A 60,948-nucleotide genomic window follows, 5' to 3' on the forward strand; every position below is an offset into this window, starting at 1 on the left:
TCTGCCTGGAACCCAGACCATTCTCTGGGATGCCGCTGAGTGTTCCTCTGTTCAATATTCCTACATACTGAAAACAATAGCAACCCAGGGAAGCTAGGACCCCACAGATGCAGAAGCTCTGGAAATGAAGGTGCCATTCATCGGACCACAAAATAACTCCATTCTGCTAAGGTGCTGGTAAAGGGCAGAGGGAAAAAGGAATGAGAAGAGAAAGAAATGTGACTGCAGAACCAGCTCAAAGTGGTCCTGTTTAAAGAGATACTCAGTTGCTTTTCAAAGACTACAGACAAAAACTGCAAGTCATCCAGCCAAAGCATGTACAGGGGAGAGGACTTTGACCTCCAGATGTACCCAGAACCAAAGTCTACCCCCTCCCAAGGAACCAAAGGATCAAGACACAACCGGAACTAATGCTGGATGCTGGGACCACAGAAGCCAAGGCCTATTGTCCAGAAAGATGCAGTGTTGATGCCCCTTTACCATAAGTGGTCAAGTTCCAAGGTCCTCCAATTAAAATTCACTCCATCAGCACTTCCACATATCTGTTCTCCTAACTCTTTAAAAAAAAAAACCTTAAACTAGTCCAGAGAGCAAGATGGGTCTGAGGCACCATTACATCTCCCATCTCCTCAATTGGCACCTTCTCGATCAATAAACCTTTTCTTATTCTAAACACTGTTTTGAATTTTGGCACATGAACTTGGGTTTTGGTAATAGATGACCATTAATTTGGATCACATGACCAGCTACAGAAGCTAGGACTGAGGCAACCATATTTTGTGCTATTTATAGTTAGTGCTTTCCTTTCCTCCCTCCCTTGCAACATACTCATAATGGGAGGAGCCTTGGAAAAGTAGATCGAGTTTTAGGTTTCAAGTGAGTCCTACTCAAACCACTGTTCAGTAACCACCTTTTCTGATCCTTTGACTCCCATATCCAGCTGAACAATCTCTGTGGTCTCCACACACCAGCAGAGCATATTAGTAACATTTGCAGCGATAACAAGCAAACTCTAAACTTCATAATGGTACGACTGACCAGAGTAGAAATTTACTTCTTGCTTGTATAAAGTCCTAAATGGGTGTTTCTGGTTGATGGAAATCATCACTTTGGGGAATAATTTAGAGACCAACGAGTTGTTGTTGTTTTTCTCATCTGCTCTCTTCAAAATGTAACCTCCAAGATCTACTGTTCTGTATCAAGTCAGCAAAGAGAAAAGAGAATATAGATAAAGCTTACCTGTCTATTAAATTTCTTGACTGGGAGATCATACAGTTATTTTTAATTGCAAACCCTGAAAGAAAGTAATCACAGGACACTCTCTGGATCCTCTCCCTCTAGTTTTACTATGTCTTTTTCTGTTTCCTCAGTCTCCCCCTCCGCTGTCTCAGATTCCACACTAAATCCTCCAGATGGACCTCCAAGCAACTCAGTCTTTTTCATCCTTTCTTTAAATATGCATGTCTGTCGGTACTGAGGCCATACCAACCAATACATTATTTAGGAGTTTTTTTAGGTTACACTCTTGTTTTATTAGAAGACTAGAAAGAAAGTGATACATTAATATCTCACAGAAAATAAAAATAATTGTTATTGGATTTTACCAGAAGACTCCTGGGAAGCAAGCAGAAGGGTCCTGCCCCAGGGAAAGTAACATTTATGACCATGATGGACTCTCTCTTTTCTGTCAAAATAGAAGCCTAGAAGATCCTGCCCTGAGGCCATCACCAATGGGTCTGATGTCATTATCCACCATGCTCCCACCAGAGTCACTGATGATGATGAGGCAGGAGACCTGAAGAAGCATAGCTGCCAGCTGACCCTCCTTTGATCAACATAATTTATTGGGAAGAAAGAGAGATCCCCTGGCTTGCAGATGGGCTGTCAACCTGACAACACACTGACTACTGAACTAGGAAGTTCATGACCAACCGACACACTCAGTGGAAACAAATGGACATTGACGTCCTTCACCCTGGAAGGCAACAGTACTTAAGACGGAAATTCAGGAAAAGCTGGCCAAAATGTATAAAACTGCACCAGACGTCATCTTTGTGTTTAGATTCAGAACCTATTTTGGTGGCGGCGAGACAACTGGCTTTGGCATGATTTATGATTCCTTGGGTTACATACACAAAAATAATTAAATGAACCAAAATATAGATTTTCAGAACATGGCCTTTATGAGAAGAAGACCTCAAGAGCACAGAGAAAAGAGCACAGGCACAGGACAAAGAAAGCCAGGGGGACTGCAAAGGCCAACACTGGTGATGCACAAAGTGAGCTGAAAATCCGTCTAGATTCTTCAGTGACTTTATCTGTGATGACTGTGTAGATTTTGCTTGAGAGGATTAATAAACTAAGAACTTTAAAAAGCAAGCAAACAAAGAAATTGTTATCCCTTTGACTACTTTCTTTTTCCTTTGGTATCCTGAAATTTCCACCTAGGGTACTTGCTATTTTAAAAGTAGATAAACACAAACCCCTGCACACTCAGTCCCTTATTATGTAAAGCAATTCAACCCTGCTCTACTCCCCATACCCAAATAACAAATGCATTCAATACTCAGGGGAAAAAAGGGGAGGGTAGAGGAAGTATTTTTCTATACCTGAGCATTCACGCTGCAATCACCCTCACTCTAAATATCTTACCAACACGTTTCCTCCAAACACAGCAAAAGTTCCCCAAGGAGAATTTTCAAACTGATGCCAAGAGGAAAAAACCCCAAAACATTCTCTATCACATAATACTATTTCTACTGCTTGTATGTTGTCTCTCTGCCAACCAGAGTCTTAGCAGCCTTTTTTTTTTTTTCTTTTAAATTATTCAGCGGTATTTAGCAGATGGAAAAAACTCTGGATCAGAGAAGGGCGCACATCACAATTATACACAAACTCACCAGAGGCCCAACAAAAAGTTTCAAAGGCCTTAATTATTTATTTACAAAGACAAAATTGTTTCCATTTGGAAAAAAGGACTAAGTACCAAAACTGGTGACTATATTTCTTACTAACAAAGCAGATTAAGTAGGAATAGACACCTAGTAAAATAACTTCAACATAATCAATGTAACTATAGAAATTCCCTATTTTAAATAGTATTAAATATACCAGCCTCACCACTACCATCATTACTGTTAAAAAAAGAAAACACAAAAAACAAAAAACAAACAACAACAACAATGGTGGGGGGAGTGTTTATAAAGAAGATGCTTTATAAAAATTCTTATAGAATAAAATAGAATAAAAACCCAGTATTCATCTGAGTTAAATACTGAATGAATCAATAGCATTCATCAAAAAATTGTTTTAGCTTTCCTAGTCCTTTGCCTTTTCATTTAAATTTTAGAGCGATCTTGCCTATATTGGCAAAATCATGTTTGCTGGAAGGAATTTGATAGGAGCTATATTATGGTTTGATATTGTCATTACTATGTTGAGTCTTTCAACCCATGAACACAATATGTCTGTTACTTGTTTTTATAAATAAAGTATGATTGGAATACAGCTCAATAAATTGATATAATTTACCATGGGGGGAAAAAAATTCACCAAAGAAGCTATCCTGAAATCTTCAACTTTTTAGTCAAACGAGGAAACAAAGATAAAAATGGAATTAAATCTAACTCTTTTTCTATTCACCCTTTGAACTATTAGCAATTGTATGAAAAGTTATTGCAAATTATTAGATAGAAAAGTCCACAATGCTAACCCACTCTGCTAGTTTACTTGAAGCCCCTTGCAAGATAGGTAGATTCTCGTAGACAACTTTGTTTACTCACCATGATTATCAATCTACAGAGTAAAATACCTGAAATGAAAATATGTTGCTGTGCCCCTTCCTAATTCCTACCAGAGTCAAATGAAGGAAAATGACTGTTCTTAGAGACCACTGGAAATGATCACTCCTGCAATCTATAATTCGATCATGGATAATTATGTGATGTAACAATAGAATAATTAGACATGTTTATCTGTGTTTATGTGTGGCCTAGTCATGCCACATTTGCTAAATTATAATAGTATATATTTTTAATTTATCTTTATTATTGAAAGTATTACAGATGTCCCCCCTTTTCCCCCATTAACCCCTTCTAGCCTACCCCCACCCCCTACCCCAGGACTTCACCACCCTATTGTCTGAGTCCATGGGTTGTGCATACATGCATATAAGTTCTTTGATTAATCTTTTTTCACCCACTCACCTACCCTTGCTTTCCCTCTGAGATTCAACAGTCTTTTTCATGCTTCTATGTCTCTGGATCTATTTTGTTCATCAGCTTATTTTGTTCTTTAGATTCTACATATGAGTGAGATTATGTGATACTTGTCTTACCCTGATGCTTATTTTGCTTAGCTTAATACTCTCCAGGTCCCTCTATGCTGTCTCAAAGGGTAAGAGATCATTCTTACTGCTGCATAGTATTCCATGGTGTAGATATACCACAGCTTTTTTTTTATCCACACATCTACTGATGGGCACTTGGGCTGTTTCCAGATCTTAGATATTTTAAATTGCTTTGCAGTGAACAGGGGGGTGCATATGTTCTTTCTGATTGGTGTTTCAGGTTTCTTAGAATATATTTCTAGAAGTGGCATCTCTGAGTCAAATGGCAGTTCCATTTTTAATTTTTTGAAGACACTCCATACTGTTTTCCATAGTGACTGAACTAGTCTGCATTCCCACCAGCAGTGTATTAGGGTTCCCTTTTCTCCTCATCCTCACCAGCACTTGTTGATTTGTTGATGGTAGCCATTCTGACAGGTGTGAGGTGATACCTCATTGTTTTAATTTGCATCTCTGATAATTAGTGACTTAGAGCATTTTTTCATATGTCTCTTGGCCACCGGTTATCCCCTTTGGAGAAGTGTCTTTTTAGGTCCTTTGTCCATTTTTTAATTGGATTGTTTGTCTTCCTTTTGTTAAGTTGTATGAGTTCCTTATTTACTTATTTTGGATACTAATCCTTAAATTATATTTTTATTTTTTTAATATAGTTTATTGATTTTTTACAGAGAGGAAGGGAGAGAGATAGAGAGCTAGAAACGTCGATGAGAGAGAAACATCGACCGGCTGCCTCCTGCACACCCCCCACTGGGGATGTGCCCGCAACCAATGTACATGCCCTTGACGGGAATCGAACCTGGGACCTTTCAGTCCACAGACCGATGCTCTACCACTGAGCCAAATCGGTTTCGGCTAAATTATATTTTTAATAACCTTGTAGAGGGCCCCATGGGAATGCATATGGATGACCTTTAAATTAATGTCAGATGGCTCTCAGTGGATAGAGCGTCGGCCTGCGGACTTAAAGGTCCCAGGTTTGATTCCAGTCAAGGGCATGTACCATGGTTGCGGGCACATCCCCAGTAGGAGGTCTGCAGGAGGCAGCTGATCGATGTCTCTCTTTCATCGATGTTTCTAACTCTCTATCCCTCTCCTTTCTTCTCTGTAAAAAATCAATAAAATATTTTTTTTTAAATAATAATTAATTAATTAATTAATGTCAGATGAACTCAAGGCGTAGGCAGAGCCACACCCTGGGAACATGTTTCCCCAAAATGTGGGAGTCTGTTATCAGTACGGATTTCTTATCTTTATCCAAGTGCTTGGAATGAGGAATGAATAAGACCTTGACTTACCCAGGTCTTGATATGCTAAATCCCAGGAATGAGGGGGTGAATTGGACCTGGGCACACCCAAAACTCCTTTGATTCTAAGTTTTTCAAGGAAACCTCCCTTTATTCTTTTGGAAATAAATAAATGCACTGTGTTGTCTGTGGTGGGTGATGACTGTCTCTCCATCAGAGTGACAGCCCACAACCTGGGTCCCAGCTTGAATCTATTTCTGTGTCTTGGTCTTTTTTTCTTTCTTTCTTTAATTTCTTAATCCCCAGCTCCTCCACTCAGGAACCTGTCGTTTTCTGTGCGTGTTGTGGAAAACAGAGAAACAGCCCCCCACATAACCTATTAAAATTAGGCAACTCTGTAAATGTCACGGCTAGGGATGAGTTAGATAATTGCAAAGGAACTCAAGATGATACTTTAGTTTCCTTCCTAATACTGAAAAAGCAATTCAATAACAACTTTTATACTCAATTATTTCAATAGGCTAGACTCTGTTGGAAGATGTGTGAGTGAACCTGATTTGGAAATCATTATGGTGCATGTAATCCTGGGGAAGAGAAAGACATTTCCCCAAAATGACAAAAGTAATGACATACTTACAAACTAAGATGAATATAATGAAAGAAAAAGCACAATGAGTGAGTATAATATGATTTCAGAAGGTTTCCCTGAAATAGCAATCTGTAGGCTGAGATTTTGTTTTACATTTTGGTGCACCATACATAGCATAATATTTATAATTTTAACCACAATTTAGTGGTATTAATTATGTTCTGAAAGCTGTGAAACATGACCTTTACCCAAAATATTTTCATCTTCCCCAACAAAAACTCTGTTTCCATTAAATAATAATTATCCATCTCTTTCAGCCCCTGGATAGCCTCTATTCTATTTTCTATCATTATTAATTTGCCTATTCTAGGTACCTCATAAAACTAAACTTATACATTATTTGTCCTACATCTGGCTTATTTCACTAAGCAACAGTGGTTTTTCAAGTCCCAGCCATGTTGTAGCATATATCAAAATGTTATTCCCTTTTCTGGTTGAATAATATTCACATTCTGTTTATCCTATCATCTGTTGATGGACATTTGGGTTGTTACCATCCTTTAGCTATTGTGAATAATGCTGCTATGAACAGAGAAGTACAAATATCTGCTCTAGACCATGCTTTCTATTCTTTTGAAATTGCACCTAAGAGTGAGAGTGCTGGGCCATGAGGTAATTCTATGTCTAACTTTTTAGAAAATGATTAAACTGTTTTCCACAGCTGCTGCACCATGTTACATTCCCACCAACAATACATGAGCGTTCTAATTTCTCTACATCTCCAGCGAAACATGTTATTTTCCATTTTTAAATCACAGCCATCCTATTAAGTGTAAAGTGGCAGCTCATTGTGGTTTGGATTTCCATGAGCATATTTGGTCATTTATATATCTTTATTGGAGAAATGTCTAGTCAAGTCTTGTGTCCATTTTTGAATTGGGCTTTTAATTTTCATTGTTGATTTTAGGAGATTTAAAAAAAATATGTTCTGGATATTAATCACTTATCAGATATATAATAGGCAAATAATTTCTCCCATTTTATGAGTTGACTTTTTGGTTTCTTGATAATTATCCTTCAAAGCACAAAAGTTATTAATTTTGATTAAGTCAAATTTTTTTCTTTTGGTGCTGGTGCTTTTGGTGGTATATCTATGAAATCATTGCCAAACTCAATGCCATGAATATTTTCCCTAATGTTTTTTTCCTAGGAGTTTTATAATTTTACTCATAAGGTTATGTCTTTGACCCATTTTGAGTTAGGTTTTCTTTATAGTGTTAGGTCAGGATTCAACCTCCAATTTTTTCAGAAATACCATCTGTTGAAGTCTGTCCTTTCCTCATTCAATGGTCTTGGAACACTAACCAAAAATCAAATGACCTATATTTCAGGGTTTATTTCTGGGCTATAAGCTGAGATGTTAAAAATAAACAGGAGTTAAATAGATCACAAAAGAGAGAAAAGTCCCTCAAAGTAGAAAGATGAGTTTGGGCCACAAAAGTATTAACTTTCTTCTTCAGGAATGTAGCATGAATATCTCATTCTCCTATTTCTCTTACACATGACACATTAAATTAATCTCTCACTATAAATCTCTTTGGGCGAGAGGGGCGAGATTCTGAGTTATGTATTCAGAATAATACAGGGTGGCACTAAATCCAATTTCCTTATTTTCTTGAAACCAATGTGAGTCATAAGTATGCCACTTTTTTTTTTTCTAGTATCCAACAGGTAGCAGTGATTCATGAAAGCACAATTTACAAGGTCAAACATTAATTCTCATGGGTAGCCAGAACAAAATTACAAGGAGGAAGAATCTAATTATCTAATAATTAGTGAAGCCCACCTTGCCCATAATACAATTAGTAATTACACTATTATAAATATTTGCTCTAGAAAAGCTCCTTCTAGGCAATTAAAAGGTTTGTGGTCGAGAAGAGAAAGTTGGTGATGTCTGAAGTGATTTCACGAGAGTAAACATGGGAAATTTCTGTAATTTATATTAGTTTTATTTAACATCTTACATTATCTGGCAAATGTTTCTGCTTTATTAACCTACTTTAAAGGAAAAGAATGAAAGTGACCCCATTAAGAAATGTGCCTTATTTTCCAACATGAAAATAATTTCATGTTTTCATTTAAAGTGATTAACATTTTTAAGCCTTTATTTTTGTTGAACTTGAATGTGATGATACCATGATTTGCTTAAATCATCTCCCACTTTCGCACCACATTCCTTTGAGTTTATAATAAATAAAAACTGAGCTCACTTCTTAGTTTTTTCTTTTTTCATGATTGTTGCTTTAGCTGTACAAAGACTCAGATGAAGCTTTGAAATTATTGTTTGCAAGATCCTCGTCAATTTTGTAGACATGTCAACATTGTCTTCACATTTCTCCTTACATTGTGGAGAGGCAAGGAAAGAGAGGTAGAAAAGGAGAGATCAGAAACGGGAAGAATAGTAATGTTCTTCTTCCAATTATATGTGTGTGTACTTGTGTATGTGTGTTTAAACTCCATGTTTAAATATTTCAAAATTATATATTTAACCTTAACAGTAATATTTAGCACTGTCATTAATGGTCCCATTTTTATTTAAGAAATGAAAGGGTCTAATGTTCCCTTTGGATACAAACTCAAATATTATATCCCTAATACTGTCTCAATGATATAAGCATTTCTAGAAATGCAAAAGTGAACCTTTTGATTGTTTGCTACATGAAGACATTTCACAATATACTTTATTCCATTGACTTGCCATAGAAGTTGTTCTAGAATATTTTGCCCTTTAGGACATTGTACTGTACTTAGTTTGAAATCTGTCACTTTAATTATGCTTTCCACATTTTAATGCTTCCTTGTTGTCTTCTATTATTTTGCCTTTGGATGAATGAACTAAAATCATTTGCTTTTAGCTTTTATCTGTGATTTTAAGATTAACAACCTATTTTAAAGATAATCTTATATGATTATCTTAAAACATTAAAATTTTTTTACTCAATTATTCCAACAATAACCATTGACTTCTTTTGATGGAAGTCAAAGTAGCTATCATTGATGACCTCCCCATCTTTGCTATTTCCCTTTGTATTATGCTAATCTGAAGTTAAAATCTCCTTTTAAAATTATTTTTTTGGTATTTACATTAAGCATTTTACCTTTACTCCCACAATTACCCCCAATTACTTAATTTTCTTCTTTTTATTGCTTAGTAATTTGCAGGTTTGCATTTTTTATTTTATTTATCCTATAATTTTAGATAGTTTTGGTGATTATAACCACTTTTCCTCAATCACAATTTGCCTAATGAAGAATACAATTGCTTATTCATCTCTTAATTGCTCAAAGTACATTTGCAATGTGTCTTACTGGAAAACAGACTTGAGTGGTAAATGTTCTAAGAATTTGCAGATCTGAGAATGACTTTATCACACTTTTGAAAAGAATAAGCACTTGGCTGAGGATATAATATTTGAGTCTATATCCAATAGGGAAATATGAAGCTACAGGTAATAACAACAACAAATCACAATTACATGCGTTTATTTTTCTTGTGTACAAGAAGTGTATGTGGTTGCTGGTTTGGGCTCAGCTGCCAATATGGCCATTATGTCTATGGTAGGCAGAATAATGGTACCCCAAAATATCCACATTCTAATTCTTGGAATCTGTTGTGTTAGTTCACATGATAAAGGGGAATTAAAATTGCAGAAGAATTGAGGTTGCTAAGGAACTGACCTTGAGAGGTCAAGATCATCCTGAATTATCTAGATGGGCCCAATATAATCACAAGGGAGCTTATACATGGAGAGGAAGGCTGACTTCTTCACCCAACATTTGAAGATAGAGAAGGTTGAGTTAATTAAAGGAATGCGATGACCTCTATAGGTCGCACTAGAAAAGAAAGGCGAACATTCCCTAGGGCAGCGTTTTTCAACTGCTATTCCGTGGCACACTAGTGTGCCGCGAGATGTTGCCTGGTGTGCCGTAGGTGCAGACAAGACAAGAATTTTATAATTTTTCACTATTTTGTTTACTTAATATTTCATAATAAAGTAATTATAAAATACTTTCTTTGTGTTTATTTGATTCCTATTCAAGAGAATTACTTTATATATAGTCAATACAGGCACAGAGTTAAATTTTTTAACATTTTCTAATGGTGGTGTGCCTTGTGATTTTTTTCATGAAACAAGTGTGCCTTTGCCCAAAAAAGGTTGAAAAACACTGCCCTAGGGTCCCCCAGAAGGAAAACAGTCCTATCTACACCTTGATTTTTTTGAGCCCAGTTATATGCATTTCACACTTCCGACCTCCAGACCTGAAAGATAATACATTTGTGTTGTTTTGGGCCACTATATTTTTTGTAGCATTGAAGAAACTGGTTCAATATCCCAAGGATGACTACAAAGCAAGACAAAGAAGAAAGAACCACATCAGCCAAATCTGAGTATTGTGTTTTTTGTTTTGTTTTGTTTTGTTTTGTTTTGTTTTGTTGTTGTTTTTAATCAGAAATCAAGTGCCCCAGCAGAACTCTCTTTTCTTCTGGTGAAGCAGAATTAGGTCCAGTATCCACTCCTAACTGGACGACTGGGAGGGCAATTATTTAGCATCTCAGCCTCAACAGTCTGGGGAGCCAACAAAAAGAGTTGAGAATGGCTTTTCAGAAGCTGATCAATAATGTTTTATCCTTTTCTCCTGAAATCCTAAATTATTAATTAATCAGTGCCCTAGAGAAGAAATATAAATGCATTTTAATTTTTCACTCCTGAGTGGATGTGTTAATTTATATTTTGCTGACTGAAAAACTTTTTCCAAAATATATCTTGGCATTGATTTTTTGCATATCAGTTTTGCTTAGAGTAGGGGTGTCAAACTCAATCAGAGAAGGGGCCAAAATCTAAAATCCAGCCTAAATCGCGGGCCGAATGGTTTACTGAACAGTCATAAACTGTCATTGTGATGGAAACGCAGCGGAGTGCGGTGATGACAGCGCGGTGCGGGCCACATTGCAAGGCCTGGCGGGACGGATTTGGCCCGTGGGCCTTGTGTTTGACACATGTGGCTTAGAGGATGGCAAAGCCTCTACATCTTCAGTTTCATGACTTTTTGAGTTAGTGTAACTATTTAATAAATATTTATTAAATACTTAATATGTACAAGATGCTAAAATAATTTTTTTATTTTGTCCTTTTCTTTTCCTTCTGTGTATTTGATCTTTCTCATTCTGAAAGTATTTTCATTTTAAGGTTAAAATGTCCTATTGTAATTGCAGGCCTTTTCCTTCTCTGTTATTTAAACATAATCTATTCATGTCTCACATCTTGAATGTTTTACCAGGTTCATGTTACATTTCACTAGTTTATTATATTTCACTGTTTTATTTTTCCCAGAGTTTTGTCATTTTTTTTCTTTCTGCATGATTGATGTTTTATTATGGCTATTGTACTTTCTTTTCTTTTTTTCTTTTTGCACTGCCTTTTATTCCAACCTTTAAAAATAGTTTTCATATCTGTTTTTACTAGTAACTCTCTAAGAATTTAAGTAGAACTTTTTCTTAAAACTATTACATCTTGACTCCATTTCCATGTGGCCTCATATTTTTAAAAGATCCCAAGTTTTATTGCTGTTGTTGCTTACTCATGCTTGATGTTGAATTGTTCCCTTTGATATTGGAGCTTAAAAGTCTTATTGGGTAGATTCTAGAATCCTGTATGAATGGAGAGAGAGAAGGAAACATCCAGCAGCTGAAGAACAAGGAATGCTACAGCCACATCTAAAGCAAGAGGCAGATCTTGAAGCAAGACAGGTCACCCTCCTCTTTGGAGGGGTGTGAATATTTTCAGAGAACACTATCTGGGACCAGAGCTGGAGAATTTGACAGAAGAACAGCTCATGGGACCACTTGCTCCATATGGTACATTATCATATCTTCTGTCTGGATCTGAAGGGAGCTGGCACAGCACAGAGAAGAGAGACAGCAGAGTGGAGTGAAGCACTTATCAACCCTGTCCTGCCAAACTCTTATTAAGATCAAAAAAATTTTCAACTCTTATTGTTTATATGAGCAACTGCACAAGGTTTGTTATTTTTCTTTTGAGTTGATGTCATAGTTATTTTAGTGAAAGAAGGCTTCTCTCATTTCCATTCATTCTACTAACCTCCTGGGAATCATCTTTGAAGATTAAAAAAATATATATATTAAAGATGATGTTCCCAAAGGGGGAGGGGTGGGAATACCAGCAAGGAATCCTATGAAAAGCCTTCATCTTTGTAGATTGCTGGAAAAGATATAGATAAGTGGGATCAACCAGAGCTGCTGGTTACCTAATATTCTTTCTCTCCTCTTACGAACCAAAGTTTAATATTATTTGGTGCAACATGCAATTTCCAGTCCCTTTCAGATAGGGGGTCACCATATGACACAGTCTCTGCCAATAATATAAAAGGACTAGAGGCCCAATGCATGAAATTCGTGCACAGAAGCTTTGTTCCTCAGCCTAGCCTGCACCCTCTCCAACCTGGGACCCCTTGAGGGATGTCCGACTGCCCATTTAGGCCCGATCCCAGCCAGACATTCCTCTCACAATCCAGGACTGCTAGCTCCAAACTGCTTGCCTGCCTGCCTTCCTGATTGCCCCTACCTGCTTCTGCCTGCCAGCCTGATTACCCCCTAATGACTCCCCTGCCAGCCTCATTGAGTCTAACTGCTCCCCTGCCAGCCTGTTTGCTCCTAATTGCCTTCCCTTGCAGGCCTGGATCCCCCCAACTGCTTTTCCCTTCAGGTCCAGGTTGCCCCCATCTTCCCTCCTCTGCCAGCTCGTCACCCTTAACTGCCCTCCCCTGAAGACTTGATCACCCCCAACTGCCCTCCCTTGCAGGCCTGATCCCTCACAACTGCCCTCCCCTGCTGGCCATCTTATGGTGGCCATCTTGTGTCCACATAGGGGCAGGATCTTTGACCACATAGGCACAGCTATCTTGTGTGTTGGAGTGATGGTCAATTTGCATATTTCTCTTTTATTAGATAGGACAGAGGCTGGTGCCCGGGTTGGGGCCAGCTAGTTTGCCCTGAAGGGTGTCTGGATCAGGGTGTGAGTTCCCTTGGCAGACATGGGGTGGGCTGGGTGAGAGGCCTGTGGTGGTTTTCAGGCCAGCCATGCCCCCCCCCCCCCCCACCTGAGGACCCAAGCAATGGGCCTGGTATCTGGGATTTATTTATTTCTACAATTGAAATTTTGTAGCCTTGAGCAGAGCCAAGCCTCCTGCTTGCTCCATGGCTGCAACCATTTTTGTTGGGATTTATTTATCTTCTATAATTGAAACTTTGTAGCTTTGAGTGGAGTCCTGTGCCTGTCAGGATGTGCAGAAAGCTTGGCTTCCTCCACTGGGGGGGGGGGGAGAACCCATGCCTCTTACTCTCTCTGTGGCCAGAGTCATCTTGGTTGGTTAATATGCATACTCATTCCTGATTGGATGGTGGGCGTGGCTTGTGGGTGTAGCAGAATGTGGTGGTTAATTTGCACATTACTCTTTTATTAGATAGGATATGTCACAGGGTAGAGCTCCCAGAAAGGCTTTTTAAAGGGTGCCAACTGCAGAAACCAGTTTGGCTCAGTGGATAGAGCGTCAACCTGCAGACTGAAGGGTCCCAGGTTCAATTTTGGTCAAGGGCATGTACCTTGGTTGAGGGCACATCCCCAATGCGGGGTGTGCAGGAGGCAGCTGGTCGATGATTCTCTCTCATCGATGTTTCTAGCTCTCTATCCCTAGCCCTTCCTCTCTTAAAAAAATAAAATAAAATAAAAAAATAAAAAAATAAAGGGTGCCAACTAAGCTGAAACTTTGTCCTATATTCTGTGCCTCTCTCCTTTTTCTTGAGTGAACCTAACAGACATTACAGCTGGAATTCTGGCTGACAAGCTGAAAACCAGGGAACAAGGCCTCACCCTAAAGAAGGAGAGCAGAAACCTCAGTCTCAGACCTGGGCTTCCATAGCAGTTCTAAGTTACTCAGTTTGCTGAAACCACTGTTGTACAACTTTTGTTACATGCAGCTGACTGTCAATGTTGAATTGATAAAACATTCTGTTATGAGAGAAGAGCTTTCCTCTGTCTCTCTGTGCACTAATACTTCCGAATGTCTTTTCCTTATTGCTTGGTTAAAGTCATGTCAAAACGTAGCCTCTCCTGGGTCAATTCAAAGATCACTCATGTTCATCAAGCATCCAGGATATCAATCGCTATTGGTCTACAAATCAGAGGCAAACTAAGTTTGTCTTCAAAACAAACCAGTACTTATAGGAGAACACTAGAATATGCTCTAGCTTCTAGAGTCTAGAAGCTTCAAAACAGGAAGAAAAAAACCAAAAACGTTCTCTTGTATAAATGAGCATCTAACACTTTTATTGGACAAAATGCTTGAAGATCAGACTCCAACTTTTGGGAAGTCAGGCATGGCCTAAAGGCCCTAGGTAAAGGCCTGGACCCCTGCGAGGTTGTACATCTGAAGATACAATGAATGTTATGGAATGAGATATCTGGGGGCTTAGCAAATTCCTTTATTGCATTTTATTAGAAAGCTTATCACTAAAGTTACTTATAAAGTTTCATGTTTATAATAACATCAGCTTACATTAGCCATTCTTAAGGGAAATAAGGAAGAAGGCAATTGCACACCCTGGGGAGGGATGTATACTGAAAGAGAAAAGCCCAAGGAGGCAAAAAACAGGAAAAAAAGAAAGAAAAAAAGAAGCAGAACCAATCAGAGATATCCCAAACCACCTGGAGTTTTTCTGCACATGAGCTTCTTTATGGCTCCAAATTTACATTATAGGTGGTTGCATCCCAAGACAATGAATTCTGTGAGCCACAAACTTTGTCCTGCCTTTCAATATTGTTATATTTTATTTACTTATTCTCTGACACTTCTAAGTACATAATAGGTGCCAGTTACTGAACAAATTGTACCAAAAATTTATGTTCAACCTGAACAAGGAATTCATTACTTGGCTTTTTAATAGCTGCAGAGAGCAGCATAACTTACTAATTCATTCTGTGCTATCCACCTACCTTTCAAACCCACTTTGATAACATAGGAAAGTATGATACAGGGCCAATTATAATTGCAAATTTAAACCTCTTTACCTCCAGAATACAATGTAGCTTTCTTTGAAAACTGGATGCCTCTCAAATTTTATCAGCCGAAGAAAAATAACTAATTAAGCCTTGGACAACAAAAACTTAATTTCATGTTATAGGCACCTAATGGGCAGTATACACAATAAGGCATGTCAGACAAAAGAAAGGAATACAGCCATTTTTACTAAAATGTCAGTACATGATGTGTTGCAAATTACTACTGGAGGGTCTGGGTTTTATAAAGTAATGTCTATGTTTTGGTTTGGTCAGTGCTTTTATTTTTTGAACATAACTTAATTGCATGCTTTAAAACAATGTTTCCAATATGCCCATAGCTTCCTGGCAATCAGTCACATTGTTAATACATCAAGGATCATGAGTTGCATAAAACCACATATAATGGAAATTCACGTTTCACAAAATTCTGTCAAAGCCTTGGAGATAACATTCAGAAATGAAGTCAATTCTCCACCAAGGAGTCTCAGAACAAAGGGAAGAAGCAGGCGTGCAAGAGGCACCAGTGCAAGTGGGCTTATTACTTATTATTCAAGTGCAGAGTCATCCCACATCGTTAGGTTCATTAATTAACTCCAGATATTGGGAGTGAACACTCGCCGCCTCGCCAAGCGGGGACTTGCTCAGCCACCTTTATCTTCCCTTCTATCACTCATTCAGTCAATTCATTAACGCCTGTTTGTTTCTCCCAGGTGCCTCCTAATGAGTCTCATTGTTTTGTTTATTGGGCTTGTTGGCTCACAGATCCCTTTCACAATTTTCCTCGGTTTCTGACGGCTCCTTCAGCACCAGTTTGGACCAGCCCATTTGCGACTAGTGCTTTAATAAACTTAGAAGTGTCTTGACCGAGAAGAACTTTTGGTGAATAATATGGGACAGGATGACGAGGGGGGGGGGGGGGGGGGGGGAAGAAAAAAGGCCAGAGCGAATTCCACCAGGTGCCTGTGATCCTTGAAGAAACCAGCAGGTGGTAGCAACACCTCGCCGGAGGTCCCCAGTGTAGAGCTGCGGAACCCAAACAATAGACCCCTATGGCTGCCCAGGGTTTGGGCAGAGGCGAGGGGGTGGGCGGGAACACCTCTCTGTTCCTCACCCCTTCCAGCCAAGAACTCGCTGAGTCCCTTCCATCGCTTCTCATCCCCTGGGGGCGGTTCTCTCTGGGGAGCGGGCAAAGGGAGGCGGCACCCAGAGGCGTAGCGACTTGCCCGGCCCTGCAAAGCCGGGAACCGACTTCAGGACTTCCCATAAGACCGAGGCTTCCCTGCCCTTTGGGGAGGGCAGAGTGTGAAGCCCCAACCATGACAACGATCCCGATCCGGGGTCACAAGCAGGGAGAGGAATTCAAAGGCTGGATCCCAGGCACATGCGTGCCCACGCGCCCCTTCCCTGGCTGCCTAGGCACTCCAAACCCTGTACCCTCTGAGATTTCTGTTTGTCTTTTCCTCCACCCCCGGCTTTTCCTTTCCTTTTCTTCCTCCCTCAGATCACGCCCACCTGAGTTCAAACCTGAGCAGGAACTGAGACAGGGGGGTTAGGGTTTAGTTCCTAGAGTTGCAACAGAGAAGCAGGGAAGGGGAGAGGGCACGGCGGTCTGCCCAGGTTGCCTCCCTGCCCGTCCCCTCCACCCGCCCCCCATCTCCCGGGGCCCGGGCCCCTTCGGTCCCCCTCTGTCCCCGGGGTTTGAACGCATCTTCCAGGTGCTCGGATCCCCGCCTCCGCCAGGCCCCTCGCGCGGGCCGCCCTCCCAGCCCACGTCCCTCCGCCCCGCGCTCCCCGCGCTCCCCGCCGGGCCGGGAGGGCGGGCTGGGCTCCGGGCAGAGGGGAGCGCGGGCGGCCTCCGGGGCCGGAGGGGGGCGGGCCTGGCTGGGAGGGACGCGGAGGGGCGGGCTGGGCTGCGCCTGCTCCCGCCGCCTCTTGGGAGCGGAGCTGCGGGCGGCGGGACCCGCGACCCAGCTGGGCAACAGCGAGCGCCACTGGGCCCTCCTCCCGCCACGAACCCCGGTGCCCCCCGCCCCCTCGGAGCAGCAGCCCCGCCGCCAGCGCCCGCCCCCCGGCTGCCCCGAGCCCCGGGGACGCGGCGCGCGGGCGCACCCGGGCCGCGGAGAGCGGGGTCCACGCACCCGGGCGGAGGCGCGGGCGGCGCCGGGCGGACGCCGGGCCTTGGGGGGCCGGACCTGCGGAGCCTGCGGCCTGCGAAAGGTAAGCCCCAGGGTCGTCGTCGGCGGTTGTGGAGGGTGGGAGTCGTGCCTGGGGACAGGGGAATGAAGGTTTGCAAAATAGAGGGTCCCTTCAGTCGGGGCCTCTGCAGATGTTCGGGAGGCCTCCTGGGGGGGGGGGGGGGGGTGCCGAGTCCCACTCCCTAGGCGAGAGCCAAGTTCGCGAGGGGATGAGGAATTAGCCCACCTGGCTCCCTTGCCCTCTTAAGTAGCCTCATGGACACCCCCATCGCCCTAGTTGCTACTACCATCCCCACTGTGTTTGCAGACTCTCCTCCCTCACTTGGGGGTCCTGCTTTAGGGGTCCTCTCAGAGCCGGGGCTCCCAGCCTTCTAGAGGTTTGCCCACCCCTCCAGTGGCATCTCTCCAATCCCGGTGGAGCTGGGAGGAGCAAGGAGGTTAATCCCACACCTGCCCCCAGCTCCCCACAGCTCTCCGCTCCCCAACCCACGGAATCACCACCAATAGGTAAGCCTTGCGATGGCTAAGGCTTGGTTCCTGCTCCCCAGCCCAGAGACCCCAAGTGGCACCAAAGTCTACTGCTTGCTGCTGCCCCAGCCCCGCCCCCCTCTCTTTCCGTCTGGGAGCTTGGCCTGGCTGGCCACCACCCACCGATCTTGGCTGTCTGGTACCCTCTCTCCTCCCATCCCTGGGGGAGTTGGCGTGGGCCCAGCCTAGCCTAGATGTTGTAATGTCCCTGGCAGTGCCCATGGGGAAAAGCTGCTGGGCCTGTTCCCAATCAGTTAACCTGGGCCAGGCCCTCCGCTGCCAGGGGAATTTGACTCAGGCTCGGGAAGGGGAGATGCTGGTTCAGTGGGAAAGGGGCTGTGGACTGTGGGAAACTGTCCAAGTAATGGGACACTGGGGGATTGAGCCGTACTGAGAGCTGTTCGGAGGGGCCACTTGGCTGCTTCAGGGCAAAGGACCTTTTTTGTCACAGGAACATTAGGGCGAGGGTTCCTCTGTTCCTACCTAGTGGCCTAGGGCAGTGAGGACTCCCTTGGGGTCTTTTGGTTCATTTAGTGTGCAAGAAGATGGCTGGCAATGATAGCTGTGTCACCAGGATGCTGGGGAGCAACAGGCAGCCATGGCTGAACATGGGAAGGGCAGGGCCATGCCTACTCTGGGGCAGCTGTTCTCTCTCCCAGCTCATCACCATCTCCTGAGCTGGGCCCTGTGTCCACACTGCACTCCTTACTAGGTGGAAGGAAGGAGGAGCAGAGCTGGGAGGAAGGGGATTGGCCATCTCTGGTTTCCCTTTCTCTGTTTCCCTGCTTATGTCCCTCTCCCGGCCCACATGTTTCCACAGAAGCAACTCCTGGGGCAGAGAGCAGTTCATAGGCAGACTAGGGCTCATGGGCATCTGAAGGCCCCATCTGCACTCATGGGCATGTACACACACACACACACATACACACACACACACACACACACACACACTGTCATGCACACCTCCCAGCACCTACCATCCACACCCATCTCACCTCATACACACTCCCTTACACTTGCTCTTACAGGCACTGATCCTGGCACTCGTGTGCTTTCTGCCACAATTTCCACTTACTCATCCCTGTGCACACATACCATTGCCCCAACACTCTCTCTTATGCTCTTTTCCAGAGCCATGCATGTCCCCAGTCAGTGCACAGCCAGAAAGGCTCATTCTAAGTGGCCATCTGGCTAAATCCAGACACTGCCTGCATCTGAAGAGCCTCCCCCAGCTCCACAGTGGGAGGCACAGTCATCTGCGTCTTCGTGCTCTAGGGGACATTCTCAGGGCTGGAGGCCTCAAAGGACACAGGACTGTCCTCTGCTAGGTAATCCACAAATTGGCTTCTCCAGCCAGGGCAGCGAGGCTGGAGCTCTGGAGGACAGCCATCTTCTCACTGTCTGCTGCCTTAAAGGCCAATGGGATCCCTTACAAGGCAGGAGGCCAGAGCTCGAAGAGAGGGTGATTGAGACCAGGTCCAAGGTAGAGATGAAAGGGGAGAGGCTGCAGCATTAAGCTGAGCAAGGATTATACTGGAATTTCCTGGGCGTTTAAACAGCTGCTGAAGAGGACAGAGGGCAGGGCCTGTGTGCTGACCCCTCCTACGCTGACCCTGTGGCTAACAGGTGTGAGGACCAGCTCAGCAACCACACCAGACACGAAATCATTAGTCCCTTTGCTCTTGGGATCACCATTCACCCCACAAGCTCCTGCAGCCTGTTTTGCTTCATGTTTCTGTCTGAGCTCAGTATACAGCAATGTCCCCTGAGCATGTCCCAAGTGTCCGGTCCCCTCTGGTCCCTTCTTTCCTTTTGAAGTCACAGTTCTGACATCCTGTAAGAGAAGTGTTATGTTATCAGTGAAACAATGTGAACTTCTTGGGGGAGAAGCTTAAAGAAAATCCAGGGATAAAAGTTCTTTGTTCATTCATTCCCAGCTCCTTCTGCCTCTCCATCTCTGCTTTCTTCTTGTAGTTGAAAATTTCTAGGTATTTTGGAACCTAGAGGGTAAAAAGGAGGGAGGATAAAATCTACACTAATAAAAGAGAAATATGCAAATTGACAGCACCTTTGTGATGCCCACCAGCCAATCAGGAATGGGTATGCAAATTAACCCACCAAAGATAGTGGGTTAATTTGCATACACAGATGCCAATTGGGGGGGAAGCGGGATGGGATGCTTGTGTTGTCACCATGGTGATGACACAGATGTTTTGCACTGCCCCAGCAACTCCGTGCCTCTGGGCAGTGTGGGAAGGCAGAAAGGTGGCTCCAGCCTGAGCTAAGGCGGTGCCGCAGCCAGGGAAAGTATGCCCATTCTTGCATGAATCTTTGTGTATCGGGCCTCCTTAAGTATAAGTATAAGCTACAGTAGTCCAGGTTTTATGACTACTTCCCCTTTTTGTTTAGATTTTAATTATGGGATTCTTGCTTTACTTATAAAAATAAGATATGCTCACTACAATAAGAAAAGCAATTCAAATATATGTAATACAAAGTTAATGCCTTCCCCTCAATTCCTATCTTACCATAAACAATTTTAATGGCCCAATATATCTTCTGCCATACCTTCTTCCAAACTTATTTGACTTACATTATTTAATTTTTTAAAAATCTACTTTGTGGATTGAGTTATATAAACTATATTAAGTCATCTTGGTTTGTTCATAATATTATCACATTTAGTATACTTTAAAAATTCTTACAGACTTAATCCTGTTTAAATCTTGCAGTTTTATAGATAACTGAAATCATAGGCTCTGATTTATAAGCTAAGCTTCTACACATCTTTAATCTTTGCCAGCTTCTGAAACAAAATACAATCTTGATGCCTAAGAAACTGTCATATTTTTGTAAGCCAAAGACATGAAGTGGGCTTGTGGATATAAATGAAAAAGGTACAAAGTGATATAGCCATTAAAGGAGCTGAGAGGAAAAAACAAAAAATGGGAAGTTACAGAAGGCACTTTTTGTCACAGGAAACTGCCTAATCCATCTCTATTTCTGAGCTATCATTTGACAGCTATATTTCTGCTGCTTCTGGTGTTTGATATTTTTAAAAGCACGTACACATCTGAAATTTGAAAGTTTTCCTGATTGGGATAAGTTTTTTGCTCTTTCATGTGTTAGAGGATTCTGAACACTGGCCAATTCCTTTTACTAGCTGGAGAGGGTAGAGGAGTCTCCAGCAGGCCACAAGGAAGAGGACCAGAAAGATGTCCTAAGTCCTCATCCATTTGAAAACCAAGTTCTAAGTCTTGCTTGTTTAGTATTCCAGGCATGTGCCTGTAGCTTCCATGTTCTTGTCACTTACATCTGAGTTTGGAACCTGTCTCAAAAGAATCTGCAGTGGTAGGAATTCACTGACAGCAATTGCTTTCATATCTTAATAAAGTTTCTTCTTTCTTCTATTTATTTTGGCCATAGAGATGCACTCCAATTCTTTTGGGCTATTAAAAATGAAAAGATTTGAACTTATCTGGTTCCTTTGATAAGCAAGACTGACCTAACAGCCTAGTCTCACTCATATATACTTTTTTTTTTCTTTCTAAAAAGACCTCTTTATAATCTTCAATTTTTTGGATTCAAATCTAAAAGATGTCCTGATCAAATAGACAAACTACACTTCTGGTTACTTTATTATCTTCAATCATTTATTTTTAATGAATATTTTTATTCTTAGTAAAATTTTTAAAAATTACTGAAGTAACAATCAATTTTATTCTTTCCTTTCTTCTTCCTTTTGAGGACAGAAGCTGAGTGGCTTTAACATGGCTCATAATTGCTTTTGTTCTTTTCTGGAATTTCTGGAGAGAGGCCAGCTGCATGTTGTCATTACGATGCCTGCTAAAGCGATGCATGCACACCCCACAACAACCACAGCCACTGTGTTATTTGTATTGTGTGTCATCACTGCAAATCCTTTGCCATTCCCCATCTTCCAGAATGTTCCATATGGTACGCCTGGTATTATCTGCATTGCATCTTTTCTTTCTTTGCTGCCCCCCCCCCCCCAAAAAAAAAAAGCATTGCAATGTATCTAAAGTGTTTTTATCCCTTCTCCATGATTCTTCATCTAGTTTATCAGTTTGGGAAGACCCAGTGCTTCTAGCTTCTTCTTTATACAGATTCCAGAATCCATCCATGCTCTGTCTGAAAGAGGCTATTTTAAAGAATAACTGCTGGGCAAATGGCATAATGCCTTCATTGTTTAAAGATGTTCTGCAGGAATTTTCAGTGTTTGATAAGAGTGTTCCTAAAGACTGTCTGAATCTGGGCAGATTCTGGTTGGTTTTGGTGAGTCAGGCATGTCTCCAGTTAAGCCATTGAGAGTTTGGGGGTGTGCCTTCCCTGTGAATTAGTTCAGGACAGTTATTAAACAGCCTGTGGTGATGGGGCCATGCTTTTCACTTTGTGATCTCTCTGTTCTCTTTGGAAGCATGCATTTAATTTGTGCATGGTTCTAGTAGCATTTACGACAATATTGGCAAAGAACCTTTGTTTCCCCCCAACTTTACTGAAATACAGTTGACATATACCAGTAACATGGTGTAAGTTTAAGCTGTGCAATGTGATGATTTGAAAATGCTTTATTGCCTCCATATGCACTATGTTGAACTCTCTAGGTAAATGTCAATGCTGGTTGGCTGGTACCCACCACCCATGAGCTCATACAGATGTAGAAACAGTGCCTTTTCATGGTAACAACGTGGAGATAAGACTGACGATTTCATCTTACTGTATAGCCAGCATTACCAGAAGAAAAAAAAGTAGATTTGTAGAAATCAAATCATATTTATCAAAATTGAATATAGTTTTATTTAGCATCGTTGTGAAATGTGTTGTTTCCCACAGCACTGTGGATCCCAGGGCCACCAATATCCAGGAGGGCACATGTTTCAACTTTCAATTGGCTTTCGTCTTGGTTCTTCTTTTCTTTCTCTCTCAGTCCTGTGCCTTTTGAGCAACATGGCTGTTTTCATCTCAGAAATAAATGTGATCTGCTGCTCTTGTCCATGCCACTCAGGGCCTTTTGAGACTGAGCCATGAGGACAGAGATAGGTCACCACTAATCTCTAGACCAAGAAGCAGGGAATTCTGAGCCTGTTTGTTGTCACTGTGACCCTGGAAGCAGTCATGTCCCTGGGTCCTGGGCTTGTGGGCTGCAGTGCATGCTTCTGAGGGCTCAAGGGCGTTTTATATGAAAGGGCCTCTTATTACACAATCATTCATTTTGAGGGCATGCATGCTATTTTGATTCATTTTACTAAACAGCTAGTATACAGATTTTAAAAAATTGAATTTTAATCAATGATTTATTGAAAAGATAGTATACATACAAGATTTTTTAAATACAAAATTTAAAGGGAATACAGTAGGTATGAGTCTCCCTTGCTCCAGCTTTCTCCCTACATTTTGTCTCTTTATCATAAAGGACCTCCCATGGATATGGACATCTTTACATTTCCAACCAGGAGCATGCTTTATACTGTTCCTCACTGGACCTTCACTTAGAAATTATTTCCATATCAGTACATAAACAGTAGCTCTTATTCTTCTTGAAGGTTGTGCCATAATTAAAAATTTTTTTTTCAATTACATTTGATATATAATATCATCTTAGTTCCAGGTGTACAACATCGTAATTAGATATTTATATACCTTATGAAGTAATCTCTTGATGAGTCTAGTACCCATCTGACACCATACATAGTTATTACAATATTATTGACTACATTCCCCATGCTGTACTTTACATCCCCATAAACCATCTTTCTAATGATGTATGGTAACTTTATAGTCTTTTCCTTTACAAACAGTTCTGCCATAAATATCCTTGTTTGAACATCTGTGCAAACAGATCCAAGTATATGGTTCCTGAAGGACAGATTCATAGAAGCGAAGCTGCTAGGCAGACATCACCGATTGTCCTTCCAAGAGACTGTTCCGAAATTCCTGAACCCCTACCCACAGGAATTTTCACAGAGCCCACTTTCCATGCTTTCTCCAACTCACTGCATTATGAATCTCATAAGACAGAATGGTATGCCCCTGTGATTTCAACACGCCTTCCTTTCATTGGGAGTAAACTAGAAGCATCTTTGCATATGTTTAAGGCATGCATTAATTTTCTCCCCTTGTGGAGAGGGGACCTCAGTATGCCAGGCCTCCATAGCTCTCCCCCTCCTGGATACTGGCTCATTTCTTAGACAGCCTTCACTCCTGTGTCTCTGTGCATCTGTTCTGGCACCCACCCACCCCTCATACCCCACAGCTCTCCTCCAGCGGTCCCTCTTGCTTCACTGCCTTTCTGAGATGCCTGGCATATCCGAGTCTAACAAGGGTTGGGAGTGTGGAGAGGGGGGATTGTGTGTCCCCAGTGAAGGAGTAGCTTTTAACTCACTTGCTTTTAATGAGAAGAATCTCCCAATTCACAGTACAAGGAGGCTGGAAGAAGGAGGAAGATAAGAATAAATGAAGAGAAAGAACTGTAATAGCTCCTTCCAGAAGAAAAGACTAAGATTGGCCCAGAACTAACTACCTTGTGCTCTAAGAGGAAGGAGGTCATTGGGGACAGGAGCCATCTGCCACATAGCCCTCCAAGACTGTGGGTCGGGCACCAGACAGTTCAGGAGAGAGTCAGGTCCTGCTCTCACCCCAAGGTCCTGGGTGCTGGTTCAGTGTGAGAGCTAAAGCTTCGGAGCCTGGGCCATCATGAAGAAATGCAGTTACCTTCCCGCCTCTCTGGTCCTGTCTCCCTAGGAAGCAAGTTTGGCCGCAGCCCCCAGTCTTGCAAAGCAGCAGCCCTGCCTGGGCACAGGGCGGCAGCCAGGGCAATGGTGGGAGCCCCGAAGCTGCCCCATGGCTGCTGAGCGTGTTGCCCAGTCAGGGAGTCGAGTGGCGGGCATGGTGTGCAGCCTCCGGGTCCTGCTCCTGGTGTCCTCTGTTCTGGCTCTGGAAGGTAAGAGGGAGGGGGTACCAGAGAACCCTCACTTGCTATTACAGACCCAGCACACCTGGGAAATGGGAAAGATTCAGAGAAGGCAGAAAAAGACCAAAAACATTAAGAGGGGGGTGGTGAGGAGTGGGGAGGGTTTCAGAGAAAGGCTCCCCAGTCAGCTGTGCTCCTGCTAGTGAATTACAGGGACCAGGAAGGGAGATTCTGTTTTTATTCTTGGGAATGACTTGGGAGGGGGGGGGTTGGGGAGGGGAGAAAAAGGGAGGCTGTGTTGGTGGAGCCTTGGCCACTGCTTGTCCCTTCTTATCTCTGGGCAGATGTATTGCTGGACACCAGCGGAGAGACGTCTGAGATAGGCTGGCTCACCTATCCACCAGGTGGGGTGAGTGTCACTTGCATTCTGAACCTGCGGCTCTGCCCTCACCCTTCTTCCTGGAGGGTGGAACTGAGGAAGGAACCCTTGGGTAGGACTAATGGAGTAATATTTTTCCCTCCTGAGGAGCGGGGCTTTGGGGCATCCTTTACCCTGCTTTGCATGTCGTTAATTTTAAGTCTCAGAGGAAGAGATATGCCCCCTTCCTGCACCCTCCAAACCCTGAGCTGCTAACACCCATCTCCCCGCCCTCTCCTCCCCGCAGTGGGACGAAGTGAGCGTTCTGGATGACCAGCGACGCCTGACCCGGACCTTTGAGGCCTGTCACGTGGCAGGGTCCCCGCCAGGCACCGGGCAGGACAACTGGCTGCAGACACACTTTGTAGAGAGACGCAGTGCCCAGAGGGCACACATCCGGCTCCACTTCTCCGTGCGGGCTTGCTCCAGCCTAGGGGTGGCGGGGGGCACCTGCCGGGAGACCTTCACGCTGTACTACCGCCAGGCGGAGGAGCCCGATGGCCCCGACAGTGCCTCAGCCTGGCACCTCAAACGCTGGACCAAGGTGGACACGATTGCAGCGGACGAGAGCTTTCCTGCCCCCTCTGCCTGGGCAGTGGAGCCCCACGGGCCGGGGCCGAGGGCTGGGCTGCAGCTGAATGTCAAAGAGCGGAGCTTCGGCCCCCTGACCCAGCGAGGCTTCTACGTGGCCTTCCAGGACACCGGGGCTTGCCTGGCCCTCGTGGCCATCAAGCTCTTCTACCATGCCTGCCCCTCCGTGCTCCGTGCCTTCACCTCTTTCCCTGAGACCCAGGCCAGCGGGGCCGGGGGGGCCTCCCTGGTGGCAGCCATGGGCACCTGTGTGGCTCACGCTGAGCCAGAGGAGGATGGAGGTGGCGGCCAGGCCAGGGGCAATGCCCCCCGGCTGCATTGCAATGGAGAGGGCAAGTGGATGGTCGCAGTCGGAGGCTGCCGCTGCCAACCCGGGTACCAGCCTGCACATGGAGACAAGGCCTGCCAAGGTGAGGCCCTAGCCCCCACATGCTTGTCCAAGATCTCCCCACCTGCCCCGACCTTTCAGCTCCTTTCCTGAACACCTCCCAACTTCATTGTGTCCCCCCAAAGGTTAGGATTAAGCTACCTGAGGGAAGGACTCCTTTTTATTTCCTAAAGCATACAAACGAACTCTCATCCACTCATCTGACAAACTTTTTAAAATATATCTTATTGATCTTTTACAAAGAGGAAGGGAGAGAGAGGGATAGAGAGTCAGGAACATTGATGAGAGAGAAACATCCATCAGCTGCCTCCTGCACACCCTCTACTGGGGATTTGCCCGCAACCAAGGTACATGCCCCTGACTAGAATTGAACCTGGGACCTCTCGGTCCGCAGGCAGATGCTCTATTCACTGAGCCAAACCGATTTGGGCATGAAATTTTCAGCACCTTCTGGAGACTTCCACAGCCATTGTGAAGCTCCTACAGGTGCGGGCCTGAGAAGTGATGGTAATCAGAAGGAGTTGAACTCCTGGGTTATCTTAGGATGGGGTCCTTTGTCCGATTTTGCCTTGTATTTGGGGTGGGCTCATCTCAGGTCCAGGTGGCCAGGATATAGGTGGGAAGCAGTGAATCCCAGCTGAGGAAGAGGAGAGTGATTCTGCCACAGGTGGAGGTTGCGAGAGACTCTGCGGAGGGAGGTTATGCAATCAGCCTGCAGACGCCTATGCTTGGCCTGCCCATAACCCCCGCCCACCTCACTGTTTCCATCAGTGGAAATGCGATTCCACCCCAGTTAAGTGGCAGAAATAATCTCTGCCTGAGGGAGGGAAAGAGGGGGCCGAGAGCTGGGGGTTCCATCCAGGAGAAAGGAGGAACCAGCCCGGTATGGAGGGCTCCGGAGGGCGAGGTACTAAGTGAGCAGAAGACTCCACTCTTCTCTCTGTTCCTCAGCCTGCCCAGCGGGGTCCTACAAGGCCTTGGCCGGGAACAGCCCCTGCTCCCCGTGCCCTGCCCGCAGCCATGCCTCTGAGCTCGCAGCCCCCATTTGTCCCTGCCTTGAGGGTTTCTTTCGGGCCAGTTCTGACCCCCCACAGGCCCCCTGCACTGGTAAGTCCCCCCCGTCTATCCCAGAGGTAGAAACAGGACAGGGAGTGGGGTGGGAAGAGGGTGATCAAGGGTGGCAGGTGGGGCGGTTGTGCATTGGCAGTGACTTCTCTTTCTCCTGTGTCCTTGGCTTCCTCCCCTACCTGCCTCACCTGTCTCTCTCCCTGCCCATCCCACCTGGTCCACCTCCTGCCTCTGCATTTTGGCTCCACCCTGTGCTGTGTGTCTCCGCCCCTGGATGACACTCAATCACTGCCTTCTGTGTCCCTTTCCGCCCCTTCCGGTGCCCAGGCCCTCCCTCGGCTCCCCGGGAGCTTTGGTTCGAGGTGCAGGGCTCAGCGCTGATGCTGCACTGGCGCCTGCCCCAGGAGCTCGGGGGGCGCGGGGACCTGCTCTTCAACGTGGTGTGCAAGGAGTGCGGGAGCCCCGGGGAGCCCGGCCGCGGGGGCGCCTGTCACCGCTGCGGGGACGAGGTGCACTTCGACCCCCGCCAGAGGGGCCTGACCGAGAGCCGGGTGTTAGTCGGGGGGCTCCGGGCACACGTGCCCTACATCCTGGAGGTGCAGGCCGTCAACGGAGTCTCAGAGCTCAGCCCTGACCCGCCCCAGGCCGCATCCATTAACGTCAGCACCAGCCACGCAGGTGAGCCTTTTCCTCCCGAAGGCCTGGCTTCGCCTCTTCAGAGCGCCTCCCCGACCCCCGCTTTCCGCTTCCTGACTCCCCTCCCCAGTGCCCTCCGCAGTCCCGGTGATGCACCAGGTGAGCAGGGCCTCGGACAGCATCACTGTGTCCTGGCCGCAGCCGGACCAGACCAACGGGAACATTCTGGACTATCAGCTGCGCTACTACGACCAGGTGGGAGCTCCTGGGGCATCCCAGTAGATGGGGTAGGGAGATGAGGTGGGGGTGGGGTGGGGGTGGGGGTTCTGGGTGCCCAGGAGCCCTGAGGAAAGTGGGAGGAGCCTGAGGCCTTGGGGAGCTGAGACTGGCAGACAGGGAGTGAGTGGCTGTCACCCCCAGGCAGAAGATGAATCCCACTCCTTCACCCTGACCAGCGAGACCAACACAGCAACCGTGACCCAGCTGAGCCCCGGCCACATCTACGGCTTCCAGGTTCGGGCTCGGACAGCTGCGGGCCATGGCCCCTTCGGAGGCAAGGTCTATTTCCAGACGCTGCCCCAAGGTGAGAGGAAGCCTGGGTGGAAGGCACCAGGGGTAGTGAGTGAGGAGCGGCCAGGGCCCTGCAGGCCAAAGGCTGTGAGGGGAGTTCCTGGCTGAACTCCGATCTTTGGCTCTGTGGATGGGTTTGGTTGGGTATGGGTGTGGGTGTGTGTGGGTGAGTGTGTGTGTGTGTGTGTGGGGGGGGGGTGTAGTGTGTGTGGGTGGGTGTGGGTGGGTGTGGGTATGGGTGGATGTGGTGGGTGTGTGAGTGGGTGAGTATGGGTGAATGTGGGTGGGTGTGGGTGGGTGTGTATGGGTGAATGTGGGAGTGTGTGGGGGAGTGAGTGGGTGGGTGTGAGTATATGAGTGGTGGGTATGGGTGTGTGAGGGTGTGGGTGGATGTGGGTGTGTGAGTGGGCGAGTGTGGGTAGGTGTGGGTGAGTGTGGGTGTATATTCAAGTGAGGCCTTGATCTCCTATGAACATGGGCCACTGGTTCCTCAGGTGAGCTGTCCGCCCAGCTTCCGGAAAGACTCTCCTTGGTGATTGGGTCCATCCTGGGGGCCTTGGCCTTCCTCCTGCTGGCTGCCATCACCGTGCTGGCTGTTGTCTTCCAGAGGTGAGCCCCCCTCACCGTGTCCCCACCACCACTCTGCCTTACCCTCAGCGCTGGAGGCCCAAGCCCACTACAGAAACCCCCACGCCCAGCTCTCTCTTGGGTCCCATGCAGAGGTGGGAGGGAAGGACCTGTCTCAGGCTAGCCAGCAGCCTGTGTGGGGGAAGGGGGAGGAGAAGGAGTGTCATTCCAGGGCTCTGGTTTGACCATCAGGAAGCGGCATGCAACAGGCTACACGGAGCAACTGCAGCAGTATAGCAGCCCAGGTGAGAGGTTTGGGGGCATGGGGCCCAGCTGGGGGGTGCAGAGATGAAGAGCTGGGAGCTCAGGCCAGGAGCACACCAGCCAAGGTGGGCTCCCCTGAGGTGGAGGGCACCAGGGCATGCCTGCGGTGTGTGAGCCGTCTAGCCTGGTACCACACCCTCATAACGTACCCCACGCACCTACAGGGCTGGGGGTGAAGTATTACATCGACCCGTCCACATACGAGGACCCCTGCCAGGCCATCCGAGAATTTGCCCGGGAGGTGGACCCCACCTATATCAAGATCGAAGAGGTCATCGGGGCAGGTACTTCAGCAGCAGAGAGGGTGGGCCTGGCGGGATTCTTTTTAACCATGAGCCTGCGGTCCTTCCTTGACCGCTGCCCAACCTACACCTGTCTCTACCCCCTTCCTCCCAGGCTCCTTCGGAGAAGTGCGCCGGGGCCGGCTGCAGCCCAGGGGCAGGCGAGAGCAGGCAGTGGCCATCCAGGCCCTGTGGACTGGAGGTGCCGAGAGCCTGCAGATGACCTTCCTCAGCCAGGCCGCGGTGCTAGGCCAATTCCAGCACCCCAACATTCTCCGGTTGGAGGGCGTGGTCACCAAAAGCCGGCCCCTCATGGTGCTGACTGAGCTCATGGAGCTGGGTCCCCTGGACAGCTTCCTCAGGGTCAGTTGGCCTGGGGAAAGGTGGAGGGCCCTGGGTTCTGGGAAAGTGTACAGTTCTAGACTGTTCCAGGGGCAGAGCTCTAGACCTTTGCTCCCTCCTACCCACCTTCAGGGGTTTTCAGCCTTCATTCCCAGGCCGTTTTCTGATTCCCTAAATTCTGTACCCGCTCATGCTAATGTCTGCTGTGCGCGTGTGGAGGCTCTCATGCAGTTGCTGACCTCTGCTCCCCCCGCCCTCCCCAGCAGCGGGAGGGCCAGTTCAGCAGCCTGCAGCTGGTGGCCATGCAGCGGGGAGTGGCTGCCGCCATGCAGTACCTGTCCAGCTTTGCCTTCATCCACCGAGCGCTCTCTGCCCACAGCGTGCTGGTGAATAGCCACCTGGTGTGCAAAGTGGCCAGGCTTGGTCAGAGCCCTCAGGTGAGAACAGCCTGGGGCTCTGCATTCTTCAGCAGGTGCCAGAGGATGAGCCAGAACCTGGGGAGGGGACCTTGGGTGGCATAGCATTGTGTATGAAGGGATGAAGGTCACCTATGCTTCCTCCAGGAGAGAAGCCTGGGCAGAGGGGGCATTGAAGGATGTCAGGGCTTGAGAAGGGGAAGGTGGGAGAGCTCAGAAACCTAGGATCCCTTCCTGCCTTTCCCCGAATGAGCACAGGCATTCTAAGTCAGAGCAGCTGGGCCCAAATTCTGAACACTCCACCCTAAGCTCTGTGACTTTGCTCAAGTTCTTATTGCTTGATGCCTCAGCCTCTACAAAATGAAGGTAGCATCTACCCTGCAGGGTAGTTGTGAGGATTAAGAGAGATGCTTGATGTGAGACTTTTGACTCAGTCCGAGCGCAGAGTAGTTGCTCAATAAATGTGACTGTTGTGATCATCGCTATTGGTGCTTTTATCCCTACCCCTCAGGGCCCAAGTTGTATGCTTCGCTGGGCAGCCCCAGAGGTCATTGCGCATGGAAAACATACCACATCCAGCGATGTCTGGAGCTTCGGGATAGTGATGTGGGAAGTGATGAGTTATGGAGAACGGCCCTACTGGGACATGAGTGACCAGGAGGTGAGCTCTTGACCCAGACATTGAGGCTTCCCCACCCCTGATTCTTCCCAACCACCAGCCTCACGGAACTCCCACATTCTAAGACCTCCATTCTGGCCCTAACTGGTTTAGCTCAGTGAATAAAGCATCGGCTGCAGACTGCAAGGTCCCAGGTTTAATTCTGGTCAAGGGCATGTACCTCAGTTGCAGGCACATCCTCAGTAGGAGGTGTGTAGGAGGCAGCTGATTGATGTTTCTCATCGATGTTTCTGACTCTCTATCCCTCCCCCTTCCTCTCTGTAAAAAAAATAAAAAATATATTTTTAAAGTTTTTTAAAGACCTCCATTCTGTGATCCATTCCCTCCCTAAGATTTCATGGCTTTTGCTTCCTGCATTTTTAAATTCCTTCACCAATGTACCCTCATGCTCTACCTGATCTCAGCCCACCCCCTTACTTAACAATATACTCTTTCCACTTACAAGTTTCCCTCACCATATTCTTCCTCTAATCCCCAGGTGCTAAATGCAATACAGCAGGAGTTCCGGCTGCCTCCACCTCCTGGCTGTCCTCCTGGACTACATCTACTTATGCTGGATACTTGGCAGAAAGACCGTACCCAGCGTCCCCACTTTGATCAGTTAGTGGCTGCCTTTGACAAGATGATTCGCAAGCCAGACACTCTGCAGGCTGGCGGGAGTTCTGGGGACAGGTCTGGAGCTTGGGACTGTAGCCTGGGAAAGCCAGGGAGGGTCGATGCAAACTAAAAAGAAAACTGAGGAGCTGGGGCTAGGATGAAGAAGGGACTTTGACCTGCCTACACCCCCCCCCCCCCCCCCTTAGACCATCCCAGGCCCTCCTGAACCCTGTGTCCTTGGACTTTCCTACTCTGGATTCACCTCAAGCCTGGCTTTCCGCCATTGGACTGGAGTGTTACCAGGACAACTTCTCCAGGGGTGGCCTCTGCACCTTCAATGATGTGGCTCAGCTCAGCCTGGAGTAAGCAGGGAGAGGTGGGTGGGGGAGCTTTTGGGCCCTAGGCCAGGGTCGTGCCTGATATCTTGGAGATGCTGGCTCAGTTTTGATCCACTCCTTCCCCACCAGAGACCTGCCTACCCTGGGCATCACCCTGGCTGGCCACCAGAAGAAACTGCTACACAACATCCAGCTCCTGCAGCGGCACCTGAGGCAGCCAGGCTCAGTGGAGGTCTGAGGTCCTGGCAGGAAGCTGTGACTGAACGATGCTTAGGACACAGCCGGGACACAGACCCAAGGAGGGATGTGGGAGACATGAGCAGTCTCATCTTGGCCTCTCGTGCCCAGTATACTCAACCCAACCCTCAGGATGCTCCCTTCTCCTGCCCTCTGTCCCTTCCCCACATTAAAAGGGAAAAGAAGGGATTTTGCAAGTTGGAGGTGTGGTGAGGCCTCACTCTGCAAGGAACCCCCCGCCCCCCTGCACTCCCTCCCCAAGGTGGCACTGCACAGCAGGGAGCAGAGTAGGGAACAATTTATTGGAAGATAGAAGGTGACAAGACTCAACCAGGGTCACTACAGAACGGTGTCTGTCCCCACTCACACTTTCTCCACACGCCTCCCTAAAACTTCCTAGAGCACCTAGACAGGGTCCACCCCTCCTGCTCTGACATGGGGTGGAGACTGGGTGCAAAGGTGGCAAGCCAGTCCTTAAAGTGCTTTGCTGTGACAGTGCATCAGGATTCCATGCAAGCCCAAAACGGGGCACCAGCCACATCCCAGCTTTCTGCTTGCTCCAGAGTCCAGTGAGGAATAGAGACTGGGTACAGGGATTCCCAACTATTCTACTCCTTTCCCCCTTGACCTGGAAGGTTAGACCTCTAGGTATGTTGGTTTTGCAATGTTCCCAGGAACATGAAAGCAACTACTGGGAACCTAAGCAAGAACACACGCTCAGATCTGATACTCCAAGCCCTCCTCTTCCAGACCCCTGTTGATCACCCCCATCAATTCTGTCTTCAGGGTCGCCTGTCGAAGTTTCTCCCAGTTGGTGCTGCTGCGGGAAGTGCTCCGAGACACCGAGGGGGTAGGAAGGGACAAGTTGGGGCCAGAGGGGCGATGTAGTGAGAGTTTTTCTGAATCTTTGTCCAAGTCATCGGATCCCCGGTTGTAGAAGGCCCGTGCGTAGTGCCGGACTCGCTGCTGATAGAAGTCCTGCTTGTCTTCCACCCTGGGGAGGACAGATGACTTGAGAAATGGCCAAGGGCCACGAGCTAGATCTGCTTGTCTCCTGTGCACATCCCACCCCACCCCACCATGATGGGCCTTTTCCTTGTTTGCTGCTGGTGTGGCAGGTGGTCCCAGCCCTTCAGCAACTAGGCCATTGGGACTAGGAAAAGCACAGGACCCCTGAGATCACAAGAACACCCATCCCCTCACGGTCACTCACCTGAGGAACCAGTGGTCCCCCAGCCCATAATCTCCCCCAAAGATCCCGGAGCGAGGCCATAGGCAGCGAGGCAACTTCCGCTCCAGCATCACTGTGGTGGCCACAACCTGCATGTGGGGACAGGGGAAGTAGGGAGAGGCTGGGTGTAGACTGAGATGAAGTGTAGGGATAAGGAAAGATGCTAGGCAAAGGGATGATAGTTATACAGCAGCTGGGAAACTCAGGAACTCTGGCTTCCTAGGGACAAACAGCACTCTTAAGCTGAGGATAGTGATGTCAGCTTTGTCAATGGGATATGAGCCTCACAGTTCTATGCCTCACAGTTCTATGCCTAGTGACCTGGCACCATGCTGATGCTGATGGTTGGTGACTTTACTCCAAGAACAATGGGAAGGTGAGCAAAGCAAGGATACAGGATATTTTGACCCTATAGACATATAGGCCATTTATGAATGCAAACATGCTACTGAGACATCTAATGTCAGTACATTTGCCTGGAAAAAAAAAAAATATTTTCCTGAGCAAACCCCATTTAGCCACTTCATTTTTCTTATAAACTCTATTTTCTACAAAGCACCATTAAATGCTATCCAATTTTCAGGATATCCATTTTTATTTTGTTGGAATTGTTTTTGTTGAGATAAATTTTTTTTGCATAAATTTTAAAGTAATGATTTGATTCATTTAATGGCCTCTTGTCCCCATCTGGATACTCTGAAGATATTTTCTGCTACTGGAAGGGGGTTTTTGTGGCATTATTTTTAACATGTCAAATTTTCCTGGGTCAAATTTTGAAGACTGAAATACTGCCAAAAGGATGGGATACTCCAGTTTTTATTCAGTAGCAAAATTTTGCAGAAAGCCACTATTAGCTTTATTCTTTAATTTTTATTGTTTTAGAAAATGCATGTTTTAATTTTTGAGCAAACTGTGAGGAATTCTTTCCAGTTATTTCAGTATTGTTCATTGGTATTGCTAATCCAATTCTACTGTATACTGCATTATTCTGTGTACTGTGCAAAAACTACCCAAACGTGGGGTCAAAATATCCTGCTTCTATCTAAATTTGGCCTAGTCTTCTTGAAGAAAATTACTTGCACTAACCTTCTCAGCCACTAGGGGACTCACCTGAGCTCTCCAGAGCTCATCCCTCTCATGAGCCACCCTCCAGTGAGTGTCGCCCATCATGGCAATAAGGAGGTTGAGCATGAGCAGTGTTGCAATGATTCCGAAGGCAGCGTACGTGATGCTGTACATGAAGGGCAGATCCACGTCATAATTGGCAGGGCCATCAATGATGGTGAGGAACATCTCAAAGGTGCTGAACAGTGCCATGGGGTAATTGTAGAAATGGCCCAGCTCATCGGGGTTTTCTGTCTGGAAGATGATATAGAAGGCTGCTCCACCCAAGGGGGTGAGAGTTAACCATAGTTAGAGTAACCATGGACATGACCAAACTCCATTCAGCTCTTCTCTGCCCATTTCCCTCATCTCCATAGCACCATAACCAACCCTTCATCACTCCATAATTTAGGTTCTTATATTGCCATATTTTCCATATCACTTATCCTCCTGATCCCAAGAGCCAACTCTCCCGAACACTCCCAGTTTTTCCTCATCTCTGAGGGAGTCCCATCCTCAGACACCATGATCCCACTCACTACCTCCTACCTTTCCCCAAGTTTATTCCAGCAGTTCTATGTTCTCTAAAATCCTCCAGTCTCCCTTTCCCATGGTCCCAATTATGAACAATGATTTACCTGAGGTAAAGCCCAGGATGACCACAGCCATCAGCCAGCAGAATCTCATCAAATCACCAAAAATCATCTAGAAAGGGAAGGGAGAACATCATACCTCTTGTTGGAACCACTGCTCCTCCCATCCTGAAACAGGATCTAACTGAAAATTCTCACAGCTCCACCCTATAAGATGACTGGCAAACTATGGTTGTAGGCCAGATCTGTTTGGCCTATTTTAGTATGGCCCTTGAACTAAGAATAGTTTTTATATTTTTAAAGATTTGGGAGGCGGGAGAGAAAGAGGAAAAGAATATATTGTACAACAGAGACCATAATGTGGCTCACAGTACCCGAGATATTATCTATTATCTGGCTCTTGACAGAAATGTTTGTAGCCTCTTCCCTAGGACCTTGTTCTAGGAAGCATGAAGGGAGACACGAACCTTCTGGATCATGATGGTGAAGGGGCCCAGCATCTGGAATCCTCGGGCGAAGTACATGACATTGCACCACCCCAGCACCAGGGCGAAGGACATGGGGACCACCTCCCCACTGGTGTTGGTGAGCCTCATCACCATGGTGACCAGCACCATGCAGGCATAGGTGATGCTGGGGGGAGAGCAGAGAATATATGATGAGAGGGATCTGGGATTATCCTGGGAACCCTAGAGCAAGAGTGTGACTGAGACAGAACCCACACACTCAGATTTGGTCTTTGCAAGCTCAATACACAGGATCACGCACATCACTTGTGAGGGCTCTGTGGGGTTAAAGTTCTGTAGGGGTCAGGAATCCAGGAAGTAAAACTAGAGCCCTAATGAGGGAAGGGATGGGAGTGAGGAAAGAGACTCACATGAGGACATGGAATGGCCCTCCAAGGATGGTGTGTCCAAAGAATTGAATGACTCCCACCCTGAAAATGTCTGGAATCTAGAGAAACACAAAGGCACTTATTGGCCAGGCCTCAGGCTGGAACCTTGGATCAGACAGTCCCATCCCAGACCCAGTCCACACCATACCTCTACAATCAGGATGAACACAGCTCCAATGACAGTTATCAGTTCCCCTACCAGTCGGATAGCATCCTCGGGGGTCACATAGGCCTCCTTTGGAGAGAAACATGGTCAATACTCAGGGTTTTCATGCATCTGCCCTGCCTGCCCCTGATCAGAAGTCAAAGTCCCTTGTTTGATTTTTCCTTTAAAAAATGGATCTTTAAAAATTGACTTTTAGAGAAAGGACGAGTGAGAGAAAGAACAATTGATTTGAGAGCAAACCATCAATTTGGGCATGCTCACTGACCAGGAATTGAACTGTCAACCTTTCAGTGCACAGGGATGATGCCTAACCAAGTGAGCCGGTGCTTCATTCTTTTTAACCTGTTTGACTAGCTCCAACTCCACTCTGAGTGTATGTGTTTTTCTACATGTGTGTATTTTGAGTTTGTGTCTATGTGTTTGAGACCTGAGTGGGGGGGGAAAGTGTGGATTATAAGACAAGTGATAACAAGTCTGAGAAAGGGGAGAAAGTGGACCCTGCCCAGAAACTCAATTGCTTCTAGTGTGTCACCTGAAGGAGCTTCTGCTGCAGGAGGGTGTTGTCCCTGGGCTGTGTGCGGTTATCAGTCCTGGGCTTCAGGGGGCGGTAGATGCAGCACACAGTGAAGCAGATGATGTAGAGCACATACAAGGCACCCAGCAGGCAAAAGTAGGGCCGCCCGTATCTCTTCCATTTGAGGCTCACCAGCTCCTTCACTGGTGTCTGGTCCAGGATCTGGCGAGCCTGCAGCAGGAATAGAACAGAACAAGTGGCTCCAAGACTCTGATGTCCCTCCCCAGCAGCTCTCTGATCTGAACTCTTTTTACCTCCCGCTTCTTGGTGGTGACAATAAGTTCCAGCAGTGATGGCTCATCTCCCGAGGAATCAATCTCTGTGAGATCATAGAGGGTATAGGTCGTCAACCCAAATGTCCCCTGGCTGTGCTTCCACTTCTGCATGAGATGATTGAACATCTGGGGGAGAGGGGACACAGAGTCAGGAGGAACTGGTAAAGGGGAGGGTCACAGAGTGGGAGTGAGGAGCAGGTCCAGGAGAACAGCATCCCTGGAAAGGGATGATCACACCTTTTGGGGCGGAAAGACCCATGTTTACACTGACCCCTGAATTGCTTTCTGATCCCTTGGATTGCTTTACTCCCTCTAGAAGTTGGGAAGAGGTAAGAGTCTAGAGGACTGCTGCCTATGTATGGAGTGGTAGTATGGGTGGATGTATGTATTACAAACCACCATAGCGTGGGATCTAGAATATATCCTCCAACACCTCAGAAAAGAGATAATGAGCAAGAAGGAATCAGGAACAAGGGAGATGGGCTGAGCAAACAATTCCAACCTGAAAATGGATGAATGTTTACATCTATTTTCCTCAAAAGACTAGAGGTATAGGATGGGGTCATTAGAAGGACACCATGGGGTTGGAGGGTGTCTCTCACCACAGTGTTGCCCTCCACTCCAGCCAGCTTGAAGGGGGTGAGACCCTGGTGATTGGGCACAAGGTCCAGGGACTGCAGGTGGTCCCCACGCCTGTCATAGGACAGCAGCAGGTTGTACATCTGGCAGGCAAAGATCTTGTTGGGCTGGAAGACGAGGATGTGCAACACTGTGTTTCCTGGGGAGGACACCAGTGTCATGTGGCTATTGGACCCCAGTCCCTGGCGGTTCCCATGCCCCCCCCCACACACTGGGCCTGACCATTGTCCCAGACCCTACTCTACCATTCCCTTCCTGTTCCCTAGGTCCTTTCCACACTCCAGTGCTTACCCAGAGAGTCCTGGGCCCGGATGTTAGCTCCATGTTCAATCAGCAGACGCACGATCTCCTCACTGCCCACGCAGGCAGCAAAGGACAAAGGATGCTCCCCTGTGGAGACAGAGGGCTCCATGGCATGAGAACAGGCTGGGATGGGCACCTTCCCAGTGACTGCCTGTTCCTCCAGCTCAGCTCTGGACTTGGGACACTTGTCAGCAGAACCAGAGGCAGAGATGGTGCAGAGGCCCTGAGGGAATGAGCTCTGGCCTTAAGCCCTATAAGAATTAACCCCAGTTCAACCCAACCCCCTCAGGCACAGAGCTCTCCTCATCCCATCCTCCCCTGGCTCTTGCCCAGCCCTGGCTGTGGTTCTCACCAAAGTAGATTTGGTTGTGAGGGCTGAGGTGAAAAGCTGTGCCTGTAGCTCTGGCAGAGACGCTGGCCCCGTGGGCGAGCAGGGCTCGTACCAAGTTCACATTCTGGTTCATGATGGCCACGTGCAGTGCAGTCTGACCTGGTTCAGAGAGAGCCCTCAGTCATCGGGTCTGTTTCCAGGATTGTGTAGGGTCATGTGTAGCTAAGGATGGGCCTGATCATTGTCCCAGCCACTCCTCTCCCACCCCATTCCTATTTCCCAGGTCCTGTACCATATCTACACATGATCCTATACTAGGGCAGCCTGGGGGGTGGAGACAGGGATCCTTAAGCCAGGCAAGGTTCCCAGTGTATCCAGCTGTTGCACCTTTTTCCCATTCTCTAGAACTCTCCATTTTGGGGGTTGATGCTCTAATACCATGCCATGAGGGTGACAAGGCAGAAGGGAGATGGAAAAAGGAATAGAGAGTAGTGGAGCTCAGGTTCCCTCTTCGGTTTCTCCATCACGGAGTCTGACTTGAAATATCCAACAGGTCTCCCCTTTCCTCCGTTCCTGACCCCTGGTTTCTCACCCTCATACAGCTCAGATGTCATGGGCTCCAAGACCAGTTCTGGGGCAGCCTCCATCAGCACCATGGCAGCCTCCAGGTTGTCATAGAGGGCTGCTATGTGTAGCGCTGTCTCCCCCATGGCTCCTGAACAGAAAGAAGAGGCATGGGGCTTCTAAGGGCAGTGGAATGGGAACAATGGTGACTTGGGGGCCCACAACAGAAAGTCTCGGGCTATCCTGGGGGAGCCACTCACATGCAGCTGACCTAGAAAGAGTGGGGTGCTGAGGGCTTTGTTCCTTTCTTACCTCTTTGGTGCACCTCACAGGCCTGATTCTTGAGCAGCTTGTTGAGAGTCTGGATATCATTCTCTTTGGCAGCTAGAAGGAAAGGACACTCCAAGATCCTACAAGGGGATGGGATCAGAAAGGTATCAACAGAGAGCATGCCCAGTGGTGGCGTGACAGGTGAGGACTTTGCTTGATTGTATAAAAACACATGGTCCTCCATGACAATGAACCCCAAAGTTCCTGGTGCAGGGAAGTGAGGCCTTTGGAGTGCAAAGAGTTACCTGATCTCTTTTTCTTCCTGACCAGTAGTTAGCCCAAAACTCAGTGACTGGTTTCTACATCCACACCTACCCCCACCCCGACCCCTGCTAGGTTGCTGGCACCAGAATGTGTGTGCATAGCAGGCATGGAGGGGAGGAGCTCTACTTAGGCACTCACTCACCTTCTGAACTATTGATTTCTGAAACAACCCTGATTTAGCCCTCACTGAGTGTCCTGAGTTGATGCTCCATGATAAGCTTTGTTTTCAAGGACAACGAATACAAGGCATTCCTCCCTTGTGGAGAAAGTAAACACACAGAGGTTAGCAGGGTTTTCTCCTGTTTCCTGGTGCTCTGCTTCCTGGATCTTCTCAGGGAAGCCCTTTGATCCTGGATCTTCCCTCCCTGTACCAGCATCTTTAGGGCTCAATCCAAAAGGAATAGTGTAGCCTTTTTATTTTCCTGGCCCCTAAGTCAGATTATAGTCTCTTCCTACTTCCTATCTATTTCTCACTTGTTTTAAGCAAAAATCATCTTCTCTGACTCCTCAGATCCTCTCTTGAATTTAATTCCTACAATTAACTCAAAAACATCTTTAAAAAATTTTTTTTTATTAAAATTTACTTCAACTAAGACACTTGGGACCCCATTCATCAGTTTTCTCTCTCAGCCCAGAGCCATGGGGTCTTTCAATGGAAGTGAATGAAATAACCATGTTTATTCAGAGATGGCCAATTAAGTGACAAAGAGAGCCAGAAAGGTGCTCACACACCTGGTAGTGGCAGGAAACCCACTCCAGTGCTGGGGGTAGGAGGGCAATGGGAGGAGGAATGAGCCCCAGACACATCTCCCAGAATGGGCTGACACATCTCTCAGCCCCCTCACGCCACATAGGCAGCTTCCTGGCCTAACCAATTCATCTCATTCTCTCTCCATTCAATCTCTACCTCCTTGTCCTGTCTTCTCTTCATCAATTTATGTCCTCATTCTCTGGCCCAAGATTAGCAAAGTACTCCCCTAATCAGTCTCACCCCCTTTACCCCCAATTCATCTTTTTCGATACTGCCAAGATACTCTCTTTAAATGGCAAATGCAATCACAGCTTACAAAAGTTCAACGGGTCTTTAAATGTCCAAGGAGAAGGGACCCTTTACAGTTTCTGGGAAATACTTTTCCATGCTCTTTTCCTTCCACTTACATCTCCTACCCAGCATTTTCAGCTCACCACCTGTGCCATGCCCTGCTCTCACCTGACATGTACCCCCCATCCCGATAATTATTTCTTCCATGATGCCAGAATAAGTGCCCAGGCTACAGTAGCCATCTCCATTCTCTGTAGAATGAGTGAATAAGGAGCAGTGCAAAAAGATGGTTTGACCTCACTGTCCCTTCTTATTATCTTTACTAGAGGCCCAGTGTATGAAATTCATGCACTTGGGGAGTGGGTATGTTCCTCAGCCCAGCCTGCACCCTCTCCACAGGAATCAGGCCTAAACTGGCAGTTGGACATCCCTCTTACAATCTGGGACTGCTGGCTCCCAACCACTCACCTGTCTGCCAGCCTGTCACCCCCTAACCACTTCCCTGCCAGCCTGATCGATACCTAACTGTTCTATAGGACTGGTCACCAACAACTACCCTCCCCTGCAAGTCCCCTTGTGGTGGCCATTTTTGATCTCATGGGGGCAGCCATCTTGTGTGAAGATATGAGGGTCAATTTGCATATTACCTCTTTATTAAATAGGATTGGCCATCCCCAAGCCAACCTTAAGCTAACATATAACCTAAGAAAATTTTTTTTTTTAAATTTTAATGGTATTCTCGGTATGCAAACAGCTGCAAAACAAGTTTGCTAATGCTCTCCTTCACCACATTCACTATCTTCTCAACAATTTGGCCTCTATAGATATTCTAGAGTCAGCACTATGCAGGCACACAAATGGTCTCCCAGGAGGGTTTGCACTCTCTCCTCAAGCCTTAGCTCACACACTTAGCATGTGTGTTGTAATTAGTATTTATCTCTTCCTTTGTACTAGGAGACTTGAAGACAGTTACCAGTCACTTTCTCATCTCTGTATTCTTTCCCTGGCCTCCTCCAATTAGCTTCTAGTTTTGTGTCTGGCTTTGACTAAATGTGTGAAATGTTAACAGCAAAGCTAGAGATGGGTCCCAGAGCTCTTCTTACCCAAGTTCCAGCTTTATCATAGCTCCCTACCTCCTAGGGTACGTGTGGGGAGGCTAGTTGGTGGTAGGCCCAAAGATATATATTCCTTTTTGGCCCTACACATCTCTGAAGCCAGTAAAAAACCTCCATAGACATCCTCTGTGTTCATTTCCTTGCATCTGCCCACGGTCCTACTGGGCCTGGGAAAGTCAAAGAGTAACTGTCCAACACAGGCTTGCCAGGTGTACCAAGTAAAAATATGCAATGCTCAGTTCCATTTGAATTTTAGACACACAACAAATAATTTTTAGTGTACGTTTGTCCCATGAAATATTTGTGACAAACTTACATGAACAACATATTATCTGAAATTGCAAGTTAACTCACTGTCCTGGACTTATCTAGCAAGCACAGTCAGACCACACTCTGCGTGAAGAACTGGCTTAGAACCCAACCCAGCAGGGTTTGTAGAGAACTGGCTTCCTCTGGTTGGCAAACTCCATAATCCAGCAAAATGCGGGGCAGCCTGTCAATGGTTCTGAGGGGATCAGGCAGAGCCGTTACTTGCAATAGCATTACAGGACCACCAGGGGACAGCAGAGAAAGTCCTTGCTCACATTCTTGACAGGAAAGGGGTTCCCCACCACCACCCTAAACACCTGACCATCCTTGGACCCCTTAAAAAGACGCAAGAGCTGACCCATCCAAATATTCTTATGCCTGAAACACAGGTCATTTCTTTAATAGCAATCCAGCCCCAGAAGTTTAGATCTGGAGCAAACTCTACACATCTTCACCAGATAGCTGCCAGACACCTCCCCAGGGCAGGAAGAGGAGGAGATACGTAAGAAGTATCTTCCCATTTGGATGGTTAGATTATACTCTCTCCTTTCCAGGGGGGGAAAAAATGTCACTTTGTTTAGCAGAATACCTCACAATACTACTGGAATCCCCTAGTTACAAACAGTAGTTTAGAGCTAGAGTTCTCAAACAGGGGTGATCCCTGGATCCCTCTCCAAGGAACCTGGCAATGTCTGGAGACATTTTTGATTGGTGCAACTGGGGAAGGAGGTAATATTTTCCTTTGGTGGTTGGAGGATGGAATGTTGTTACGCATCTTATATAAGCAGCTTACCATAATAAAGTATTTTCCTGCCCATCATGTCAACAGTGCCAATGTAGAAAACCCCCAACTCAGAGGTATAATTATTCATAAGCCATCTTTTAAAGAGAATGCTTCACATTCAAAAGAATGAGAAATGGCCTATGCGTACATGTTTTCTTACACATCATTAAACAAAAAAAAGGTGAAGCCTTTTAAGCACCCACTGATTATTAAGTAGCAACAAAAAAATTATAGAGCAAATCTGCAATTATGACCATATGAATGGTATCTGCAGGACTTAGAATGTTTTATTTTGTGGGGCAATTATTTACCAAGTTGACAAACAGTTCTACCTTAGACTGGTGCAAACCTCATTACAAGGTCTCTGGCATACAACCTAGCACATTCTTCATAAACAAATCACAGATCTCCCCCTCAGGATTCCCTTCAGCCACCAAGTGAGAATCTCCCACTTCTCCCAGTTCCTACCACCTGGGCTCTCCCCCTTCATTCTTGAACATGTGTGTATGTGTCTACGTGTGTGTGTGTGTGTGTGTGCCGCGCGCATAGGGTGCAAAGATGTAGTTTTGTATTGGGTTGCTGGGAAACAAGGCAGGATCAAGAGCATCTGCAGAAGAATTCAGATCAGGATTTTAGAGCAGGGTAGTCCCTAGAAAACTAGTTTAATCTGTTCATGCAACAGATGGAGAAAGAGGCCTGGAGTCTGAGGTGACTTGTCCTAACAAGTCAGAGGCAGAGCTGGGATGAGCGCCCTAGTTATCATTTCTTTGTCCCTGTTCTCAGTGTTAATCAGTGTTTCAAATGGGATTAGAAGAGATGCAGGGGACTTTACGGACCTGCCTGGGTTTCACTGGTTTTGCCACAAGCACCCTCTCACAGAAGGCATGGGAGGCTGTCATTTGGGAAGGGCAGGGCACAGACAACACTGTGGCTCAGAGTTCAGTACCAGAATGAATATGGTTCTGACAGGAGGAAATTGACAGCCCCTCTAAGTTCCTGCCATCATGGGAGGTGCTCTTTTACTGTGTGGATTTTGTTTATCACAATAATCCCATGTGTCAAATGTGCTTTTCAGCTTCCAAAGCAGTGTCTCGCTTATGATCCCTCCTCTTACTCCTTACAGCCCTGCCACACACGTCTGAATAATGCTCTCACTTTTCAGTAAAGGAAACTGAGGCAGCGGAGTCAAGTCATGGCTGGAAGATCACACAGAGTTAAAGGCAGAATGCTTCACCAAGAACCTAGCCTTAGGCGCTCACCACTAAATTATGTGGTTCTTCAAGTTTTATGACTCTTCCCGGGGGAGGGGGTAGCCCAGAGCAGTGACCACAGATGAAGGAAACTGCAGCCCCTTAGGGGGAGGAGACACACACTGGCCATTCGTGTCACCTCCTTCTAGGTCAAGTTCCTGACAACGGTTCAAAGCTTCCAGGAAAGTGGCTGTTTCCAGACTTAGAGTCGGGCCACCTTTCTATCTGCCAGAACACCATCAAGCATGCTGGTAGCCCTGTGTGCCTGCCAGGACTCATGTGCATGTGTTTACTGAGGCAGGGAGTCCAGAAATGCTGCTGGGAAGTCCCAAGGCTTGCTTTTCATGGACACGTCAGTTCACATATATTTACGGGTATCTATCTAAACAGAGGAGAAACTTCAGTGTTCATTTCCTTCCCGAAAACTAGTGGGAGGGAGACTGTGCCAGCAAGGGGGTCAGATGTAAGGGTTAGATTAGACAGCCTCTGGAAGCTGCCCAGCACACCCCACACCAGCTGAAATCAGACACCACAGTGTCCTCCTCTATGCTCCATGGCACTGTCCACACCCTTTTCAGAAGCTCACCAAGTATTGACAAGTAGATACATATTCATGTATTTCACCCATGAGAATCTGAGCTCCCAGAAAGCAGGGGAGGAGCCATGCTCATAGCAGAGTAGTTTCTGCTCAATGAATGTGTAAGGCACTGAACATCAGGAAAGTCAACGTAAGGTCCAAAGGGAGAGTTCAGCTTGGATGGCAATGACAGGGATTCACCAAGAGTGGGCTACATGACTGAGAAACAAGAAAAGTCCACCGTGACCAGCTGGTGCGGCTCAATGGTTGAGCATTGACCTAAGAACCAGGAGATCACAGTTCAATTTCTGGTCAGGACACATACCCAGGTTGCAGGCTCCTATTCCAGTTAGGGAAGTGTAGGAGGCAGCCGGAGATTCTCTCTCATCATTGATGTTTCTATCACTCTCCCTCTTCCTTCCTCTCTGAAATCAATAAAAATACATTAAACACACACACACACACACACACACACACACACACACACACACCAAAAAAAAAAAAAAAAAAAAAAAAAAAACACACTGAGAAGAATGCAGGCTTCCCCATCATCCTGGAGAGACCAGAAAGCCCTCCCTTATCAATGGATAGTGCTATACCCGTGAAATCCCCCCAGTCTCCTCTGAGTCCTGGGCACAAATCCCCAAGGTCACTGCTTGCTTTCTCTGGACCTGCCTCCTTCATGAGGGATAAAGCCCTCCCTCCCACAGTTAGATCAGGGACTCTGAGATAAGATGGGTGCTGGTAACATTTTTGGCTACTTTCTTCCATCAGTGCACCCCCTGACCTGACTAAATTGTCCTCGTGCCCATGGATGTCTGGTATTTATCTAATTACCTGCATCTCCCCTTAGGCTCTCCCCTTCCTGGTTATTTTAGGGCCACCCAGTGGACAGTCAATAACTCTTCTGGCTCCTGGTTGGGAAGAAGAGGGAAGGGAATTCTGTGGAATGAGGCAAGGAGAGCAAAAATGGAGGGGAACCCCTCAAAGTGGTGACATCCAACCTTTGTAGTCTGAGATACAGGAGGAGGCCCCCAGATGATCTTAAGAAGAAATAGAACAGAAAGGACAGGTAGAAGCAGCCCACTCGCAGCCAGGCTGTGGTCCTTCAGAGACTCTATCTGTGCCTCGCTTGGGCACAGAGGGAACTTCCGCCACTCCTTCCGAAACTGCAGGCCTTTCTGCGCTACGTGTCTGGCTCCCAGCCCTGGGGTCCTAAGAGTGGGAAGGGGATGAGTGGGACCAGTGATGGCCTCGTCTACAACAACACCACCATTCTATTGCCTCAAGATGTCATCAGCCAAACATGTGCTCAGCGCCAACTCTCCCAGGCCTGGGGGACAGAGGTGGGTGGCTGATGTGAGAGATGGGAAGCCAAAACGGGGGGAAAAGGGGGCGCATCCCAGCCCAGAATCCTTGAGCTAAAGAAGAAAACTCACAGGGGCTCTATGTGACCTCTTAGCTTTCTTCCTCCTGGTCAGGCTCAGACAAGCTCCTCCATTGGTACATGGACACAAAAAGTTAATGCTTTTCCCTATGAATAGACATATTATCTGCCTTCTTAGGAGCCCAGGGAAATCCCAACAGGAGGATTTCCTCAAGCATGCCACTGCCTTGGTGAGGTAATCCATGGAGACTTTGGAAGGAGACTACACACTGGGATGGCTTCAAGCTTCCTCCATGTCCCCAGCTCCCAACTCTAAGCTGCCAGGGATGATGGGTGGGGGGACATTTTCAGGGGCTGGAAGCAACAAGTAAAACTTGGATAGGGCTCAAACTCTAGAACCTCTCAAATGCCACAATTTGGATGAGGGAGTGGGTTAGCATGGGTCCTAAATATATTTTAGCCAGTTTCCAGCACCCTCTCCCCCAATAGAGAATCATGGATTTTAGGCTGGATCTCAGTTGTTGATCTTCAGACCCTCCCATCAATGGCTGATGCAGTTAATGTACAGGAATGATAATCACGATCTTTTGGGGGTTCCTAGGGTCTGCAGATTCATTCATTCGTTCATTCACTCATTCATTCACTCATTCATTCATTACCACATGCCTACGTATGTGTGCTATATGTTTCTGCTTGAGAGACTGTTCAAGGGGCAAGGACTAGGTATAAGGCATTGCTCTGACCCCTGGCATACCTCTAGTGGATGTCACAGTCTCTCTAGAACCAGCAAGTTGTCTGGCCATTAGGAAAGTACAGTGGACCCTTGAACACTGTGGGTTTGAACTACGGGATCCACCTATAAGCAGATTTTTCCCCAATGGATTTTTTTTTTCATTCTATTGATAAGTACAGCTCAATTGACCCCTGCAGCTGAAACCCACTTAACGTCAATTGGCCGTTGAAAATCCTTGTATGCGGAGGGCCGACATCAGTTATTTATGGCTTTTTTGCTGCACCCTTCAGCTCTCTTAAACTCCACATCATTCAAGCATCAGCTGCACTCCCAAGAAGCTGCATAACTGACTTGGATCTTACAGATAGGGAGATCTGTGTGCACACCGGCCTCCTCTCCCACCTGGAGCCCTGGGGCCCCGCAGGCCAAGACTCTTGAGACAAAATGCTCCCAAGGGGCCAGGCGTGGAGTACAGTCTGTCTAGACAGAGGTGCCAAACAAAGACGGAGAAGGAGGAGGGGGAAGGGTGCTGAGAAAATGGGAAGGAGGTGAGGAGCAACAGGTGGAGGCTGCTTACCTCTTCTGCTGCAGCAGGTTCTGCTCATCTCGGCTCTGAGCCCAGGACTCCTGTCTCTGGAACCATCTGCAGAACTTTCTCCACAGGCAGAGAATGAGGCCCGTCTTCTTGGGCAGTGGCAACCCCATGTCCTGTAGGACAGGCTCCTTGTAGGGCTGAGGCAGAGACCAGATCCCGACTGAACTCCGCCTTGGGGCCACATTGGTCTCCCCAAGAGCCAGTCTGCCCTCTCCCTGCAGAGGTCCCATCTCCTACCTCCCTGGCCCGCACAGGAGTCTCGGGGAGGCGCCCCAGCGAGACTGAAGAGGGCTGTGAGTTTGTTACTCTTGGCAGAGCTGGGACTCCCTCATTGGGCTCCTCAGGCAGGAGCTCCTCAAAGCGCAAACTCCCTCCCTCCTCCCAAATTACCTGAGATTTAAAGAGACAGGCCAGCAGCCCTGCCTGCCACCTGGGGCCTTGCGTAAACTCCTTCACCTTGGTCTGGCTCCCTGCCCCCAGGCCAGTCCAGGGAAAGGAGCCCTTCCTCTAGACTGGAGAGATCTCCCTTGGACTTTGGGACACCTGCTCACCTTTTATAGAAAGGTTTGGGAGGGTCAAACTATGCTGAGAGACTCAGGCAGTGAGGGAGGAGGGAGAGGTCAGGCAGACCTTTGGGGGTTGAGGGCCCCTCAAGTGAGCAAGGGAGTGAGCCCACCTTCCTCACAGGTCCTGTCCTTCAGCTTCCCCCAAACCTTTTCCTGTGCATCTATGCTGGGGACTTAGCTTTTCTTGACTCTTCCAATTTAATCTCCCACCGGCCTAGAATAGGTATACAGTGTTGAGAACTCTTAGTCTCCTCACCTACTGGGGATCAGCAAACTGTTCCTGTAAGGGGCCAAGAAAGTAAAGGCAAATATTTTAGACTTTCAAGCCCCAGCATACAGTCTCTGACGCGCATTCTTTTTCTTCTTCTTTTTTTTTTTTTTTTACAGTCCCTTTAAGATGTAAAATCCACTCTGGGTTCATGAGCTCAGACACAACATGGTGTTGCGGCTGGACCTGGCCCCTGCACATTGTTTGCCGCCCCCACTCTGGACCTCAAGACCCTCCCCAACACGAGATATATGTAGTGGGGTGCCAAATAAAACCCAGGATGCCAACTCAAGTTGAATTTCAGATAAACAACAAAGAACTTTTTTTAGTGTAAGTGTTCCCAAGAACTGCAAATTTTTTCTCTGACAACCTCCAACGGCCACAGTGTTTGTTCACCTGCTCACCATTGCCTGCTAAGCCCTTAGCTAAGTGGTCCCAGGTAGGTTTTTGTCATACCTATGAGGGATGCTTATTACCTGCATTATACCAATGGGGGGGGGGGGTGGAAAGCAAAGCTCAAAGTGGCAAAGTAGATCACCCGGGGCCACACAGCCATTCAGTGACCGAGGCCAGATTCAGACCCACTGGCTTGATGCAGAAGCCAAATCTCTCTACCTTACCACATGCCCTCATTCCTACTGAGTTCCAGGAGGGAAAGGGAGATGCAGTCACAGTGATGGAGGATTGCAGAGAGCACAGCCCATCCTGGTCCCACACACAGAACTCTGCCATGTGTGAGCTGGGAGCCCTGGTGAAGATCAGTGACTTCATTTTTTTATGTTGGGAATAAACAAAGGCCGTGGCGTATGCAGAGCCCCACAGCGAGCCAGAGACCCACTGGCCTGGCACCTAGGTACTCAGAGTCCCAGGTATGTGGGGGCCACCCACCAGCTTAAAATTTTTTTTCTATGTATGCCTGATTCAGAAAGGACAGAGAGAGAGAGAGAGAGAGAGAGAGAGAGAGAGAGAGAGAGAGAGAGAGAGAAAGCAGAGAGGGGACATGTATGGGGAGAAGCACAGCTTAGGTGCAGGGTGGGGTATCTCTGTGGGCAGGTAGAGGAAGGTCACTCGCAAAATGAAAGGGAAGCAAGGCTCCTGCAGTTGGCCCAGGGCCAGGCCAGAGCGCCCTGAGCAAACAGTGCCGTTCAATTAGCTGCCTTCCCCGCCCATCCAGGGTCAGTGGGTTCGGGCTGGGTGGGGGGAAGGTGCTAGAACCCAAACCTTGAACCCAGGACCTTTGTGCCCATTAAGCCTGTGTTTGTCTGCCTGGTGACCCACCCACCTTCTCTGTCCTGCTAGGCTCCAGCCAAAGCCCCCGGTGCAGTCCCTGTCGGGAAAGAGAACAAGGCAATGCCGTGTTTGCATATGGGGGAGGAAGGCTACAGGGGGAATCAGTCATCCCAGACTTCCTTTTCCTCCACCACCTGGTGCTGCCATGAATGGGTCACCAGGATGAATGGGAAATTGCAAATAGACTGAAAATTGGTGTGGAGGGCTGGAGGGGAGGGATTAGTGTACCAGATACTAGCTTCTACCAACAGTGTCCTCTCACTTCTTGGACCCAACATTATATGTTTGGACGGTGGGCAAAGGAGGGCCACCGGGTGAATGCCATTACCTACATGGGTCCTCTCACATCTTAAAGCCACATTCCCTGTATCCTCCTGGGATTATGGACTCTGAGGGGACAGAGAGCTGTAATGGAGTGTGGCCCACTCTGAGGAGTATGGCAGGCTAACCTGGCCCACGCCAGGGCCATGTTGGGCAGCACCTCCCAAACGGGAAAACTCAGTTGGTTCTGCAACCCAGAGTCCCAGACTCCAGTGTGCAAACACAGGAGGCTGCAGGTGCAGGGGCTGAGGGGGAGGATGGGACGGTCACAGCTGCTAGCCTTATCTGGTGAGACTTGCCATCACACCCTCTCCAAGTCCCCCTGCCCAGACTCAAAATTTAAGAAAACCTTTACACCTCTGGGCAAGTCACTGTCCCTCTGGATGGTCCCACCTATAAAGATGAGCATACAACTTGTGGTGGCTGACATCCAGTCTGCCCTGACCTCATGGCACTCAATGTCCGACCTATTTTTAGAGGAATGAAGACGTCAGGGACCATGGGGGAGGGAGGACTGGAGGGTCAATGTTGACTGGGTCTGAAACAGGTTCTTCCTGCCTCAGGGTGAGCTTGAACTCTAAGCAAACGTCAGATCCTCGGGATTCAATGAAGGAGCCTGGGGGGAAGGGTCAACCAGAGTCAGACTGGCCTCCTCTGAGGGCCACACTTGCAGGGGTGAAGGGGGTCAGAGAGATGACATGTATATGCATTATGAACAGGTCTGGGGCACAGCCCAATTAGGGCTGAGAAGTTGCCTACTGATTCCTGCATTTGGGGTTCCGTTTCTCATCCTGGACACTATTGATACCTTGGGACAGAAAGCTTAGTAGTGTGGGGGCTGCCAGCATTGAAGGATGTTTAGCTGCCATTCCCTTGGCTCAGGGGTGACAATTAAGAATGTCTTTAGGCCGAAGCCAGTTTAGCTCAGTGGTAGAGCGTTGGTCTGCGGACTGAAAGGTCCGGGGTTCGATTCCGGTCAAGGGCATGTACATTGGTTGCAGGCATATCCCCGGTGGGGGGGTGGGGGGGGTGGGGGGGGGGGGGGGGGCGGTGCAGGAAGCAGCTGGTCAATGTTTCTCTCTCATCGACGTTTCTAGCTCTCTATCTTTCTCCCTTCCTTTCTGTAAAAAATCAAAAACAAACAAACAAACAAACAAAAAAAACAGAATGTCTTTAGACACTGATTGTTGTCCCCTGGAGGGAAAAATCACTCTCCATTGAGAAACACTGATTCAGGGCAAAAAAAAGTGTATTCATATATTTTGTTCTGGTTTTATCCCTATTTTCATTTGTTCTGAGTCTTTCTGTCTCTCTTTTTTTCTTGCTCAGGCCTCTGTCTCTGTAATTGTATCTGCTCCCCTGGTCTTAGTCTCTGAGCTGGCACATGTGGGATTTCTGTGCATTCAGGTGAGGTTGCAGTGTATGATGTGGGGTGTGTGTGCGTGTAAAGTGTGTGTGTATAAATGGGGTGTGTGGTGTGGAGTTGTGATGTATGAAGTGAGGTGTGTGATGAATGCTGTGTGATTGTGGTGTGTGCTCATGGGATGTGTGATGGATGCTGAGTGTGTGGTTATGATATGTGATTTTGTGTGTGTGTGTGTGGTGTGATGGATGCTGTGTGTGGTTGTGGTGTGTGATATAGTGGGTGTGTGTGTCTGTGTCCAGGACTCTGAGTGGTCTGTCTGTGGAACCCTGGTTATTTTGTCTTTTCTCTCCTCTCTGCCTCTTTATTTCCTTGTGCAGCTTACTGTGTCACCCCATTCCTGCTCCCCACATCCTCTTTGAGGGTGTTCTTTAGCTCTGCTGTCAAGAGAGGGCAGGCCGGGCAGGCCAAGGAACTGTGATGACAGAGCCGCTCGGGGCAGTGAGGTCACAGCCATTGCTCAAACTGGAGTTTGTCCTAATGATATTTTTTTTTATTGATTTCAGAGAGGAAGGGAGAGGAAGGGAGAGATAGAAACATCAATGAGGAAAGGAAATCATTGATTGGCTGCCTCTTGGGGATTGAGCCTACAACCCGGGCATGTGCCCTTGACCGGAATTGAACCCAGGACCCTTAAATCCACAGACTGAAGCTCTATACACTGAGCCAAACTGGCTAGGGCTGGAGTTTGCTCTAGTCACGGGGCTCATAAGCCTGTGTGCCAGCTCATAAAGCCTGCACAGGAGCAATGTCAGGTCAGCAGAGAGTGTGACACATGTGCACACACACTTGTAGGCACATATGCACAATCACGAGGGCCACTGCACTGCCAGGGCCTTGGGGGGATGGTGACTGGAGCTCCTGAGCCTGTGCCCACCTGGATGGCAGCTGGTGCGAGAAACTCTCCACACTCCTCAGCTCAAACACCTTGTAATGCTGAGGACTGCAAGTCACAGTGACCCCTGTGTACACACAAACACTTAAGCTGCCACAGGCCAGGAGGTCTAAACTGTTGCAAAACTCTCATGCCCTTTCCCCCCAAATGTGACCTTAGCCCGTGGCCCCCTTTCCTCATCCTGGGTGGGAACTATACTCCAGCCCTTTGCCCTCATCCTCATCTCCTACAGCCTCTCCATGGTTGTCCCTGAGCCTGCCTGAATGCTCACACCATGGGGGGTCCTGCTAGCAGCTTCAGGCCTGCCATGCTTTTTTTGTTGTTGTTGTTTTTCCAATTGTTATTGAAGGTTTTTATTTGGCTGTAGATACTATTTTATTAAAATGTATATGATCTTTAAAAATTAAATTCTCATCTGAAACTCTCCAGCAACTCTTGTATCACAAAACCAAGGGGGAAAACAGGGACAGGCAGGCCTTGGCTCCTGGATGCCTACCTGCCCAGAGCCTTTTCTAAACTGGAAAGACTGGGAATCTGGCACTACTGCTCCTCTTTCCTGGGGTCAAACATTCAAATCCGAAGATAAATGTAAGCCAAAGAGAAGAACAAGAGAGTTACTCCAATTCTTCTAAGTGTAAGAAAAGTTCTGTAAATGGAGAAGTGAGTGGCCTTCCACAGATTCTGGGGCTTGCAGTGGTTCCAGAGCCAACACACAAGCCCTCAGCCTGGAATGGGGCTGGGCAGTGGCTGCTGGGTGAGAGCTTCTCAGAGGCTGTGCTGTTCTACCTTTGTGGCCCCAGCAGAACAAGCTACAGGGAGAGGGGCCTTGCAGGTAAGACATGGGAATGTCACATGGTGTAAGGGACACAGTCACCACCACAAAGGGCTTCCAGGGAGTTTAGGGTAAAAAATGGACGCCGGTACCAGTCTTGGTTGGTGGGCTGGGGGGAAAGTTCCTGGCCTGCTCCCTAAACCCTTGAGCCCACACTTAGGAATGGGTGCTATTACTGTTCGGTACTGTGGTATGACTCCATACATGCAAGTGGGCCTCAGAAGGCTGCCCCTTCTCCTAGGAAGGGGTAAGGGGTCAGAGGGCTTCTCAGAGGCTGTGCTGTTCTGCCTTCATGGCCCCAGCAGAGCACAAGGCTGAAGGGTTGGAGAAGGCTGGAACTGACTCAAGATCCCCTTGGCTTCCCAGGACTTTAAGGGCCCTGACCTGATTTTAAGCCTCTCTTCAGGTCTCTGCAGGTTGGAGTCATGTGGCCCTTCTGGAGATAGGGCAGTCCTATCAACTTGGGCCTTAGGCCTCTTTCCACTTGGCCTAGGGGATGCCACCTCCTTTGTCTCAGATGTGGGGGTTACCACTTCCTGGTACAGATAGAGAGGGAGCTGGCACTTGATCGCAGGACATGTTCCAGCAAGGGCTGCTCAAGAGAGTAGGAACAGGGGCCAGGGCTGGAGCAGTGTCAATGGACAACAGGGAACTCCAAGTTCTGTAGGTTCCCCATTCTCAGGCAACTCCTTGGAGTTCACTGACCGAGATCCTGGACGCCTGTAAGGCTCTCCTCCGTGCTTTTTTATAAGATCTGGGGACACTGGAGAGTAAGAGAGCTGAGGAGCTGAGTTGGAAACAGGTCACAGGACAGAGCAGAGGCCATGACCAAGGACACCCTGCAGCCAGTTCCCACCTTCCAGGTAGGCATGTGTGCATTTTTAACATATGTTACTGCATGGTATGTTTTATGTGAAATGAATCAGTGGGTCATAGCAATGCTTTAGAATGGGAAGATGTGTGTGCACATGTGTCTGTGTTCTGGCATTGTCCCAAGAGTCCCTAGACTTTTTAATTCACAGGCATAGATCCTTCTGGGCCCTTAGCTCTTGCAGAATGTGCCCAAGGGCACAGGTGGGCATGTAAGTGTTGGGTGTAGGGGATGCAGCATGAAAAGGGGCACCCTCCCGTTAGCCAAGTTCACCCCTCCCCTCCCACCCTACCCTTGCAGAGATGATTGGATTCAGCCTGGAGGCCTCCCAGGGTTTGCAGCCTCTTCCTCACAGTGATTTTGAGTATTTTGTTTCCAAAAATCCCTATCCAGGTGACAGGAAGGGAGCCCTGACCTGATTTTAACCCTCTCTCCAGGTCTCTACAGGCTGGAGTCATGGCTCATAATCCCAATGTGGCCCCTCTGGAGACAGGGCAGCGTGCAGGAGGGTGGCAAAACCCACACCTACCTTTCACAAGCCTCTTCTTCTTCCTCTTATCTTTCTCTCTTCCTTCCAGACCCCAGAGCCTTTTCCTTCTCCAAGCTGGGCCTCTCCACTCTGCTGCCTCCCCCAGTCTCTCACCCCCTCTTACTTTATCCCAAACTCCTTCCTATCAGGCTGAAGAAGACAACCAGGAATGAAGCCACTGAAATGTGTACAGACCCAAGGAACTTTCCACATCTGGAGAGTGAACCCCGAGGCTGGCTTCTGGAGGACACAAAACAGAGAGGCAACAACATGTGAACAGGATGGCTGCATTCCAACCCCAGCTCCATCAGAAATCACTGTGTGGCCTTGGCCCAGTCACTTACCTTTTCGTGTCTGGATCGGCAAAAAAATAAGTTAAGTTTCCCTGAGCCTTTCAACAGGCAGCCCCTCCTCTGCTCCCCCCCACCTTCTCCTGCAGGCACACTGGAGCTCAGATGCACCTCCTATCAGAAAGGGCTCTTCTCTCTCCATGAAACCTGCCTGTCTTTGTCTCTGAACCACAGCCAAGCAGAGAGGAGAGATGGAATGGAGGCAGGCAGGACATGGGGACTCATGGCTTCTGTTCACCCCCTAGCCTTATCAATAGCAGGATCCTGGGACTTGAGTGGTTCTTAGTGAGGAGAGGGGAAAGCCCTCCATGGTGGGTATCCCTGGAGATGGGGTTTGGGGCCACTTTCCTCCACTCCACTCCGGGCAGTGGGACACTGGGCTCAGGCCAGGAGGCCTAGAGTAAACAGATTGGTTTATGGCCCAGGAGACAGGATTTAGTCATTATCCTAAATCAGATCATCACTGTGAAAACCCCAAGCCAAGTCGAAAGCAAGACCCTGTTCCAAAGCATGTGTTCCCACTGGACACCACAGCTATGCCCGCAGCCCTGCGCGGCAGCATTTTATCAGCAGTCTTCCCCCATCTAGTCTTTTCCTCTCCTCACTCCAAAGCAGAGGAAAGTGCAACAGGGTGGTGATAAAAACCCTCTCAGATTCTACTTATTTAACACAAGCAGTCTAAAAACAGGGCAATTGCCAATTGCAGGCAGGGCACACTGCAGGGGGAGCCGTCAGGGTGTGCAAGGCAGGGGAAGGCATGCAGGAGCAGGACAGAGAAGGAGACTGACTCCTGAGAGGCAAACCTGGGAGGCAGTTCCGGGCCTCCTTTCCCCACAGCCAGGCTTGTGGCTTTGCCCCTGCACAGAGCAGCCTCAGGGAGGGAGCCCCCACCCCCACACACACACCTCCACCCCTTCCATCCCCCTCCCACCCCTCAGGACTGCGAGGCAACACAAGGCTGGGGTACAAGGGGTTGGGCAGATTCTGTGGCAGATACTTAAGCAGGGTGTGGTAGGAGCTGAAGAGGGTGGAGAGGCCAGGAGCCAGGGGACCAGGAGGCGGTGTCCTAGCTGGGTACAAGGCAGGGACTGAAGCCAAGCAGGACTTTCTCCAGGTAGCTATGGGCAGTTCGGAATTTCCCTAGACAACAGGAGCTGCAGGTCCCTGGTCAGCCACTACCAGGGACCAGTACTAGGAGAGATAGAAAGTACTAGGTACTGTTCTGCCCAGGTCCTATGGCGTAGGCTTTCCAGACACGGGTGCACTGGGTGCGTGGAGCCCCATGCAGGAAGGTGGGAGTGTAAATGTCAGGCATTTGTTTGATAGGGCACCCTGTGATCTCCTGATAGAGATCTGCTTGCTGGCCTTGAGGAATCAGCACCTTAGCGCATGCTGTGCTGGGTCCTGGGGCCAATCCTCAGGCCCGGCCCCCTCCTGAACTCGTTCCCCTTCTCCCAGCCTGCCTTAAGTTCCCAACAGCAGCAGCTGACTGAGATGTGTCCCCAAGCTACAAGGAAGTCCAGCATCAGGCAGCAGCATCAGGGCTCAGCCCAATACCCTCGGGAGCAGATCGGTGCTGAGAGACTCCGGAGCACAGGGCTGCCCTCTGCCATCCACATGAAAGGTGCAGTGTGGGTTCTGTGGCTGAGGATGCGTGCCATCATCAAGGGTGTCAGACATATATTCAAACTGTTAGGGCTATGCAAGCTCCCGCGAGCCAGCATGGCACTGAGGTGTCTCTGAGAGCCACCCTCTGTGTTGTTCTTTGCTAAAGACGTGGTACAGTGGGTAGTCCCCCACTTTCCGGGTCTGGAGGTCTGGTTTTGCCCATCTGTCCATACAGGCAGGGGAGAGAGTGATTGTGTGGGAAAGGTCTCTCCAGGAGCCCAGAAGCAGAGCTTGTTATCCTGCCCTGCATGGATGAGATCCTCTATTTCAGTCACACAGTCTGAGAAGTGGCTTTCTCATTTGTGAACTGAGGACAGTCACTCTGCACTATTGACTCTACAGGGTTGATGTTGGCATTAAAGATGAGGGACATGAGCGCTGGCTACTGTTGTTCAGTGGTTAGAGCATTTGGCCCATGCACCAAAGTGTTGCTCATTCAATTCCCAGTCAAGGGCAAGTCCCTGGGTTGCAGATTTGATCCTCAGTTGGGGCATGTGTGGGAGGCAATCAATTGATGGACCTCTCTCTCTCTCCTCCCTCCCACTCTCTCTAAAAATCAATGGAAAAATATCTTCAGGTGAGACTTAAACAGCAACAAAAAAGATAAGGGATGAGAGAAGACTTTATATGCTGTGTAGAGTGTCATATGAATGTAAGTCATTTGCCTTTTTTAACTTTGCTTGGGAGGGAGTATTTGAAATAACTTTCTGGTAAAGACTTTAGGGCTGTCTTGTTTCAGGGGCTCAGAATCTTATCATGAAAGGAGCCAAGGCCTTGAGGACATATCAATTTGGGTTCAAAGTCAAACTATTAATTGCTAGTTGAGAGGTCTGGGGCAAATTAGCTATTTGTCTGAGCCTCAGTTTTCTGTCTACAAAATGAGCACAGTCATGGCCACTTGACCTTATGCTGGGCCCTCGCCTGCTTTGGGCCCTAGATGCCTCTCTGGAAAAGTAGAAGAGCAACAGCTGGTGGTGAGAATAAGATGAGACAGGTGTGGGAGGCACCTGATTCCAAGGCAGGTGCACAGTAATAGCCTCTGTTCTTGCTCCCTCAGTCCTCTCTTCTGCTACTGTTTTGGGGTCTTTGAGCCCTTCCCATGCCCAGCATCCTCGCCCCTGGGCAAATCCGCCCTGAGGACCAGAGCAGATCCCACCTCAGACTGTTACCACCTACATAGGGTGGGTTTCTGTATCAATCATCTCACAGCCCACACCCTCCACTGGCTCCCAAAGAGACTGTGAACTCTAGCTCCTGGTTTACTGTTGAAGTGAGTAGAGGGAAGTAGGGCCGATGGTATTTCCCCGCACAGAGTTCTGCAACCACACAGTCCCAGCCTGGTTTAGAAAGATGCCTCCCAGGGAGTATCTGATGTATTGTATAAACTCCAGCTCATCCCTCGAAGCACAGCTCAAATGCCATGTTCTCTCTTTTCTCTCTTCTGAACCCGTCCATCCTCACCCAACCAGGACTAATGCCGGCCTCCTCTGTGCTCCCTGCTCTGTGTACAGAATAGCACTGCTTTAGCATCGCCCCTTTGCCTGCCCATCTCCCCCACTGGCAGATCCCCAGAGGCAAAGTGGAAGCCACATTGTATCCTTGTTCCTTATCAGAGTACCTAGCATGCAGTGTATGTTGAATTGTGTTCTATGGAGAATGATCTGTGCCAAGGAAATTACAAGCTATTTAGTAGATGTATTTCCTTGCCTAGGCCCAAAGGCAAAGGAGGGTCAGTGTACAAGAGAGAGACCCAGAGGGTGACATGGGAACAAGGAAAGGTAGCAGGGGAGTGTGTGTGTAACCTGGGAGGGGGGAGGGCGTTTGTCAATCCCCAGCCCACACAGAGACTATGACTTCTGCCTTTAAAAAATTAATTGGTCTTCAGAAAGGCACCTGTGGCTGGTTGCAGCCATTCCACCCCACCACCCTCCTATCCCTCTCGTCCCTGGCCTGGGACCCAGGGACAGGGAGTGATCACTGACCGAAGGCCCAGAGGGTCTGGGACAGAGACTGTGTGTGTTGGGGGCTGGGGGGGGGGGGGCTTGGAGCTGTTTCTGCCTTGCCCACCAAGTTCAACCATGAAGGAAGAGAGACGAAGAGGCAAAGACTTCTGCCAAGGATAAGAAAGAACAATTGGCAGGTGTACTCTCCAGACCTAGGGAGAGGAGGGGCCAGGTCTGAGTCTTGGAAAGAGATACTAGTCATCCATTTAGGGCTCATGCTCTCTGACCCGGGACAGAAGAACATCTCAAAGGACTGGGCCAAAGGTCACCTTCATGTAGCGACAGGCTTTGATCTGTCTGTCTCCCTCCCTTACCTTTTTTTAAAATTTATTTATTGATTAAGGTGTTACATATGTGTCCTTATTCCCCCACTTACCCCCTACCCCCTCGTATTCCCCTACTCATGAAGGAGAGGAATGAGGAAAAGCAGAGAGGGCATAAGCATGAACCAGGGGATGGCAAGTATATCCCCATAACAGCTCCCTCCATGAGTAAAATGTTAGTGGCCCATGTGCTTTCATGAGTATGCTGCTACTGTCCTTTCACAATCATGTCAGGGAAACACGTCAGAAACCATCAGCCAATTCCATGGCAGAACAGTGAAGTGAAACTGGACATTTTACCTATACTCCTTATCCCTAAAGTTCCCAGCTGCCTAGTGGGGACACTCATGGCAATGAGAAGGCTGGTGGAGATGAACAGAGTGGCCCTCAGCTGAGCCCAGAACCCAAGCTAGCCACTGGCTAATGTAGTCAGTGGGGGTATGGGGATGGGAGGGCTGGTATCTCTGGCAGGAACTTCATGACAGTCCCCCACAGTTGACTTCATAGCTCCATCAGGAAGGAGTTAGGCAAGCAACAAACCCCAGCAGAAGAAAGGAGAGAAGTGAAAGCATGTTAAAAAGAGAGTGGCCCTTTAAAGACTACTTGTATGCGTGCGCACACACGAGCAGACCCCTGTCACAGATGCCCAGCATGCAGAGGTGAGCGGGGTCAGGCACACCCAGTCCCTCCAGCTGCAGCCTGGCCTTGCATAAGCCACCACTGCCTGGGGCCCCAGGGCTATAATCACCTCCTCCTCCAAGCCAGGATAACAAAGAAGTGGTACAAGCAAAGGAAGCAGGTGTGTCCAGTCCACCCCAGGTGGCTCCTGCCTGGCTGCCGTCCCAGCACAGAGACAGGGGCCACATTACCCAACCCACTCCGTGTTACCATCAAAGCATTTCTTTCCTTGCACATTTCTCACCGCCCCCCCGCCCCATTGACTTTTAAGAACCTGACCTGGAGAAGTAAATGATCCTTGACCCTGCATCAAGTTATTTTTACAGCTATCGTCGTGTGAACTCAGGTGTGCAAAGGCACTTTGTGGAGGCCACAGCTGGCCCTCGCTCCACCTCCATTTTTCCACCCAGTTTTGCCATGTGCACCGTGCCCTAGGGACCCACAAAGTCTGCCCTTCTTCGCCAGCCTCTCTGGCTTCTGCCTCCCTCACCTGCAGGACTCAGAACTTATCTAGCTAGCATTCCTTCAGTATGGCACAAGGGAAGGACATTGGCCTCTGCCCTTCCCCCTCAAGGCCACTGGCAGAGCCTTTCCTGGAACTCCACAACCTTTCTGATCAGAACCTTGTCAATAAAATGCTTTGCAAACAGCTGGAGGGGACATATTTATAAAGTCCAGGGCCCCCTAGGAGAATAAAACATCTCTCCTCTGGCATGTGAGGTGCTCAGGAACGAGAATTTTCTGCCTTCTGTATCCCGATGTCACCAGGGAGGAGGGAGATAGAAGGGGAGAATGATAACCATTTGGGGATACCCAAAGAATTCCTGAGGCAGAAACAGTAGTTTTTCTCTGTCCCCTACCCCTCTCTCTGGAGTCCCAAATTGTTGCCCATTGGAACAAGAGCATCTGCCAGCCACTTGAACCCTTCACAGCTCCTGATTCACTCACCTTGTCTGTCTGTTGTGCAGCAGTGGCTGTGCCTGCATCTTTGCCTTTCTCATCAGGCTCTTGAGGCCTTGACTGCTACTTTCAGAAGATACCATACACCAGATGGTTCAATAAGATCCAGTCTTGGAGCTCTGATGCTGTGGTTGTTCTTCCCTTCTTTTCTTCTTCCTCATAATATTCACTTCTTTCTTATCCTTCTCATTTTCTCTCTCTCTGTCTCTTTCTCTCTTATACACACAAATATTTCTCAATAATCACATTTGTGATGGTGCTTTGCCATTCCAAAGTGTTTCTACCCATATCATCTGATCATTTTTAATGATTGCAACTCAATTCAAAGGCAGGCATTTGTTACCTCACTGGGAAAACTTAGAATAAAACCAGGTCAATCATTTATAGATTCAGTTAATAGATATTTATTTTCCACTTCGTTGTACCAGGAATTACGCCACACACTGACACACAATGATGAATGAGAAGGACGTCATCTTTGCCTTA

General features: G+C 47.7%; 2 protein-coding genes and 1 long non-coding RNA gene across 9 annotated transcripts; 1 reads left to right on the forward strand and 2 right to left on the reverse strand.

The window, feature by feature from the left end:
* Nucleotides 1-15,484: 15,484 nt before the first annotated feature.
* On the reverse strand, nt 15,485-16,971 carry LOC123651877. Its single transcript, XR_006740845.1, has 2 exons — nt 16,831-16,971; nt 15,485-16,155 (listed from the first exon to the last, which is right to left on the reverse strand). It is a non-coding gene; the product is annotated as an uncharacterized LOC123651877 (long non-coding RNA).
* Nucleotides 16,972-17,243: 272 nt separating this feature from the next.
* On the forward strand, nt 17,244-32,627 carry EPHB6 (EPH receptor B6). Of its 5 annotated transcripts, none has more exons than XM_045577683.1 (18): nt 17,244-17,535; nt 17,821-18,014; nt 24,802-25,002; nt 25,317-25,381; nt 25,638-26,391; nt 27,321-27,476; nt 27,765-28,115; nt 28,204-28,328; nt 28,494-28,656; nt 29,129-29,252; nt 29,463-29,515; nt 29,699-29,818; nt 29,931-30,178; nt 30,421-30,594; nt 31,085-31,234; nt 31,731-31,924; nt 32,056-32,211; nt 32,317-32,627. In XM_045577683.1, the coding sequence occupies exons 3-18, from the start codon at nt 24,903-24,905 to the stop codon at nt 32,423-32,425; spliced, it is 3,042 nt and encodes a 1,013-aa protein (XP_045433639.1). In that variant the 5' UTR covers nt 17,244-17,535; nt 17,821-18,014; nt 24,802-24,902; the 3' UTR covers nt 32,426-32,627. The 5 variants fall into 5 exon arrangements, with proteins under 5 accessions (XP_045433639.1, XP_036284986.1, XP_045433645.1 ...); XM_036429093.2 differs by having other exon boundaries at nt 17,821-18,002; nt 24,795-25,002; XM_045577689.1 differs by having other exon boundaries at nt 17,854-18,014.
* Nucleotides 32,628-33,077: 450 nt separating this feature from the next.
* On the reverse strand, nt 33,078-48,002 carry TRPV6 (transient receptor potential cation channel subfamily V member 6). 3 transcript variants are annotated; one of them, XM_045577703.1, is made up of 16 exons: nt 47,876-48,002; nt 47,468-47,622; nt 39,412-39,509; nt 39,128-39,250; nt 38,557-38,694; nt 38,193-38,291; nt 37,865-38,040; nt 37,242-37,388; nt 36,946-37,158; nt 36,396-36,482; nt 36,230-36,306; nt 35,820-35,985; nt 35,398-35,464; nt 34,766-35,034; nt 33,638-33,744; nt 33,078-33,418 (listed from the first exon to the last, which is right to left on the reverse strand). In XM_045577703.1, the coding sequence occupies exons 2-16, from the start codon at nt 47,593-47,595 to the stop codon at nt 33,142-33,144; spliced, it is 2,172 nt and encodes a 723-aa protein (XP_045433659.1). In that variant the 5' UTR covers nt 47,596-47,622; nt 47,876-48,002; the 3' UTR covers nt 33,078-33,141. The 3 variants fall into 3 exon arrangements, with proteins under 3 accessions (XP_045433659.1, XP_036284996.1, XP_036284995.1); XM_036429103.2 differs by lacking the exon at nt 47,876-48,002 and adding an exon at nt 47,723-47,853; XM_036429102.2 differs by lacking the exon at nt 47,876-48,002 and having other exon boundaries at nt 47,468-47,832.
* Between the last annotated feature and the right edge of the window lie 12,946 nt (nt 48,003-60,948).

This window comes from Pipistrellus kuhlii, unplaced genomic scaffold (assembly GCF_014108245.1).
Source record: "Pipistrellus kuhlii isolate mPipKuh1 unplaced genomic scaffold, mPipKuh1.p scaffold_m20_p_10, whole genome shotgun sequence".
Taxonomy (NCBI): Eukaryota; Metazoa; Chordata; class Mammalia; order Chiroptera; family Vespertilionidae; genus Pipistrellus; species Pipistrellus kuhlii.

Excerpts from the sequence above, each read along its gene's own strand:
- EPHB6 (XM_045577683.1), top strand. The coding sequence starts at position 24,903 with ATGGCTGCTGAGCGTGTTGCCCAGTCAGGGAGTCGAGTGGCGGGCATG. Across the intron at positions 28,329-28,493 it reads AGCTGCGCTACTACGACCAG|GCAGAAGATGAATCCCACTC; the intron begins GTGGGAGCTCCT and ends TGTCACCCCCAG. Across the intron at positions 29,516-29,698 it reads GCAGCAGTATAGCAGCCCAG|GGCTGGGGGTGAAGTATTAC; the intron begins GTGAGAGGTTTG and ends ACGCACCTACAG.
- TRPV6 (XM_036429102.2), bottom strand. The coding sequence starts at position 47,715 with ATGGGACCTCTGCAGGGAGAGGGCAGACTGGCTCTTGGGGAGACCAAT. Across the intron at positions 38,695-39,127 it reads GACATCTGAGCTGTATGAGG|GTCAGACTGCACTGCACGTG; the intron begins GTGAGAAACCAG and ends TCTCTGAACCAG. Across the intron at positions 37,389-37,864 it reads GAGTGGAGGGCAACACTGTG|ATGTTCAATCATCTCATGCA; the intron begins GTGAGAGACACC and ends CCTCTCCCCCAG.